General features: G+C 40.7%; 1 protein-coding gene across 1 annotated transcript; it reads left to right on the forward strand.

Annotated features, from left to right (window-relative positions):
* The first annotated feature begins 34,063 nt into the window (after nucleotides 1-34,063).
* Nucleotides 34,064-60,692, forward strand: LOC132519255 (placenta-specific gene 8 protein-like). Its single transcript, XM_060147184.1, has 5 exons — nucleotides 34,064-34,121; nucleotides 50,879-51,007; nucleotides 52,558-52,682; nucleotides 58,064-58,178; nucleotides 60,521-60,692. Exons 2-4 carry the CDS (start codon nucleotides 50,908-50,910, stop codon nucleotides 58,166-58,168), a joined length of 330 nt encoding a protein of 109 aa, XP_060003167.1. The 5' UTR covers nucleotides 34,064-34,121; nucleotides 50,879-50,907; the 3' UTR covers nucleotides 58,169-58,178; nucleotides 60,521-60,692.
* Nucleotides 60,693-70,576: the final 9,884 nt, after the last annotated feature.

Below are 70,576 nucleotides of genomic sequence, written 5' to 3' on the forward strand. Positions count from 1 at the left end.
TCATACATAAACATATGTTCCCATATGTCTTCCCTGTTGCGTCTCCCTCCCTCCCACCCTCCCCATCCCACCCCTCCAGGCTGTCACAAAGCACCGAGCCAATATCCCTGTGCCATGCGGCTGCTTCCCACTAGCTATCTACCTTACTGCGTTTGTTAGTGTGTATATGCCCATGACTCTCTCTCGCCCTGTCACAGCTCACCCTTCCCCCTCCCCATAACCTCAAGTCCGTTCTCTAAGAGGTCTGCGTCTTTATTCCTGCTTTACCCCTAGGTTTTTCATGACATTTTTTTTCTTAAATTCCATATATATGTGTTAGCATACGGTATTTGTCTCTCTCTTTCTGACTTACTTCACTCTGTATGACAGACTCTAGGTCTATCCACCTCATTACAAATAGCTCAATTTCGTCTCTTTTTATGGCTGAGTAATATTCCATTGTATATATGTGCCACATCTTCTTTATCCATTCATCCGATGATGGACACTTAGGTTGTTTCCATCTCCGGGCTATTGTAAATAGAGCTGCAATGAACATTTTGGTACATGTCTCTTTTTGAATTATGGTTTTCTCAGGGTATATGCCCAGTAGTGGGATTGCTGGGTCATATGGTAGTTCTATTTGTAGCTTTTTAAGGAACCTCCATACTATTCTCCACAGTGGCTGTATCAATTTACATTCCCACCAACAGTGTAAGAGGGTTCCCTTTTCTCCACACCCTCTCCAGCATTTATTGTTTCTAGATTTTTTGATGATGGCCATTCTGACTGGTGTGAGATGATATCTCATTGTAGTTTTGATTTGCATTTCTCTAATGATTAGTGATGTTGAGCATTCTTTCATGTGTTTGTTGGCAGTCTGTATATCTTCTTTGGAGAAATGTCTATTTAGGTCTTCTGCCCATTTTTGGATTGGGTTGTTTGTTTTCTTGTTATTGAGCTGCATGAGCTGCTTGTAAATTTTGGAGATTAATCCTTTGTCAGTTGCTTCATTTGCAAATATTTTCTCCCATTCTGAGGGTTGTCTTTTGGTCTTGTTTATGGTTTCCTTTGCTGTGCAAAAGCTTTGAAGTTTCATTAGGTCCCATTTGTTTATTTTTGTTTTTATTCCCATTACTCTAGGAGGTGGGTCAGAAAGGATCTTGCTTTGATTTAGGTCATAGAGTGTTCTGCCTATGTTTTCCTCTAAGAGTTTGATAGTTTCTGGCCTTACATTTAGGTCTTTAATCCATTTTGAGCTTATTTTTGTGTATGGTGTTAGGGAGTGATCTAATCTCATACTTTTACATGTACCTGTCCAGTTTTCCCAGCACCACTTATTGAAGAGGCTGTCCTTTCTCCATTGTACATTACTGCCACCTTTATCAAAGATAAGGTGTCCATATGTGCATGGGTTTATCTCTGGGCTTTCTATCCTGTTCCATTGATCTATCTTTCTGTTTTTGTGCCAGTACCATACCGTCTTGATGACTGTAGCTTTGTAGTATAGTCTGAAGTCAGGGAGCCTGATTCCTCCAGTTCCTTCTTTCGTTCTCAAGATTGCTTTGGCTATTCGGGGTCTTTTGTGTTTCCATACAAATTGTGAAATTTTTTGTTCTAGTTCTGTGAAAAATGCCAGTGGTAGTTTGATAGGGATTGCATTGAATCTATAGATTGCTTTGGGTAGTAGAGTCATTTTCACAATGTTGATTCTTCCAATCCAAGAACATGGTATATCTCTCCATCTATTTATATCATCTTTAATTTCTTTCATCAGTGTCTTATAATTTTCTGCATACAGGTCTTTTGTCTCCTTAGGTAGGTTTATTCCTAGATATTTTATTCTTTTTGTTGCAGTGGTAAATGGGAGTGTTTTCTTGATTTCACTTTCAGATTTTTCATCATTAGTATATAGGAATGCCGGAGATTTCTGTGCATTAATTTTGTATCCTGCCACTTTACCAACTTCATTGATTAGCTCTAGTAGTTTTCTGGTAGCATCTTTAGGGTTCTCTATGTATAGGATCATGTCATCTGCAAACAGTGACAGCTTTACTTCTTCTTTTCCAATTTGGATTCCTTTTATTTCCTTTTCTTCTCTGATTGCTGTGGCTAAAACTTCCAAAACAATGTTGAATAATAGTGGTGAGAGTGGGCAACCTTGTCTTGTTCCTGATCTTAGTGGAAATGCTTTCAGTTTTTCACCATTGAGGATGATGTTTGCTGTGGGCTTGTCATATATGGCCTTTATTATGTTGAGGAAAGTTCCCTCTATGCCTACTTTCTGCAGGGTTTTTATCATAAATGGGTGTTGAATTTTGTCAAAAGCTTTCTCTGCATCTATTGAGATGATCATGGTTTTTCTCCTTCAGTTTGTTAATATGGTTTATCACATTGATAGATTTGCGTATATTGAAGAATCCTTGCATTCCTGGAATAAACCCCACTTGATCATGGTGTATGATCCTTTTAATGTGCTGTTGGATTCTGTTTGCTAGTATTTTGTTGAGGATTTTTGCATCTATGTTCATCAGTGATATTGGCCTGTAGTTTTCTTTCTTTGTGACATCCTTGTCTGGTTTTGGTATCAAGGTGATGGTGGCCTCGTAGAAGGAGTTAGGGAGTGTTCCTCCCTCTGCTATATTTTGGAAGAGTTTGAGAAGGATAGGTGATAGCTCTTCTCTAAATGTTTGATAGAATTCGCCTGTGAAGCCATCTGGTCCTGGGCTTTTGTTTGTTGGAAGATTTTTAATCACAGTTTCAATTTCAGTGCTTGTGATTGGTCTGTTCATATTTTCTATTTCTTCCTGATTCAGTCTTGGCAGGTTGTGCATTTCTAAGAATTTGTCCATTTCTTCCAGATTGTCCATTTTATTGGCATAGAGTTGCTTGTAGTAATCTCTCATGATCTCTTTTCTCTCTGCAGTGTCAGTTGTTACCTCTCCTTTTTCATTTCTAATTCTATTGATTTGAGTCTTCTCCCTTTTTTTCTTGATGAGTCTGGCTAGTGGTTTATCTATTTTGTTTATCTTCTCAAAGAACCAGCTTTTAGTTTTATTGATCTTTGCTATTGTTTCCTTCATTTCTTTTTCATTTATTTCTGATCTGATTTTTATGATTTCTTTCCTTCTGCTAGCTTTGGGGTTTTTTTGTTCTTCTTTCTCTAATTGCTTGAGGTGCAAGGTTAGGTTGTTTATTCGAGATGTTTCCTGCTTCTTAAGGTGGGCTTGTATTGCTATAAACGTCCCCCTTAGAACTGCTTTTGCTGCATCCCACAGGTTTTGGGTCGTTGTATCTCCATTGTCATTTGTTTCTAGGTATTTTTTGATTTCCTCTTTGATTTCTTCAGTGATCTCTTCATTATTAAGTAGTGTATTGTTTAGCCTCCATGTGATTGTATTTTTTACAGATCTTTTCCTGTAATTGATATCTAGTCTCATGGCGTTGTGGTCAGAAAAGATACTTGATACAATTTCAATTTTCTTAAATTTACCAAGGCTTGATTTGTGACCTAAGATATGATCTATCCTGGAGAATGTTCCATGAGCACTTGAGAAAAATGTGTATTCTGTTGTTTTTGGATGGAGTGTCCTATAAATATCAATTAACTCCATCTTGTTTAATGTATCATTTAAAGCTTGTGTTTCCTTATTTATTTTCATTTTGGATGATCTGTCCATGGGTGAAAGTGGGGTGTTTAAGTCCCCTACTATGAATGTGTTACTGTCGATTTCCCCTTTTATGGCTGTTAGTATTTGCCTAATGTATTGAGGTGCTCCTATGTTGGGTGCATAAATATTTACAATTGTTATATCTTCTTCTTGGATCAATCCCTTGATCATTATGTAGTGTCCTTCTTTGTCTCTTTTAATAGTCCTTATTTTAAAGTCTATTTTGTCTGATATGAGAATTGCTACTCCAGCTTTCTTTTGGCTTCCATTTGCATGGAATATCTTTTTCCATCCCCTTACTTTCAGTCTGTATGTGTCTCTAGGTCTGAAGTGGGTCTCTTGTAGACAGCATATATAAGGATCTTGTTTTTGTATCCATTCAGCTAATCTGTGTCTTTTGGTGGGAGCATTTAGTCCATTTACATTTAAGGTAATTATCGATATGTATGTTCCTATTCCCATTTTCTTAATTGTTTTGGGTTCGTTATTATAGGTCTTTTCCTTCTCTTGTGTTTCTTGCCTAGAGAAGATCCTTTAGCATTTGTTGTAAAGCTGGTTTGGTGGTGCTGAACTCTCTCAGCTTTTGCTTGTCTGTAAAGGTTTTAATTTCTCCATCAAATCTGAATGAGATCCTTGCTGGGTAGAGTAGTCTTGGCTGCATGTTTTTCTCCTTCATCACTTTCAGTATGTCCTGCCACTCCCTTCTGGCTTGTAGGGTTTCTGCTGAGAGATCAGCTGTTAACCTTATGGGGATTCCCTTATGTGTTATTTGTTGTTTTTCCCTTGCTGCTTTTAATATGCTTTCTTTGTATTTAATTTTTGACAGTTTGATTAATATGTGTCTTGGCATATTTCTCCTTGTATTTATCTTGTATGGGACTCTCTGTGCTTCCTGGACTTGATTAACTATTTCCTTTCCCATATTAGGGAAGTTTTCAACTATAATCTCTTCAAATATTTTCTCAGTCCCTTTCTTTTTCTCTTCTTCTTCTGGAACCCCTATAATTCGAATGTTGGTGCGTTTAATGTTGTCCCAGAGGTCTCTGAGACTGTCCTCAGTTCTTTTCATTCTTTTTTCTTTATTCTGCTCTGCAGTAGTTATTTCCACTATTTTATCTTCCAGGTCACTTATCCGTTCTTCTGCCTCAGTTATTCTGCTATTGATCCCATCTAGAGTACTTTTAATTTCATTTATTGTGTTGTTCATCGTTGCTTGTTTCATCTTTAGTTCTTCTAGGTCCTTGTTAACTGATTCTTGCATTTTGTCCAATCTATTGTCCATTTTTTCTCCAAGATTTCGGATCAACCTTACTATCATTATTCTGAATTCTCTTTCAGGTAGACTGCCTATTTCCTCTTCATTTGTTAGGTCTGGTGCATTTTTATCTTGCTCCTTTATCTGCTGTGTGTTTTTCTGTCTTCTCATTTTGCTTATCTTACTGTGTTTGGGGTCTCCTTTTTGCAGGCTGCAGGTTTGTAGTTCCTCCTGTTTTTGATGTCTGTCTCCAGTGGCTAAGGTTGGTTCAGTGGGTTGTGTAGGCTTCCTGGTGGAGGGGGCTAGTGCCTGCGTTGTGGTGGATGAGGCTGGATCTTGTCTCTCTAATGGGCAGGTTCACGTCTGGTGGTGTGTTTGGGGGCGTCTGTGGCCTTATTATGATTTTAGGCAGCCTCTCTGCTAATGGGTGGGGTTGTGTTCCTGTTTTGCTAGTTGTTTGGCATAGGTTTTCCAGCACTGTGGCTTGCTGGTCGTTGAGTGAAGCTGGGTGCTGGTGTTAAGATGAGGGTCTCTGGGAGATTTTCGCCATTTGATATTATGTGGAGCTGGGAGGTCTCTTGTTGATCAGTGTCCTGAAGTTGGCTGTCCTACCTCAGAGGCAGAGCCCTGCCTCCTGGCTGGAGCACCAAAAGCTTTTCATCCACAGGCTCAGGATAAAAGGGAGAAAAAGTAGAGGGAATTAGTAGAAGTATGAGGAAAGAAAGAAGGAAAGGAGGGTAGGAAGGAAGGAAGAAATAAAGAAAGAAGCAAAGAAGGCAAGAAGGCAAGAAGGAAAGAAAGGAGGGAGGGAGGGAGGGAGGAAGGAAGGAAGGAGGGAAAGAAGGAAAAAAGACAGAAAGAAAGAAGATACAGTAAAAATAAAATAAAGTATAATAAAGTTATTGAATTAAAAACTTCTTATTTAGAAAAAAAAAAAAAGGGACGGAAAGAACCTTAGGACAAATGTTGGAAGCAAAGCTATACAGACAAAATCTTACACAGAAGCATACACATACACCCTCACTAAAAGAGGTAAATGGGGAAAAATCCTAAATCTTGCTGTCAGAGACCACCTCCTCAATTTGGGATGATTCGTTGTCTAAAGGAGGGAAGGAAGGACGGAAAGAAAGAAAGAAAGAACGAAGGTAAAGTATAATAAGGTTATTAAAATTAATTATTAAGAAAAAAATTAAAAAAAAAACATGGACGGATAGAACCCTAGGACAAATGGTGGAAGCAAGACTATACAGACAAGATCTCATACAGAAGCATACACATACACATTCACAAAAAGAGGAAAGGGGAAAAAATCATAGATCTTGCTCCTAAAGTCCACTTCCTTAATTTGGGATGATTGGTTGTCTATTCAGGTATTCCACAGATGCAGGGTACATCAGGTTGATTGTGGAGCTTTAATCCGCTGCTTCTGAGGCTGCTGGAAGAGATTTCCCTTTCTCTTCTTTGTTCTCACAGCTCCGAGGGCTAAGCTTTGGATTTGGCCCTGCCACTGCGTGTAGATCGCTGGAGGGCGTCTGTTTTTTGCTCAGACAGGATGGGGTTAAAAGAGCCGCTGATTGGGGGCTCTGGCGCACTCAGGCCGGCGGGGACGGAGGGGCACAGAGTGCGGGGCGGGCCTGCGGTGGCAAAGGCCGGCGTGACTTTGCACCAACCTGAGGCGCGCTGTGCGCTCTCCCGGGGAAGTTGTCCCTGGATCCCGGGAACCCGGCAGTGGCGGGCTGCACAGGCTCCGCGGAAGAGGGGTGTGGAGAGTGACCTGTGCTCGCACACAGGCCCCTCGGTGGCGGCAGCAGCAGCCTTAACGTCTCCCGCCCGCCTCTGGGGTCCGCGCTTTTAGCCGCGGCTTGCGCCCGTCTCTGAATTCCGCGCTTTCAGCCGCGGCTCGCGCCCGTCTCTGGATTCCGCGCTTTCAGCCGCGGCTCGCGCCCGTCTCTGGGGTTCGCGCTTTTAGCCGCGGCTCGCGCCCGTCTCTGGAGTTCCTTTAAGCAGCGTTCTTAAACCCCTCTCCTCACGCCCCAGGAAACAAAGAGGGAAGGAAAAGTCTCCTGCCTCTTCTGCAGGTGCAGGCTTTTCCCCGGACTCCCTCCCGGCTAGCTGTGGTGCACTAACCCCTTCAGGCTATGTTCAAGCCGCCAACCCCAGTCCTCTCCCTGCGCTCCGGCCTCAGCTCGCAGCCCCGCCCGACCCGGCGGGTGAGCAGACAAGCCTCTCCGGCTGGTGAGTGCCGGTCGGCACCGATCCTCTGTGCGGGAATCTCCCCGCTTTGCCCTCCGCACCCGTTGCTGTGCACTCCTCCGCAGCTTCGAAGCTCCCCCCTCCGCAGCTTCGAAGCTCCCCCCTCCGCCTCCCGCAGTCTCCGCCCGCGAAGGGGCTTCCTAGAGTGTGGAAACTTTTCCTCCTTCACCGCTCCCTCCCACTGGTGCAGGTGCCGTCCCTATTCTTTTGTCTCTGTTTTTTCTTTTGCCCTACCCAGGTACGTGGGGAGTTTCTTGCCTTTTGGGAGGTCTGAGGTCTTCTGCCAGCCTTCAGTAGGTGTTCTGTAGGAGTTGTTCCACGTGTAGATGTATTTCTGGTGTATCTGTGGGGAGGAAGGTGATCTCCGCGTCTTACTCTTCCGCCATCTTCCGCCTTCCCCCTGAGAGCTTTTTGACAAACGCCCATGCTCAGGCCACTCCCCAGACCAACTGAATGAGAACCTGGGTGGAGAGGAAGTCAATAAGGATGTTTAAAAGAAATTCCCCAGATAACGGTAATGTGGGCCTAGGATTAAGAACTTCTGCTCTGGAACTTTATGGAGCCAAGATTCAAGCACTCACCCTAAAAGTAAACACTGAGTAATTGGTTACAAAAATTAAAAACATTTGCACACCTTTTATTTCATTTTGTCTCCAGAACAACCCGGTGAGCTGGGCAACATTGCCCCACTGCCCAGAAGAGGAAAGAAGAGTCAAAGTGCTGCAAGTTACCAACGATCAATTTGAGCTTTTGGGTTCTATAGTTCTTTGTTCTTCCTTATGTTTGACGGTCTCCCCGAGATTAAAACTGCATTTTGTATTCACCACCCAAATCCTAGCACAGCACCTTATACACAGGTGGTGTTCAACCACAATTTATCAGCATAGGGAAAATGAGTAGTCCAGCAGAGCAGCAGGAAGTGTCTCTTAGTCATCCAGAGCTCCACAGGTGTGCTCATGTAAGAGGTTCCCCAGATTATGAGTAAGAGTTAACCTTCTGGTGTCTCTTACTGCTTGTTTACACTTATCAAATCACCACAGTTGCATGTTCAAAATGCGTATTCCTGGGCCCCAGATTTACTGAACCAGGATTTCTGGGGATGACATTCAGGGATATCTATTTTTTTCAAATATATATTTCTGTGTGCGTGTGTGTTGAAATACACATAACACAAAATCCACCATCATAACCATTTTTAAGTGTGCGGTTCAGTGACACTAAGTATATTCACATTGTTGTGCAGCCATCACCACCATCCATCTCTAGAGATTTTTCATCTTCCTAAACTGAAATTCTGTACCCGTTAAAAATTAACCCCCCATCCCCCTCTCCCCCAGCACCTAGCAACCTTCATTTTACTTTCTGTCTTTGTGGAGTTGACTACATTAGATACCTCATAAAAGTAGAATCTCACAGTATTTGTCTTTTTGTGGCTGACTTATTTCACTTAGCATAATATCTTCAAGGTTCATCCACATTGTACCATATAGCAGGATTTCCTTCTTTTTTAAGACTGAGTAATATTTCATTTTACGTACATGACATATTTTCTTTATGCATTCACTCATCAGAGGAGATCAAGGCTGCTTCTACTTCTTGGCTATTGTAAATAGTCTACAATGAACATGGATGTGTAAATATCTCTTTGAGATCCTGTTTTCATTTTTTTTGATATATACCCAGAAGTGGAATTGCCGAGTCATATAATAATTCTATTTTTAATTTTTTGAGGAATCTGCATACTGTTTTTCATAGTGGCTGCACCATTTTAGATTCCCATCAACAATGTGCAAGCGTTTCAATTTCTCCATGTCTTTGCCAGCACTTGTTACTTTCTTTTTCTTTTCTTTTCTTCTTTTTAATTTTTAATTTATTTTTTGGTCTTCATTGCTGCACGCGGGCTCTCTCTAGTTGTGGCAAGCGGAGGCTACTCTTCGTTGCAGTGCGTGGGCTTCTCATTGTGGTGACTTCTCTTGTTGCGGAGCATGGGCTCTAGGCACGTGGGTTCAGCAGTTGCAGCATGCAGGCTCAGTAGTTGCAGTATGAGGGCCCTCGAGCACCAGGGCTTCAGTAGTTGTGGCTCACGGGCTCAGTTGTTGTGGTGCGCAGGCTCAGTAATTGTGGCTCATGGGCACTAGAGTGCAGGCTCAGTAGTTGTGGCACATGGGCTTAGTTGCTCCATGGTATGTGGGATCTTCCCAGACCAGGGATTGAACCCATGTCCCCTGCACTGGCAGGCAGATTCTTAACCACTGTGCCACCAGGGAAGTCCCTTTTCTTTTTTTTTGTTTTTTTTTTTTTAGTAGTGACCATTCACTACCAAATGTGAGGTGATATCTCATTGTGGTTTATATTTACATTTCCAGGATGATTAGTGATCTTGAGTATCTCTTCATATGCTTGTTGGCTATCTGTAAATCTTCTTTGGAGAAATGTCTGTTCAAGTCCTTTGCCCATTTTCAAATTGAGTATTTTGTTTTTTTGTTGTTGAGTTGTAGGAGTTCTTTATATATTCTGAATAGTAATCCCTTATTAGATATTTATGATTTGCAAATATTTTCTCCCAATTCTGTATGTTGCCTTTTTACTCTGTTGATTGTTTCCTTTGCTGAACTGAAATTTTAAAGTTTGATGTATTCGCATTGTCTATTTTTACATTTGTTGCCTGTGCTTTTGGCATCATATCAAGAAATCATTCCCAAATACAATATCATAATGTATGACATGTTTTCTTCTAGAATATTTATAGTTTCAGGTCTTACATTTAGGTCTTTAATCCATTTTGAGTTAATTTTTGTGTATAGTGTAAGGTAAGGGCCCAACTTCATTCTTTTCCATGTGGATAGCCAGTTTTCTCAGCACAATTTGTTGAAGAGACTCTCCTGTCCCCACTGTGGTGTTGAAGATAATTTGATCATATATATGAGGGTTTATTTCTAGGCTCTCTCTTCCTTTCCATTGGTCTATATGTCTGCCTTTATGCCAGTACTATATGATTTTGATTACTGTAGCTTTGTAATATGCTTTGAAATCAGAAAGTATAAGGCCTACAACTTTGTTTTTCTTTCTCAAGATTGTTTTGACTATTCAGGGTGCTTTGAGATTCCATATGAATTTTAGAACAGATTTTTCTATTTCTGCAAAAAATGCCATTGGAATTTTGATGAGGACTGCATTAAATCTGTGGGCTGCTTTGGGTAGTATTAAATTTTAACAATGTTAAGCCTTCCAGTCTTAGAACATGGGATATCTTTTTATTTACTTATGTCTTTTTAAGTATCAGCAGTGTTTTGTAGTTTACAGTGTATAAGTCTTTTGACTCCTTGGTTAAGTTTATTTCCAAGTATTTTATTATTTTTGATGTTATTTAAGTGGGATTCTATTTTTAATTTCATTTTCAGATTGTTCATTCTTAGTGTATAGAAATGAAACTGATATTTTTGTATTAATTTTGTATCCTGCAAATTTGCTGAATTTGTTTATTAGACTTAACAGTTTTTTGGTGAAGTCTTTAGAGTTTTCTGCATATAAGATAATGTCATCTGTGAATAAAAATATTTTATTTCTTCCTTTCCAATTTGAATGTCTTTTATTTCTTTATCTTGCTTAATTGTCTGACTAGGACATTCAGTACTATGTTAAATAGAAGTGGTTAGAGTAGGCATTTTTGCCTTGTTCCTGATTTTAGTGGGAAAACTTTCAGTTTTTCACCATTGGGTATGATGTTAGCTCTGGGCTTTCCACACATGGCCTTTATTATGTTCAGGTAATTTCCTTCTAATCCTGATTTCTTGAGTGAATGAAAGGGTATTGAGTTTAGTCAAATGCTTTTTCTGTATCAATTGAGGTGATCTTAAGAGTTTTTCTTTCATTCTGTTAATATAGTGTATTTCATTGACTGATTTTTGTATGTTGAACTACCCTTGCATTCCAGAGATAAATCCCACTTGGACAAGGTGTATAATCCTTTTAATGTGTTTGCTAGTATTTTGTTGAGGATTTCTACCTCAGTATTCATCAGGGATATTGGTCTGTAATTTTTTTTCTTTTACTGTCTTTGTCTGATTTTGGTATCAGGGTAATGCTGAACTCATAAAATGAATTTGGAAGTGTTCCTTTCTCTTTCTTTTTGGGAAGAATTTGAAAAGAATTGGTGTTAATTCTTCTTTAAATGTTTGGTAGAATTCTCCAGTGAAGCCATTTAGTCCTGGGCTTTTCTTTGTTGGGAGGTTTTTGATTACTAATTCAATCTTCTTACTAATTATAGGTCTGTTTTTTATTTCTTCATGATTCAGTCTTGCCAGGTTGTATGTTTCTAGAAATTTATCTATTTCTTTTAGTTTATCCAATTTGTTAGCATATAATTGTTGAAAATAGTTTCTTATGATCCATTGTATTTCTGTGACACCAGTTGTAATGTCTCCTCTTTCATTTCTGATTTTTGTTTGTTGAGACTTCTCTTTTTTCTCCTAGTCTAATAATGGTTTGACAATTTTACGGATCTTAAAAAAAAAAAACTCAATTTTGTTGATTTTTTTCTACTGTATTTTTCTTTTCTCTATTTCATTTATTTTTGCTCTAATCTTTATTAATCGTTCCTTCTGATAACTTTGGGTTTTGTTTGTTCTTCTTTTTCTGGTTCCTTGAGGCGTGAATTTAGGTTGTTGATTTGAGATCTTTCTTCATTTTTAAAATATAGGCATTTCCCTCTTAGTTGTGTTTTGCTACATCCCATAAGTTTTGGTATGTTGTGCTTTTGTTTTCATTTGTCTAAAGATATTTCCTAATTTCCCTTGTGATTTACTCTTACCATTGGTTCAAGGGCTAACCTCCCAGTTTTATGAGAAGAAAGTTTCTGTCTAAATGAGGCTATAGATCAGGACAAAGCAGGGCAACCTAACTGCAAGGGAGACTGGGAAATCTAGTTTCACTGTGTGGCCTGGAAAAGGAAATGGGCCACAGCCAAACTGCCTGGGTTTGAATTATGGTTCTATCACTTACTATTTGTGTGACCACAGACAATTTGCTCAATTTTTTACAGCCACAGTTTCCTCTGCATAAATGAGAGTAATACCTATCTCATGGGGATGATATAGGGAATAAATGAGTTAATATATGTAGAGTACTCAGAGCAGTGCTCAGCATCTAGTAAATGCCATGTAAAGGTTAACTATTAACAGCATTAATATCCTGTAATCAAAATGCTCTACACTTTCCCCTCTGACCCAGAGTAAAAGCTGAACTCTTTACAGAAGAATGACTGCAAAACCCTTAAACAATCTGTTCCCAATTACCTGCTGCTCCCCTCACTATTCAGACCACCCTGACCGCTTGCTCTTCTTCGAAAGAGCCAGGCAAGCCCACACCTCAGGGCCTTTAATTTCCAGTGTCTCTGCCCAGAAGACTCTTCTCCAGGTGTTTGCATGGCTCACTCCAAAACTCCTTCAGACGTCTGCTCAAATGTACCTGCCCTGAAAAACTGCAAGCAGCCGCACTCCAATACTTCATATTCCCCTTTCCTACTTTATTATTTTTGTATCTTCCACTGCCATCTAATATGTCATGTATTTAACTTAGTTTTCATACGTATCTTTCTTCCCTGCCGGGCCTTAAGCTCTACGAGGGCAGGATTTTTTTCCTGTTTTTTCCACTTCTGTATCCCCAACACCTACAACAGTGAGTGGCATCAAGTGGGTATTCAGTAACTGTTTATGCAACATATCAATAAGTTAGCAAATGAATGAATGGTGATTCTCCACTGACACTCTAACATCTCTGGTCTTATTAAATGTTTCTCACAATTGTGATGACTATGATTTCTGTACCGTCAGATATAGCACTAAAGGGGTTCAGAACAAGACTTCCCAAAATGTGCCACTTTGGCATGTGGATTATTTTGAGCTGAAGACAATCAAGACCCAGCAGACTCAAGAAGAACTTTTACCTCTCCCTTAACTGCTTAAAAGAATTTAGTTAGGGAACCTGCCCAGAAAGAGAGCTCTTACCAGAGATAACTTTAATCTGAATGACCCAACTGCATGGCAGAACAAACATCTAATGACCAAACATCTGCCTTTCTCATCATTCTATAAATCACCACCTCCCCTTTGAAGCCCCAGGTCCCATCCCATTCCTTAGCTCAGGATGACATATAAGCCACAATTACCTGTGGCTCATATGTGGTCTCATTGTTTTTGTGGGGCTCCTGCACAAACATAATTAGATTTGTTTTCCTCCTGTTAATCTATCTCATGTCAATCTAATTAACGGGCCGGCCAAAGAACCTAGAAGTGTAGAGGAAAATACCTCCTCCCTTACACAACTCATTAATTATGTGCAACATGAAAGCTCTCTGTTTGAGGTAGATATAGAGCAACATATGAGACAAGGAAGTCCGTTGTCTCCTAGGAGCTGTGGTTTGACCAGGAACTGAATTACCTGAAATTGGGACAGTTCCAGAACGTCCAGAAAGCAAGATTCTTGTAGTCTTAGACCATAATCTGTAGAAGAGTGGCAAGAATAAAGTTTTTGTTGCATCTTTATAACCCAGGGGCCAGTGCAGTGACCCACTCAGCATGTTGAGTCTAGCATATTCTGAGCCTGGCAACATCCAATGACAGTGGTTCATACAGTATGTTAAAACGAACCTTAATTAGTTACAACCAGAATGCAAGTAACTGAAGAAACATGTTCTCCACCCCCCCACCCCCACCCCGCACCGCCCCTTTTTTTTAATGGTAGTGAATTCCTTCCAGTATTACAGTCTTTTGCAATTGTGTCTGGAAATCACTTTCTTGTCAACTGTTTCTATGATTGTGTCAATTTGCTGGAAGAGAGCAGTGCAGAAGTCAGTTTTTCAAGATTTGCATCAAGTCAAACAGCACTTTTTTCCCCATTTAGGTGGGATGTTCTTCCCTTGCTTAAAGTAGCACTAACAGAATAGGTGCTAGTTCCTCACCCAGGGGCTAAATTTAATTTTTGCTCCAAAATGAGTGTATTTAAACAAACATTTCACAGAGTGTATTGCACAGGATGTAAGAACACCGAAACTGGTTTCACTGGTCTGGGTGGGGTTGCACTTTTTACCCACAGTTCAGTTGCACCCACCTGTGCAGTAATTGAATCCTCCTACAAAACAAAACAAACTTGAATGTGTCTGGCTGCAGCCAACAGCAATTAAGGGCAGGGTCCTGAAGCTTTGTTTTCCCGAAGGAAAATACTTGGCTGTGACTCCCCTCCACACCATGATGCACCCACCCCCTACCCCTCCCCAGCCTGGGTGAGGTTCCTGTGTTTTACTCTCCCAAAGCACCCCTTTGCAATGCTTAGCATTTGTGATTGTCTGTAATTATCTGTCTTCTCACGGTACAACATTAGCTGGGGAAGGGACCGGCTCACTTGGATCACATTCACTACAGTATCCTGGATGCCTGGCACAGTAAGTGCTCAATAACTATGTATTAAAGACCAACTGACTGACAACCTTCTAGCTGTGATTAACATATGGGGAAGTCAAAAAAGCACCGCATTTAATCAGAGCACCTGAGTCCCATCTTGACTCTACCTTTTCTAGCTTTGTGACTCTAGGAAAGTCACCCAGGCTTTCTGAGCTTCCATTTCTTCATCTGCAAAATGAGAATTATAATAATTATATCCTCCTCTGGGGCATTTCCAAGGAGCAAATGTGATTATGGACCTGTAAGTGCTTAGTAGACATTCAAAGCATGTCAGCCAAATTCAGCTAAGTGGTGAACATTTCAGTGTTGATGCTATAGAAGATGGTAGAAAATGGGTAACTTAAAAATTGTAGATATGGCCATCTATGTCTTTGCCATCCGAAGTCAGTATATTTGAGATTAAAAGGATATTCATCACATATGGAAACTTGTGGAAGTGACCGCAAACAAACACACATTTATTATCTGCCTTCTCTTGTTCCAACTACTTGACTGCAAGCTCCTTGAAGCCAGGGAGCTCACTGAGTGCCAAGTCCTAGGTCAGGGTCAGGCCTAACTGTATTCAGTACACGTTTACTGAATGAACCTGATCTAAATGATCTCTACACTTCCTCCAGCTGTTGAATCCGCCTGTTCCTTCAGGCACAAGGTGTGTGACTAATGCCCGGGAATTAAATTTCTTTACCCATATCCAAACTCTGTCCAGCTTTTAGTGTTTATGAATCCAGCCCTGAATTTTGTTTCCTCTTCGCATAGAATTATACCTAATCACAAATCCTCTGGATTAGCCAAATGACACACTAATTTCTATGGGTACGTACAGTTTCTGACTTCCCAGGGATGTCATAAGGACACCCATCCAGGCAGAAGTTCTAGGAAACTGGCCCAATAAGAAAAGTTACCATCAGAGTGGTTGCCTTGGGCTTGGGAGGAGGAGGAAATGGGAGTTGTTGTTTAGTGGGTATAGAGTTTCAGTTTTGCAAGATGAAAACTTCTGGAGATTGGTGGCACAGAAAGTGAATATATTTAATAATACTGAACTGTGCATATAAAAATAAGTGAGTCAGTAAGTTTTATGCTATGTGTATTTTTACCACAATATTTAAAACTGTAATCACTGGAAGTCTCCACCATACACTCAAGAAAGAGGGTAAGACCCTCAAGGGACAAAGATATTGCATTTTATTTATAACAGATTTTATATAAAGCTTAGGTGTTCTTATCACCTCTGGAATTTTTACAGATATTGATACATAGAAGCACTGATCTATAGGGTCAAATGGGAATAAAATATTGAATATCATCCAAATATTTCATATTCCCAGACTGAAAACTGAGTTTAGAAAGTGTGTCCACACTATAAAATAGTGTATAAAAGTTATTAAATGCACAAAAAACATGGACCCAAATTAACTCTGACATTTTAGAGTTTTTTCCCCAGCTTTATTGAGATATAATTGACATATAACATTGTGTGAGGAACTTCCCTGGTGGTCCAGTGGGTAAGACTCCACACTCCCAATGCAGGAGGCCCAGGTTCCATCCCTGGTCAGGGAACTAGATCCCGCATGCTGCAACTAAGACCCAGTGCAGCCAAAATAAATAAATAAATATTAAAAAACAAAACAACATTTTGGGAGTTTAAGGTGTACAACCTGTTGATTTGATACACTGACATATTGGAAAAGATTACCACCTGTAGCTAACACTTCCATCGTCACACGATTACTGTTTCTTTTTTGTGGTGAAAACATTTAAGGTCTAGTCTCTTAGCAACTTTCAAGTATATAATACGGTATTATTAGCAGCATTTCGGTTTTGAACAAAGTTTTGTAACTAGAAACTTCTCTAGCAACAACTGCAGACCTGGTCTTTGGCTGTTAATGTTCTACAGCTCCATTCAAGTTACTCTGCTGAATTTGCATGCCTTTTGTCTTCTTGTTTCACAAGGCAAGGTTACTAAATGCCTAAGAGAAATAGGAAGGGTTTCAATATTTACATTTCCCTTCTTTAGAAATTTTCTTCAGAAAATTATCTTTAGAGATAAATTTCATCCAACAGCTTTGCCGCTTGTCATATTTAAAATATTTTTTCAATGACAGCAACATTCTAATCACAGCAAAGTACAGTTAATCCAGGGCTATCTTGCATTCCTCACTCAGTTTTGTTTCTTAAAGCATTCAGCACCTTTGCCCTGCCTCTTTACAAAAATGTTCTCTACTGCTTTGTCTACAGCTGTGGTTTTCTGTTTTTTCCTCCTCCTTCTACGACTCTATCTTTCCTGCTGCCTTTGCTCACATGGTTTTCTCCTCTGTTCACTCAGTGAATATTTCTGGAGGGACTGCAATGTGCCAGGCACTGTGCTCCCAACAGGGAGCAAAATGGATGCGGAGTCTGCTTTCTTGGGGTGCCCCTGAGAGCAGAGAGACAGATGTGGATCAAATCATCACAGTAAAAAATGCAGACTTGCGAATCCTGCCGCCTGTGGAACAAAAACAACATTCACAGGAAGATAGACAAGATGAAAAGGCAGAGGGCTATGTACCAGATGAAGGAACAAGATAAAACCCTAGAAAAACAACTAAATGAAGTGGAGATAGGCAACCTTCCAGAAAAAGAATTCAGAATAATGATAGTGAAGATGATCCAGGACCTCGGAAAAAGAATGGAGGCAAAGATCGAGAAGATGCAAGAAATGTTTAACAAAGACCTAGAAGAATTAAAGAACAAACAAACAGAGATGAACAGTACAATAACTGAAATGAAAACTACACTAGAAGGAATCAATAGCAGATTAACTGAGGCAGAAGAACGGATAAGTGACCTGGAAGACAGAATGGTGGAATTCACTGCTATGGAACATATTAAAGAAAAATGAATGAAAAGAAATGAAGACAGCCTAAGAGACCTCTGGGAAAACATTAAACGCAACAACATTCGCTTTATAGGAGTCCCAGAAGGAGAAGAGAGAGAGAAAGGACCCGAGAAAATATTTGAAGAGATTATAGTCGAAAACTTCCCTTACATGGGAAAGAAAATAGCCACCCAAGTCCAAGAAGCACAGGGAGTCCCATACAGGATAAACCCAAGGAGAAACATGCCGAGACACATAGTAATCAAATTGGCAAAAATTAGAGACAAAGAAAAATTATTGAAAGAAGCAAGGGAAAAATGACAAATAAACTACAGGGGAACTCCCATAAGGTTAACAGCTGATTTCTCAGCAGAAACTCTACAAGCCAGAAGGGAGTGGCATGATATACTTAAAGTGATGAAAGGGAAGAACCTACAACCAAGATTACTCTACCTGGCAAGGATCTCATTCAGATTCAATGGAGAAATCAAAAGCTTTACAAACAAGCAAAAGCTAAGAGAATTCAGCACCACCAAACCAGCTCTACAACAAATGCTAAAGGAACTTCTCTAAGTGGGAAACACAAGAGAAGAAAAGAACCTACAAAAACAACTCCAAGACAATTAAGAAAATGGTCATAGGAACATACATATAGATAATTACCTTAAACGTGAATGGATTAAATGCTCCAACCAAAAGACACAGGCTTGCTGAATACATACAAAAACAAGATCATATATATGCTATCTACAAGAGACCCACTTCAGACATAGGGACACATACAGACAGAAAGTGAGGGGATGGAAAAAGATATTCCATGCAAATGCAAATCAAAAGAAAGCTGGAGTAGCTATACTGATATCAGGTAAAATAGACTTTAAAAAAAAGAATGTTACAAGAGACAAGGAAGGACACTACATAATGATCAAGGGATCAATCCAAGAAGAAGATATAACAATTATAAATATATATGCACCCATAATGGAGCACCTCAATACATAAGAGAACTGCTAACAGCTATAAAAGGGGAAATCGACAGTAACACAATAATAGTGGGGGATTTTAACGCCTCACTTACACCAATGGACAGATCATCCAAAATGAAAATAAATGAGGAAACAGAAGCTTTAAATGACACAATAGACCAGATAGATTTAACTGATATTTATAGCACATTCCATCCAAAAACAGCAGATTACACTTTCTTCTCCAGCGCACACAGAACATTCTCCAGGATAGATCACATCTTGGGTCACAAATCAAGCATCAGTAAATTTAAGAAAATTGACATCATATCAAGCATTTTTTGTGACCACAACACTATGAGATTAGAAATGAATTACAGGGAAAAAAACGTAAAAAACGCAAACACATGGAGGCTAAACAACACGTTACTAAATAACCAAAAGATCACTGAAGAAATCAAAGAGGAAATCAGAAAATACCTAGAGACAAATGACAATGAAAACATGATGATCCAAAACCTATGGGATGCAGCAAAAGCAGTTCTAAGACGGAAGTTTAATCTATACAAGCCTACCTCAAGAAACAAGAGAAGTCTCTAGTAAACAATCTACCTTACACCTAGAGGAACTAGAGAAAGAAGAACAAAAAAACCCCAAAGTTAGCAGAAGGAAAGAAATCATAAAGATCAGAGCAGAAATAAATGAAACAGAAACAAAGAAAAAAATAGCAAAGATCAATAAAACAAAAAGCTGGTTCTTTGAGAAGATAAACAAAATTGATAAACCATTAGCCAGACTCATCAAAAAAAAGAGAGAGAGGACTCAAATCATTAAAATTAGAAATGAAAAAGGAGAAGTTACAACAGACACTGCAGAAATACAAAGCATCCTAAGAGACTACTACAAGCAACTCTATGCCAATAAAATGGACAACCTGGAAGAAATGGACACATTCTTAGAAAGGTATAACCTTCCAAGACTGAGCCAGGAAGAAATAGAAAATATGAACAGACCAATCACAATTCATGAAATTGAAACTGATTAAAAATCTTCCAACAAACAAAAGTCCAGGACCAGATGGCTTCACAGGTGAATTCTATCAAACATTTAGAGAAGAGTTAACACCCATCCTTCTCAAACTCTTCCAAAAATTTGCAGAGGAAAGAACACTCCCAAACTCATTCTATGAGGCCACCATCACCCTGATACCAAAACCAGACAAAGATACTACAAAAAAAGAAAAGTACAGACAAATATCACTGATGAATATAGATGCAAAAATCCTCAATAAAATACTAGCAAACAAAATCCAACAACACTTTAAAAGTATCATACACCATAATCAAGTGGGATTTATCCCAGGGATGCAAGTATTCTTCAATATATGCAAATCAATCAATGTGATACACCATATTAACAAACTGAAGAATAAAAACCATATGATCATCTCCATAGATGCAGAAATAACTTTTGACATATTTCGACACTGATTTATGATAAAAATTCTCCAGAAAGTGGGCATAGAGGGAACCTACCTTAACATAATAAAGGCCATATATGACAAACCCACAGCAAACATCATTCTCAATGGTGAAATACTGAAAGCATTTCCTCTAAGATCAGGAACGAGACATGATGTCCACTCTCACCACTATTATTAAACATAGTTTTGGAAGTCCTAGCCATGGCAATCAGAGAAGAAAAAGAAATGAATAAAAATTGGAAAAGAAGAAGTAAAACTGTCACTGTTTGCGGATGACATGATACTATACATTGAGAATCCTAAAGATGCCATCAGAAAACTACTAGAGCGAATCAATGAATTTGGTAAAGTTGCAGGATACAAAATTAATGCACAGAAATCTCTTACATTCCTATACACTAATGATGAAAAATCTGAAAGAGAAATTAAGGGAACACTCCCATTTACCATTGCAACAAAAAGAATAAAATACCTAGGAATAAACCTACCTAAGGAGACAAAAGACCTGTATGCAGAAAACTGTAAGACACTGATGACAGAAATCAAAGATGATAGCAACAGATGGAGAGATATACCATGTTCTTGGATTGGAAGAATCAATATGGTGAAAATGACTATACTACCCAAAGCAATCTACAGATTCAATGCAATCCCTATCAAATTACCAATGGCATTTTTTATGGAACTAGAACAAAAAATCTTAAAATTTCTATGGAGACACAAAAGACCCCAATTAGCCAACGCAGTCTTGAGGGGGTAGAAAACGGAGCTGGAGGAATCAGACTCCCTGACTTCAGACTATACTACAAAGCTACAGTAATGAAGACAATATGGTACTGGCACAAAAACAGAAACATAGATCAATGGAACAAGATAGAAAGCCCAGAGGTAAACCCACACGCCTATTGTCAACTAATCTATGACAAAGGAAGCAATGATATACAATGGAGAAAAAACAGTCTCTTCAATAAGTGGTGCTGGGAAAACTGGACAGCTACATGTAAAAGAATGAAATTAGAACACTCCCTAACACCATACACAAAAATAAACTCAAAATGGATTAGAGACCTAAATGTAAGACCAGACACTATAAAACTCTTAGAGGAAAACATAGGAGAACACTCTTTGACATAAATCACAGCAAGATGTTTTTTGATCCACCTCCTAGAGTAATGGAAATAAAAACAAAAATAAACAAATGGGACCTAATGAAACTTAAAACCTTTTGCACAGCAAAGGAAACCATAAACAAGACAAAAAGACAACCTTCAGAATGGGAGAAAATATTTGCAAACAAATCAACAGACAAAAGATTAATCTCCAAAATATGTAAACAGCTCATGCAGCTCAATAGTAAAAAAAAGAAACAACCCAATCCAAAAATGGGCAGAAGACCTAAATAGACACTTCTCCAAAGAAGACATACAGATGGCAAGGAAGCACATGAAAAGCTGCTGAACATCACTAATTATTAGAGAAATGCAGATCAAAACTACAGTGAGGTACCACCTCACACCAGTTAGAATGGGCATCATCAGAAAGTCTACAAAGAAGAAAAGCTGCAGAGGGTGTGGAGAAAAGGGAACCCACTGGCACTGTTGGTGGGGATCTAAATGGATACAGCCACTATGGAGAACAGTATGGAGGTTCCTTAAAAAACTAAAACCAGAATTACCATATGATCCAGCCATCCCACTACTGGGCATTTACCCAGAGAAAACCATAATTCAAAAAGACACATGCACCCCAATGTTCACTGCAGCACTATTTAAAATAGCCAGGTCATGGAAGCAACCTAAATGCCCATCTACAGACGAATGGGTAAAGAAGATGTGGTACATATATACAATGGAATATTACTCAGCCATAAAAAGGAATGAAATTGGGTCATTTGTAGAGAGGTGGATGGATCTAGAGACTGTCATACAGAGTGAAGTAAGTCAGAAAGAGAAAAACACATATCGTATTTTAATGCATATATGTGGAACCTAGAAAGATGGTACAAATGAACTGGTTTGCTGGGCAGAAATAGAGACACAGATGTAGAGAACAAACATATGGACACCAGGGGGGAAAGCAGCGGAGGGGTGGCGGTGGTGGGATGAATTGGGTGATTGGGATTGACATGTAAACACTGATGTGTATAAAATTGATGACTAATAAGAACCTGCTGTATAAAAAAATAAATTAAATTAAAATAAAAAATTAAAAAGAGAAAAAGAAATGCGGACTTGCAGTGACAGCCCATGACAGGGGCAGTGGGCCATGGGGAGATAAGGCAAGGCCACTGGGGCTCAGATCTGAAGGATGGGTAGGCATCTGTGGACCAGGTGAAGCAGTGAGGCCATAACCCCAATGTTCAGTCTCAGGCAGCTCCATCGTCACCAACATCCTTCATTTGCATGGTGCTCGGCAGTTTTCAGCCACTACCACACACCACACATACATCATGCTGATGCTCTGTGGAGGGGAGGGCAGGCATTAGTAGCTCTTCATGTAGTTGAGGACACAAGATTCAGAGCCATTAAACAGTGTACCCAGAATTTCGTGGTCAGTAATTAGCACCACTGGACTGACCCCAGGTCTCCAACCCTAAGTCCTGGGAATACCATTTTCTTTTCCTTGGTGACTCACTCACATGACTGCAACAAAAAGTTCTCAGACCCACTTCCCTGGTTCTTCCTTCTCTTCAGATGCATGTTTCACATTAGCAGCTGGATATGTCTATGTGAGCATCCAAATAGTGACTATTAGTCTTCTACAAAAACCAGTTTTGCTTTTAAAGTTTCTTACATTTGTTCTAATAATTTTTTTATTATTTTTTTAATTTATTTATTTTTTTTGCGGTACGCGGGCCTCTCACTGTTGTGGCCTCTCCCGTTGCGGAGCACAGGCTCCGGATGCACAGGCTCAGCGGCCATGGCTCACGGGCCCAGCCGCTCCACAGCATGTGGGATCCTCCTGGACCAGGGCACAAACCCGTACCCCCTGCATCGGCAGGCGGACTCTCAACCACTGCGCCACCAGGGCAGCCCTGTTCTAATAATATTGTTGTGCCAGAATCTTGGATTCATTCTCTTCTTCTTTGCCTTGGCTTTTGGTAAGTCATCCAATCCACTGAGGGTCCCTTCACAAAGACTTGTACATCTATTTCTCCAATGTCGTCTCCATTTCTATTCCCTTTATTTTTGTCACTGTTTCTTCAGACCTATCAGGCGGCAAATGTCTGTTGTGACTACTGTGTGTAAGACACTGTGTTGCCCTCAAGGAGTTTACAATCCAAAGAGAAGATAAGACACACCTACAAACATCCAGAGATTAGAATATCACAAACATCCAAAGTGCTATATCATTATATAAATACTTTAAAAGTACTTCACGGGACTTCCCTGGCGGTCCAGCTGTTGACTCCGTGATTCTACTGCAAGAGGTGCAGTTTCGACCCCTGGTTGGGGAGCTAAGATCCCACATGCCTCAAGGTGTGGCCAAAAAGTTAAAAAAAAAAAAAAGTACTTCACATGTGTCAAGAACTTTTCTAGCCACAGGGATAAAAAGAAGAAGACATGCTTTCTGTGCTTGAGAGGACTTACAACTGAGGAGGGAGGGAAGGACCAACGTGTAAGCTCCATGAGGGCAGGGATTTTTGTCTGCTTTGGTTCACTGCCATATCCCTAGCCTTTAGAATGTTGCTGGGCACATAGCAGGGCCTTAGGAAATATTTGTTGAAGGAATGAATGGGTGAGCACATCTGTAACAGCCCTCTGGCTTCACTTTGCTGTTTTTCAAAGGTCCCCACCTAGAATACAAGCGTGAACTGAGGCCAGACTGGCTACTAGTTTACAAGAGCAATACATACACTCAAAATTTTCCCACCCCTCCCACAGTGACCAACTGTTCTTAACCCCAACATGTGATCCTTGACTCTTTTTTCTTTGGGGATGAGTTATTGCCCAGGGAGCTCTTTAAATCCTCATGATAATAGGTTCTCTGTGGGTTCATCCCATCAATCCACCTGAGTAAATGTTCACTGAACCCAACTGGCTACAGTCCCAAAATACCACTCCTCACCCACACCCCCATCACCTTCAGATCACCTGAACTCTTTACCTCAAGATAAACCTTATTAATATTTTGATGCATCTCATTATATATTCATACATCTAGTATAATTTTACATGAAAGGGATCATTTCGTACATTATTTTTATTGTGGATACTTCTTTCTCGTCTCTCCTTTTGTCCCTTCATAGCAGCATCTTGCCCTCCATCTCCACCCCAAGTAAGTCATGTTAACAACCTCGTGTGTCTCTCCATACCTTTCTCTTACACAATTCTCTACAGATTTACATATGCATACATGGATATGGCTTTTTGTCACGACTTTACAAAACTGAAACCATATCTACTTTCTGCATCTGGCTTTTCCCACTCAAGAGTACAAGGCAAAAATCCCAGCAAGTCATCTGTTAAACTTCTACTTCATTCTTCTGAAAGGCGACATTATATTCCGTAGTGCAGATTTGTCACAGTTTATTAATTCATTCTCCTTTGGTGGACATTAATTTTGTTTCTAGCTCTTAGCCACTATGAGCAATGCTATAAAAACATCTTTGCATGTTTGTTATAGGATAGAGTCCTGGGAGGGGCATTGTTGAGTCAACAGATACATGTATTTTATTTTTAGAGAAGTTTCATTCAGGTAACAAAAAAATATATCATTTATTGTGTGAAAGACACAGTTTTAAGCATTTCATTAATATTAACTCATTTATTAATGCTATGTTGCCTTCCAAAAATGCTCTAACACTTCCCATTTCCACCAACAGGAAACACTTCCTATATTCCACTAGCAAGTAACAGTATGACTCCTTTTCACTTTTGCCAATCTAATGAGTGTCAGGCAATATCTTACTGTTACTTAAGTTTGCATTTCCCTGGAACTAGTGGATTTAAACATCTTTATGGGTCTTTGGAGTTGCTCTTCTGCATTTTGCCAATTCATTCCGGTTGCAAGTTTTCTGTTGGGTTGTTGATTATTTTTCTTATCAATTCATAAGAGCTCTTTGTATATTAAAACAAATCAATTCCTTTTCTATTGTATGCGTTATTAATATTTTCAGATCTATTGTTGGCCTTGTGGACTTTGCTTATGATAGGTTTTGCTTTAAATTTTTTACAAATTTCATGTAATCAAATACAGCTAACTTTATAGCTTCCAGGCTTCTTTGTCCATGTAGTTGCCTAGATTTTTAAGATTATATCTAATCCTTTAATTCATCTGCAGCTTATTTTCTTATATGGCATAAGGTGGAGTCCATTTTTATTTTCTTCCAGAAAGAAGTCAGTTGTTTATTAAATGGCCCATTTGATAAACCTCTTTCTCTGGAATTAAACTACCTATTTCTCCCAAATTAGACTACCACCTTTTCCCTATATGAATGCCTCATTGGAATCTGAGTCTATGTCCACGCTGCACTGATTTGATTATGGTAGCTTTAGGTTCTGATTATCTGGTACTGTTTTCCTTTTTCATAGTTTCCTTAACCTAATATTGGACATTTATTTTCCCCAGTGAACTATATGACCATTTTAACCAATTCCAAGAAAAAAAAAAAAGCAACCTTGTTTTTATCCTAATGGAAACTGCATGAAATCAATTTTAAAAGAATTGACTTTTTCATGATATAAGATTTCTCATCTAAAAACATGGAAGACATTTCCAGCTATTCAGCTCTTTTTTGTGTTTTAACAAGACAGTAAGTTTTTTTCTCTATATTTTCTGTTACTTTCTTATTAGAATTATTCCTAAAGTAATTTATAGTTTTTATCACTATTATATATGGAAAAATATGTTCCCATTTTAATTTTTTTCTGGTTCTTATTAGAGCAGAAAAAAAACTTTAGATTCCTGTATATTTATCTAGCATCCATCCACCTTATCACATTCTCTTAAGATAATATTTGCTATTGGTTTGGGGTAAATAGTCTTTTGCCTATTTAAATAATTTTCTCCTATACCTACCTACTTAAAATTTTTATTCAGATTGAATGGTTGCTGAATTTTCACAAGTGTTATTGGACTATCTCCTGATGTTTTCTCTTTTATAGTTTATCAGTGTAATAGATTATGGTGATGGATTTGGATATTGAACCACTCATGTGGTTGTGAAATAAAACTTGCTTATTTACTGTTTTTTTAATTTTTTTTTTAATTTTTTTTTTTTTTTTTTTTTTTTTGCGGTACATGGGCCTCTCACTGTTGTGGCCTCTACCATTGCGGAGTACAGGCTCCGGACATGCAGGCTCAGCGGCCATGGCTCACGGGCCTAGCCGCTCTGCGGCATGTGGGATCTTCCCGGATCAGGGCACGAACCCGTATCCCCTGCATCAGCAGGCAGACTCTCAACCACTGCGCCACCAAGGAAGCCCTGTTTTTTTATCTTTTGATGTAATGAAGTCTTCTATAATCTAATATTTTATTTATAATTGTCCTCTCTAAATCATCAGTGAGATTAATCTATAATTATAATTGTAATTAATAATTATAAGTAATCTATACTTTTTTCTTTCTTAAGTTTTGGTATTAAAATTATATTGGCTTCAAAACATGAATTTAAAAGATTTTTCTATGGCTTGGAGTAGCTAAACCTCCATTTCTAACCAGCTCCCAGGTGATGCTAATACTACCAGTCCGTGGACACACTTTGAGTAGCAAGGGTCTAAATTACTTAGCACTGGAATTATCAGACTTTAGAGGTAAATTAAAACTCAGCTGTGAGGCCATCTGGTCCTAGAGTCTTCTCACTGTTGACCTCCAAGCACCTTATCGTTGGTCCATTCATGTTTTCCCTCTCTTCTAGGGGTCTGTTTTAATAGTTTGTATTTTGCCAGGAAATCATACATTTCCTGTAGGCTTTTGTGGTCAATGTTGTAGAGTTGCCTAGAGTGAGTCTCTCAAATTTTTAAATTTCTCAGGTACCTGTAGTTATGACTCTTTTCTCTTTCCTAACCTCTTCTATTTTTTTCTCTTTTTTTCCTCTCTTCAACCTTGCACATTGTTTGTCTGTTTTATATAAATATATAGTTTATCAATCTATTCAATAAACTTTTGGAGTTATTTCCAGTAGATTTTGACTAATTTATCCTTCTTACTATTTTATTCTTTCTATTATTTTTATATAACATTAATTTCAACTTTTACCTTTATTGATTTCAATTTCCTGATTTCTTTTTCTAAATTTTTAAGATGAATATTTAGTTCCTTTATTTTTTTGGTTTTACTTTTAAATTGTGAAGGCATTTTAGAGCTCTAAATGCTCCTCTTAGTACTGTTTTCAGGGTCCTATAAATCTCAATAGAAGTGGATTCTTTTTCATTGGTTTCCAGAGAGTTATGAGTTCCCTTTTATTTCCACTTTGATCCAAGACTTAGCAGGGAGTTTTTCCCTTAATTTCTAACTATTTACAGTTTTTAGGTCACCTTTTATCATGTATCTATAACTTTTCATTTTTATGAAAAAAATATTTTCTTTATTTGTAGGATGGAGGAAGTCCTTATATGTACTATATCAAGTTATTTTATTATGTTATTTGGCTCATCTGAATAATGTTTTGACTAGTAACATTGTATTATTTTGTTCGTCTGAATGATTTTTTTTCCAGTTTTTTTTTTTCCACGCAGCATGTGGAACTTCCCCAACCAGGGATCGAACCCGTACCCCCTACAGTGGAAGCACGGAGTCTTAACTACTGGACCACCAGGGAAGTCCTTTCCAGTTTTATGCAGATAAAATTGACAAACAGCACTGTATAAGTTTAAGGTATGCAGCATAATGAATTTTTTTTAACTATTAATTCTGGCTAATTGTGAGAGGTATTTTGAAATCTCTCATTTTAACTGCATATTTATCAAGTTTTCCTTACCTACATGTATTTAGCTTCTAAGTCCTTTGATGTCTACTTTATGACTGCTACATCTTTATTGTTTGTCTTTTATCACTATATAATAATGTTCTTCATACTCTAAATGCTTTTAGCCTCTGCAGTTCCATCGCATCTGATATTAATGTTACCACTCCTGTTTTCATTTGTTTTTCACTTGTTTAATATTTCTCTACCTATCATTTTATTTTCATGTTTTTATTATCACCTTGTTTCAAGTATGAATCAGTGTGTCCAGTGACCCACATCTTCACACTGATATATTTCTAGTACTTCAAACTTTAGCATTCTAACACTGAGTTCATCATTTCCCCCCTAAAATTCTTTCCTCTTCTTTATTTTCTATCTCAGTTGTGATAGAAAGCTCTTGTTCTGCTGTTTGTTCTGAAGAGAGTATCCAGATATCCTTTTGCTGGACCATCCCTCCCTCGCTTCCAGCCCAGGAGCTCTGGATGGCGTTTCCTCATGCCTGCTTCAGGATGGGCATGTTACTACAGCCTAGACAATTAAACATCACCTTCTCCTAGCCTGAGGTACCCAAACAGAACTAATGCACTACAACCGGAATCAAAAAGATGGTGGCTGTCTTTCAGAAGAGGCACTTGGGAGCGCAGACTTGGAAACCAGACCACCTGGGCTCAGATCCTGGCTCTGTCTCTTATTTTAACTTCGAGCTAGTACTTAATCTGCCTCAGTTTTCTTACCTACCTCATTCTTGTGAAAATTACAAGTGTCAATATATGTAAAAAGTTAGAGCAGTTGCCTATTATGTAAGAAAATGTGAGTGTTCTGTTAGAATGGGAATCATCAGAAAATCTATGAACAACAAATGCTGGAGAAAAGGGAACCCTCTTGCCCTTTTGGTGGGAATGTGAATTGATACAGCCACTATGGAGAACAGTATGGAGGTTCCTTAAAAAACTAAAAATAGAACTACCATACGACCCAGCAATCCCACTACTGGGCATATACGCAGAGAAAACCATAATTCCAAAAGACACATGCACCCCAATGTTCATTGCAGCACTATTTACAATAGCCAGGTCACAGAAGCAACCTAAACGCCCATCGACAGACGAATGGATAAAGAAGTTGTGGTACATATATACAATGAAATATTACTCAGCCATAAAAAAGAATGAAATAGGATCTTTTGTAGAGACGTGGATGGATCTAGAGACTGTAACACAGAGTGAAGTAAGTCAGAAAGAGAAAAACAAATATCATATATTAACGCATATATGTGGAATCTAGAAAAATGGTACAGATGAACCGGTTTGCAGGGCAGAAATAGAGACAGAGATACAGAGAACAAACGTATGGACACCAAGGGGGGAAGTGGCAGGGGTGGTGGGGGTGATAGTGTGATGAATTGGGAGATTGTGATTGACATGTATACACTGATGTGTATAAAATGGATGACTAATAAGAAAAAAGTGAGCGTAAAAAGTTTTGCTAAAAATTAAAACAAAAGAAAATGTGGGTGTTAACTATTGTTATTCTTTACCTATTTATTATACAGGATCTGGGAGGACAAGCCTGGAGCTGTTGGCAGCCCCTGTACCACTATAGGGCACATGAAGTCTGAGAAGGAATGAAGTCGGCATGAAGCAGAGCAGAGCCAAGATCACTGGGCCCTGATCACAGGATTGGGCCTGGGTCCCGAAGCTGGTTGTACCCAGGATTTTTCAGACGTGAGGCAATAAATCCCTTTTTTTGCCTAATATTCTGTGACTGGAGTCAGAAATAGTCTTAAATGATACAACCGTCAAGCAGCATGCCAAGCTAGAAACTTGAGACCCATTTCAATTTTTCCCTCTCACTGTCCACATTCCACATAGCAAGTCTGCAGATTCTATCCAACACTTCCTCAACTTCTTCCCATTATGATTCCTTTTTCTCACATCCTTAACTCAAGGGAGGAAAAAAAAAAGCAGTATTTGCTGAGTACCTATCACATACTTATAGACTGCTAGGACATGTTCACTTTAAAAAAAATAAATTTATTTATTATTTATGTATTATTATTTGTGGCTGCACTGGGTCTTTGTTGCTGCGAGTGGGCTTTCTCTAGTTGTGGCGAGCGGGGGCTACTCTTCGGTGCGGTGCACGGGCTTCTCATTGCGGTGGCTTCTCTTGTTGCATGGGCTCTAGGCACGTGGGCTTCAGTAATCGTGGCTCACGGGCTCTAGAGCGCAGGCTTAGTAGTTGTGGTGCACGGGCTTAGTTGCTCTGCGACATGTGGGATCGTCCCGGACCAGGGCCCATACCCATGTCCCCTGCATCGGCAGGTAGATTCTTAACCACTGCGCCACCAGGGAGGCCCCATGTTCACTTTTTAATTCTGACAGTAACTCTATGAGGAATTCGAAGCACAGAGATGGTGACTAACTAGTCCAAGTTCACACAGTGAGCCAGTGGTGGTGATTCCCACTCCAGAGGCCACATTGGCACCACTATGCCATACTGTCTTGATAAACATTTACTCAACGGCTAACCCCAGGAGCAACATCTACAGAACTCCACCCCAGGCAGTGCCCACATGACACAGGCCAGTGGCTACTTAGTCCTTTTTGAAAGCAGCAATGACCCTCTCTAAAGCAGTCTAGTCAATATCAGGAGTCACACACACCCAACCTGATCACTTTTCTCAGGGAATTGGTCATCAACCACTAAATCTACCCATTCTCAGCCCCAAACCTTGTGGAGCCTGTTTGCAAAGAAAAGAGCAACACTAGCTATGTTGTGGCCATGCCACATCTTTCAATCCTAAAAAGACAAACAAGGGACTTCCCTAGCAGTCCAGTGGTTAAGACTTTGTCTTCCAATGCAGGGGGTGCAGGTTTGATCCCTGGTCAGGGAGCTAAGATCCCACATGCCTCGTGGCCAAAGAACCAAAACATAAAACAGAAGCAACATTGTAACAGATTCAATAAAGATGTTGAAAAAAAAAAAAAAGACAAACAAACGGCAAACAAAAAAAGACAAACAAATGGTGATTTTCTCAGCTGGAATTCACACACACACCAGTTCACCAGTCTCCTTAAAAATATAGTTCTTCATGGAGTCTTTCCTGAATAGTCATATAAAACTCTTTCTGCCACCATTCCTGGGTTCCTCACATAGTCAATTAGAATGCTTATTGTTTCTCCTACGGCTGTCTCCTTTCAGTTCCTCAAATCTGCTGAGCTCACACTGGGACTTTTGCCTGAGAGTGGGACACTCTTCCCACCTGTCTCCACAGAGCCAGCACCTGCTCTTCCTTGGATGTCTGCTTCAGGGAGGCCTCTCCTGACCACCCTGCCTAAGGTAGGTCCTGCGTTCCCACCACCGCCTTATTCAGAACCTCAGCCCCTTGACGACTCTCTTCCCAACGCTTAGAACAACATGCTACTATTTTATTCACTTGTATGCTGACGTGGGGTTTGTTTGTGTTTGCATGTGTTTTCCTCATCTTTCTCCTTTATTAGAATGAAACCGAACAGGAATCTTGAGAGCAGGAAACCTGTTTGTTGCCGTTGTATCCCTAGTATCTCACATAGGCCTGATGTATAGCAAGTACTCTGTCTCTGTCTCTGTCTCTGTCTCTGTCTCTGTCTCTCTCTCTCTCTCTCTCTCTCTATATATATATATATATATATATGTTTGTTGAGTGAACGAATAAAACAACCAGAGACTAGAACATAGCACCTGGGGGGTCTGATTTCACTCCAAACACAGATGACCTGGTGGGCCCCTTTTAAAACACTTGATTGGTATAAATGGGCAGAATGGGTAAAGTCCCCAAACCCTGGATCCTTCTCGTTTTGATAGAATTCCACTGATCCCCAAATGATTCTTTTCCTATTCTTATGTAGCTTGCTTAGACCATAATGCTATAAAGACATTTTAGTGTGATACCACCAGTCCCTGAATTTCTCTCATGCCTCTGTCTGGCTTGGCCTCAGCTTTAAAGTAATGTTAATGACAGAGGCCTCCACCTGTCTTTCAAAGGGCTCGGCGTCCAGCTGGGGAATGAGGCAGGTGAGATACCCTACCGTGGAGGAGAGGGGTACCCAGCAGGCTCTGGAAGAACCTAAAAAACAGAGTCTTGTCCTGAGGAAGAGCAGGGGTGACAGGGGAGGGGAAACACGACTCTACTGCGTATCCTCTGTGTATCTGGGTTCTCCCATATTATCTCGTTTAATCCTCACCATGGTCCTGTGATGTGGATGTTTTCACCACCATTTTATAGTTGAGAGTTGTAGTGGAAAAATATGGGCTTTTATGTCAGATTAGACTGGATTCACATTTCCCCCTTCCCAAATTAGCTGCTGTAGGGCCCTGGGGCAAGCTACTTAACTTCTCTGGGCTCAGTTTCTTTATTTCTATTATGAGGCTAGTAACAACTACAGTTGCTATGAATATCTAATGATGAAGATACACGACACATTCGTTGAAGTGATTTTGTGCTCAGCACATACTAGATACTCAATACATCATAACCTTTTTTATTAAGAGATTTGCCCAAGAGTCACATAATAAGTGGCCTGGAACTTGATGACCTCTTGCTTTGTAGGATCCTAAGGATATTTTCTCTAAGGCCATTTGGTTTGTCTCGTTTCCCAGGTCATGAGCTCTTCCAGGACAGGGATGGTATCACCTCTTTACCTCTTTTTTGGTTTAGTGGCCTATATATGCAGTGGTTATAACTCACACTCCAGTCTCCTGCAGTAAGATAGCATGGATTATGCTGATAATTAGGTTTTCTACTCAGTGGTATGTGTGAATATTAATAGACTAGGCAAATGGTCCTCTGAAATAAGTGAGCACCCAGGTCCCCCTGTCCCCCTTATCCTCCACCTCAAAGAACAACTCCCTCTGTACACACATCTAACCAAGGAGAACATAAAACAGTTTCAGTCATGTGACTCATTCGTGTTTTATGCACAAACATCGTGAAAGAAAATAAAACTTATCAGAGTCACACCAGGAAGGATGAAGGACATTTTAACCTCTGATAAACTAACAAATTTTTAGTCAACAACCTGGAAACAGTTGAGGTTTTTATATACAGTATTGTATATCTATGTACCTACCTTTTGATTCATGAAGTGATTCACTCCCCCTCCCATCCCTATGCCCAATCACTAAGAACTGCCCATTCCTGTTATGATTTTCTGTTCAAGCCACACTTTTGCTTTCCATCCCTGCTCAGGCCCTCTGCATCCTTCTCTCTCTACAAAATTGTCCCTGCAGTGGTCTCCCTGACGACAGTCTTGTCTTCTAGAATCTAGGCTCCACACTGGCACCAGACAGGTGGCTCCAAAATGCCACTGACCATGTCCCACTCTGCCCCCTTAACCTTCAATATCTTCCCTTGTCTCCCCTCTGCCATACAGCACTTTAGCTTAGAATACAAGTCTCAACAACCTGACAAGAAGGAACATCGAGGGGCTTCCCTGGTGGCACAGTGGTTAAGAATCCACCTGCTAATGCAGGGGACACGGGTTAGAGCCCTGGTCCGGAAAGATCCCACATGCCGCGGAGCAACTAAGTCCGTGTGCCACAACTACTGAGCCTGCGCTCTAGAGCCCGCGAGCCACAACTACTGAGCCTGTGCTCTAGAGCTTGCGAGCCATAACTACTGAAGCCCACGTGCCTAGAGCCCATGCTCAGCAACAAGAGAAGCCACCGCAATGAAGCCCGCGCACCACTCGCTGCAACTAGAGGAAACCCACGCAAAGCAACGAAGACCCAGTGCAATCAAAAATAAATAAATTGTTTTTTAAAAATTAAGAAATGCTTTAAAAAAAAAAAGAAGGAAGGTTAATTATGTCTTTAGCACTTTTTGAGTCTTAAGACCAGCTGCCCAATGCTTACTTTTAAACGTGTTTCAAGACCCTTAAGTGCCTTAGGAAGTAGATGAATTATAGAAATCCTAAATAAATAAACAAGCCTTGGACCCTCATAAAATGTGTTGTTGCCCAATCATAAATAAATCTTGCTCTCTAAGGGGGCACTGTTGTCAGGCAAATGTCACATAAAATAAACGGAATAAGGTAAAAATGGAGTGTCTGCTTTCTGAAAGGGAGAAACAGTGACCCACACCAGGCAGTAAAGGCAGCCAGGTCATAATTTCTTTCCTCCAATCCCACCTCCTAACTTTCCACACCCGAACCCCGCCCTTGCTGATTACAGCCCCAGCTGCAGCAACAAAACGATGTTCCCAGAGGCTTCTCCTGGCTGGTCTGAGCTGCTGTCCTCTGCAGTTACCTTGCGTGTGGTAAGTATTTTTGCAATAATTTCAGTGCTGCAAACCTCTTGTCTTTCTCTTTCATCCTCTTTCAAAAGAAAAAAAAATTATTCTAAAAGTAACGAATTCCGGAGCCAGTAAAACGTTACCACGTAACTAACACAAGGCAGAATTGAATAATAGGTATTAATCATTTGTTTTGCTGAATTTTAGTTAAAACCCATGTCTGCAACATGTAATTGTCTTTTAAATTAAATTTGACAGTGGTGATTCATAAGAGCCTGTGTATATCGTGACAGTTTCTTAAAAATGAAGGTACATTTTTTAAGAGAAAAAAATGTTCTTAGACATTGAAAGAAGAAATTATCGTATCATCAAGACTGGTGTCTTAATATTCTGTTTAAGCAGAATATTCTAAAATTCCTTCTAGAAACTTGTTTCATTTGTAGCTGGTTTCAAGATTTGCTGTTGGAATTACTTTTGCTAGTGTGGGGCAGGGGGACACGACGTCTGCTTCAGTCATTTTGAAGTTTATTATTATTTTATTGTCCGAAGTTAATTCTAAATGGCTCTGTTTTTATATAACAAAAACAATTTTTTGAGATCATCACAATCTGGCCACTTGTTGCCTGTCCTGATTTGTATTGTTGTTATTATGGGCACTATTACCAAGGCAGATCTCAGTATTTTCACTGTTGAGGGAATGATTAGCTTTTCTCACTTGTATGATTTAAAGAAAGGAGAAAAAGAAGGTTTTTTTCTCCCTCTTACTTCCAGGTCCCTAAGGCAAACACATTTCTTAAAGATGGTGGATAAAAGGCATGTGCAGTTTGGGAGGTGTTATTTCTGACATCTAGATAGATGTACAGTCTAGAGATTGTTTTTGCGGTACGCGGGCCTCTCACTGCTGTGGCCTCTCCTGTTGCGGAGCACAGGCTCCGGACGCGCAGGCTCAGCGGCCATGGCTCACGGGCCCAGCCGCTCAGCGGCATGTGGGATCTTCCCGGACCGGGGCACGAACCCGTGTCCCCTGCATCGGCAGGCGGACTCTCAACCACTGCGCCACCAGGGAAGTCCCAGTCTAGAGATTTTGAAATTGTGTGTATGGGACATAACAGTTTCTGTATTCATACATTTGTTCATTCATTTATTTTTTTTAAACATTCATTATTGAACCTTTACTCTGCTCCAGGCACTGTGTTAGGATAAAAAGATGAGTGGCTAGGACCCGTTGTGCTCAGACTCCAATAGAGGTGTGGGACCTGAAAACAACTGACCTTAAAATATAACCAGGACCAGACAGGCATCTTGAGAGGCCTTAAATACACTGAAAATGTGTGGTGTGCTACCCATCCACACCCCTCCATATGTAAAGAAGTCTGATGTGATTGTGATTATTTCCCTCAAAGTTTTCACTATTTTATTTCATTTTATTGCCCCAACTTTATTGGTGCCTTAAGGATGTGCTTAGTTTACCTCTTGCAAAGCAATCACCCCTAACAACAACCCCAATGCACTTGAATGCATTAGCGAAATGCAGAGGAATCCAGGAGGACTGAGCAAGCACCATTGGTTAGCCATCAGTTTTATTGAGAAATTAGCACTTAATACTACTTTCAAACTCATTTGGGTTTTATGAGGATGGGCGGGGGAGGGGGGATGAAAATGGAGAAAAATGTGTGTGCTTTTAATGGCTGCCCCTGTTAGCACATGGATCATGCTCCGGAAAAATACATCTGGAGGCTTTTGGGAGAAAAACATATTTTATAATTAAGTGTTTGTATAGGCTGCTGCTTTTTTCCTGAATTAAATTTAAGCGTTTCATGGCCACCAGGTAATTGTATTTTTACTGAAGTTTTGAGATCCATTTATACTGACTAGAGCACTCACAAATGGTTTTGTTATCTTCTTAGAAAGTATTGGATGGGACTAGCTCAAGTTACGGATTACAGACACCACCGAAATTCACCATTCTGTAACTTCTGACCTTTGATTTTATGGCAAATGGCCAGCACTCTCTTAACCCTCTTTACTTCCATCACCAGTACAAGTTGTTGGCATTGGGTGGGATGGGGGGCTCTTCCTCCCCATCCCTCGCAAATAGTACAAAATCTAAAATTATTTAACAAAGTTGACTGCTTACCAAAAAAGTTTTCTAAAAAATCAACTAAGTCCCTTCAAGATGTTTGTGCTGAAGTGGATGCAGCTATTAGCTGTCTTTTACCAGGTAAGTGATCTTCAACCCACATGATTCAAAGGACAGATGATTCCAATTCAAAACTGAGTTGCAGCAAGATTTAAAATACAGTCCTGTACATCATAGGTCTTCTAGGTTTTGTTTTTGGTTTTGGTTTTTGGTTTTGTTTTTTTTTTGCAGTATGTGGGCCTCTCACTGTTGTGGCCTCTCCCGTTGCGGAGCACAGGCTCCGGACGCGCAGGCTCAGCGGCCATGGCTCACGGGCCCAGCGGCACTGCGGCATGTGGGATCTTCCCAGACTGGGGCACGAGCCTGTGTCCCCTGCATCGGCAAGCGGACTCTCAACCACTGCGCCACCAGGGAAGTCCTCTTCTAGTTTTTTTAACCAAGATATTAAATCTGAGACAGTTGCAGGATTGCTATACTGCTATGACCAGATACTAGATATGCCAGGCATGGGTAGAGCCAAGCCCTCTGCAAGTCCAGGAGCTGGTGATACCCTCTTCTCTTTTTGGGATTCCCCCCCTGCTGAGCTCCTATTGAAGACAAAGTGTTCTAAGAAAGATGTGAAGAGAGAAACAGAATAAAGGCAAGATATGAATCTGGGGAGATAATTGCCTAAGTGAGGAATATGATTTTAGTTGAGAGTTTTCATAGCTGCATATGAATTGAGACTTCAGAGGTAACTCCAAGATTCATTCACTCAACCAATAATATTTCAACCTTTAATTCTGCAAACAGAAATAAACTATGGGATGAGCTGGAAGAACTCAGATTAAACTCTTTCTTGGAAAGACTTTCTGCTCCTTTATACCAACTCAAGAGTCATGGTAGAGGTGTTAACTAATTAGATAATAATTCTGAGCTAGAGCACAATGATTGGATCCCACTTCTAAAAGAGATAAATGCTTGCTCCCCAGTTATAACAGAAAGGGAAGCAGCCTTCTGTTCACTGTAGGATAAATGATTTTATTGCCACTTTTGGGTATGTTCATTAAAAGGTGTTCCTGCACACAAAAAAATTTTTGTTAGATTAAATGGAAGGATATAATCACAGATGTCAATAGTGGTTAACTTTGTATGCTGGATTTAATAGAAATTTTTTCTTTTGACACTTTTGTGATTTTTAGACATGTCTTCATTGATCATATTAGTTGAGCTAAGTTTTTAAGATTATACACATTTGGGGTGAAAATTAAGTGGGAGGGGAAATTTGAAATTAGAGGGGAAATGTGTGTTTTATTTTTGTGTAAAAGACTTAAGCTCCATGGGCTTCCCTGGTGGCACAGTGGTTAGGAGGTCCACCTGCCAACATAGGGGACACAGGTTCGAGCCCTGGTCTGGGAAGATCCCACATGCCGCGGTGTGACTGAGCCACTACGCCACATCTCCCGAAGCCTGCGCACCTAGAGCCCGAGCTCCGCAACATGAGAAGCCCGCGCACCACAACAGAGTAGACCCTGCTTGCCGCAACTAGAGAAAGTCCACGCACAGCAACAAAGACCCAATGCAGCCAAAAATAATAAATAAATAAATTTATTAAAAAGAAGAAAAAAGGCTTAAGCTCCACCACTTCAATACTCAAATCATCATTTTGGATAGACTTCTATTAATAATTATAAAAATTTAATTCTCAACCCTCCCTGCACCTTGGAATCACCTGGGAAGCATTAAAAATATCAGTTCACAGGCCAGACCGATGGGCCAGAATCAGAATGCAGCCAAGTGGTTGGTATTTTTAACAGGTCAACTCATAATCTAAGGTTCCATATTATAATTTTTCTGTCTTCACAGCATTGACCAGGAAGTTACATTACTTAGAATTAGACTCCGGGGGCATTTTACTGCTTTCTTCTATTGTCAGAATTGGTGGGTTTTGGTAACATCTGATATGAAAGTTTTCCAGCTCTAGGGCGTAGAACTTGGGACTTTGATCAGTCATACAGTCAGATGTGATTCACTGGTGTGTGCACAAGATGTACTGCTTAACAAAACACCATCAGCTTGTTTTAAATGGATATTTAAATACCGGGGTTAGCCTGTGTCAGCCAAGTCTCCTTTCTAAGCTTCCCCACTGGTCACTTGCTAAAGCAGTTTTGAATGGGTTTCTGAGAAAAACACAGACTTTTCTGCAGCCATGCCTTTGGCTTATCTCCGTGTTGAATTAGGATGGCCGTTAGCTCACCTCCATGCCACACTAGGATGGCCTTTTATTCAGGTACATGTCCTGGTTGCATCTTTTAATTTTTATAACAGTGCATTTGCCTTATACACCTTTCCTTCTGTGTACCTGTTGCTATGTATAATAAGCAACCCTAGTTGGGAATCTGAACTCAGTTTCTTGCCAGAGGCTTCTAATTAAGCCTCACTTCTGCCCAAATCTTATCAAGCCCCAGCTGGTGAAAATACTATTCATGGAAGTTTATAAAAGAATATGGGGCTTCCCTGGTGGCGCAGAGATTGTGAATCCGCCTGCCGATGCAGGGGACACGGGTTCGTGCCCCGGTCCGGGAAGATCCCACATGCCGCGGAGCGGCTGGGCCCGTGAGCCATGGCCGCTGGGCCCGCGCGTACGGAGCCTCTGCTCCGCAACGGGAGAGGCCACAACAGTGAGAGGCTCGCGTAACCACAAAAAAAAAAAAAAAAAAAAAAAAAAGAAGAAAAAAAAAAGAATATGCATCCATGTGTTTCACTGAACAATCTAAAAAATCTGATTTTTTAATCTTGAATTATCCCAGATTATCAGAGGGGTAAATACTTAGATGGGATCATTTTAGCTTCTCGGTGATTGCTTTCAGTGATTCTACCCTAGCATTGTGCTGTAACCCTATATTAGGGTATAGGTTTGGGAAAGTCATTCTATTTATTTTAGAGATACTGATAAAGGCTTTAGCCACTGCATGTCACAAATAATCTCCTTTTTGAGGAGCTTGATGAGAAATTTCTCTAGGTCTCAATCTGTTTTCATTTTATGGACATGATCAATCTCCTAAATGTTTATGTTCCCTCTTTGCTTTGCCTGGTAGTGATCTCAGAGGGACAGCAGTCAGCGCTCCTGAAGAGAGATCTTAGTTCCCTGCCCAGGAATTGAACCTGGGTAGCCTGGATGGAAACCAGGAATCCTAACTGCTAGACCACCAGGGGCTAGAGGCTAGAAGCAAGGTGGTCCAAGCTCTTTCCCCTGTTTGAAAGCAAGAATATTTCAAGGAGGCAAAAACTGTAAAAAACAGGTACGAAGTTTATTATTAGAGACACAGCATAACATGTGGCAGAGCACACAGAGAAACAGTTTACTTATTTAAGTCAGAAGCAAGGCAGAAATACATACCCAGAGAGAAAGGGTATGGGCATCCTCTCTAAAGAGGAGGAGGCAGTAAGTCAGAAGCTACAGAAATACACACCCAGAGAGGAGTGCAGGCGTCCTGAATGAGAAAAGCAGTGAAGAGGTGATTTAAATCCCTTCTATAGGACAGTCCTTCCTGGTCTTTGTTTACATTTGGCCAATTATCTTGCTTCTTCCTTCACACCTGACTGGTCCTAGGATGCTCCCCAACATGCGTGTGCAAATTTTTGTTAAGATGGATCCCACTGCAGAGGCCTGTGGGTGCATGTCCACACTTTTTATTGGGTGGTGCCACCTACCTTTTTGACCCCCAAGGAGCCTTCCTGCGCATGTGCAGAAAGGGAAGTTTTCCTGACCTCAGGAGTGGTCATCTTATCTCTTTCCTTCTCAGCAGAGCTCAGCTTCTGCCACTAGCTTTGTCCTTAGAGTGTCTGGGGGAGAGCAAAGCTTCAATTTCACTCCACGTGACAGACACCAGCTGTCCAGCCCAGGGACCCATCTGTCTCCTACCTCAGTAGGAATCTCAGAGTCTAATTTGCAGCCCATGTTGAACACTGTACAGGAAACTTAGAGCAAGCACCAAATTTACTCCAGGTTTTAATTTCCCTGATTTCTTCATTTTTGTATCTTGTTATGTATGTAAGCTTGTAAACTGCTCAAATCTTTTAAAAAAACAAGACAAGAGTATGAATCAGAATTTCTCAGCCTTGATACGATGGGGCCAAATAGTTCCTTGTTGGTGGGAATGGGGGGCATGGGGGAGGAGGAGGGAGGGGAGGCATCCTTGGCCTCTACCTACTAGATGCCAATAGCAGTTGTCCCCCCACCTCAAGCTGTGACAACCAAAATGTCACCAGACATTACCAAATGTCCCCTGTGGGCAAAATCACCCCCAATTGAAACCCACTGGTTTAAATGAATAAATAATCTGATATTGAACATGTAGGGGAGGAAAAGTTTTCCTCGACCCTCTTAGGATCCCTGGCTGGGTCTGAAAATTAAACTAAGACAGTTTGACAGGAGAAATGCCTACAAATTTTATTAAATTTTTACATATATACATGGGGACTTTCGTAAGAGAATTAAAGACCCAAAGAAGTGACTGAAGGGGAAACTTTCATACTTTTAGACAAAGAAAACAGTAAACTTGTGAAGAATTGACAAGACAAAGGGGTTTGCTCTAAGGGTACTAAATGGTGAAAAAGTAACAAGGTTTGTTTACTCTTTTTTCTTTTTAATTCATTCTTTATTTATTTATTTTTGGCTGCGTCGGGTCTTAGTTTCAGCAAGCGGGAACTTCATTGAGGCACACGGGATCTTTCGTTGTGGTATGTGGGCTTCTCTCTAGTTGTGGCATGCAGGTTCCAAGGTGTGTGGGCTCAGTAGTTGTGGCGCGCAGGCTTAGTTGCCCCATGGCATGTGGGATCCTAGTTCCCTGACCAGGGATGGAACCTGCGTCCCCTGCATTGTAAGGCAGATTCTTTACCACTGGACCACCAGGAAAGTCCCAAGGTTTGTTTATTCTTGGCCCTAAATTCCATCTCTGGTGTTAAGGGTGTCTGCCTTCCTTCTGGTACAGGGAGGGTACCTTTCACATGAGAGACTTATCTCCTGCTTTCAGGGAAGACAGGTGAAGGGAGAGACCTTTCTGCTTTTGCCATTTTCTCAAATTCCTTCAGCTTAAGATATTCAATATGCCAAGATGCCACATTTTAGGGTAGCTGGTCCTAAACCCCATCAAGCACTTAGTAGTTTCTAGGCTTTGTGGAGGCCACTGTCTTTGGGAAAAACGATCATTGAAGCCCAGTGACCACCCTCAGAAAAACCAAAAAAAAAAAAAAAAAAGGGAAAGAAAACTTAAGTTCTCAGAATGCACATAATTACAGATATCTCATATCCGAAGTTACTATAACTTTCTGTAGCTTTCTTAATAACTGTGGGAAGGAGGAAGTGAAGATACTATCATTGTCATTTACAGAAAAGGCACGGAGATAGCCAAGTATTGGTGCTATGGTTAGAGCCCAGTATCCTGACCCAAGTCCAGTGGGCTCTTCACCACACCACCAAAGTGTTAAGCAAGTTCAAAGGAGGGAGAGAGGCAAAGCCAACTTGGAGGATTTGGAATGGCTTCATGGAAGAGGTGGCATTTGAAATGAGATGTTGACAGGTCAATGGGGAAAGTGGAGGCAAGAATTCACAGCAGGAACAGTATAGATGGAAAGTTTGCAGAGCAGTGAGGAATCTGACTGGATATGGGAAGGACATGGTCAGGGAAGGACTGGGAAAACAGGGTCGGTCAAGTTGTGAAGAGCTTCTGAGGGCAGGCTTACAGGGTTCGGGTGTGCAAGGCAGTCTTTCCCTAGAACCGTGTGTGCCCGACACCGCTTAACAAATTATAAGATCAAAGTAGAGAAGAAGCTTAATGAATTAGGTCCCCAGAGAGATTAGTGATGGTAGAATGACAATGGGAGCACATGTATCATGTTTTTCTTATCCCCTACCCTCTCCCCAAATTACACACTTTGGTGAGCCAAGTCCCCTTCACTTTCTTGATGAAAGGAGGGTGACTGGACTCTCCTGGTGTCCGAAAAGTTCCCAGTCTTGCACTATCAAAAATACAAGAGGGGACTTCCCTGGTGGCGCAGTGGTTGGGAATCCGCCTGCCGATGCAGGGGACGCGGGTTTGTGCCCCGGTCCGGAAAGATCCCACATGCCGTGGAGCGGCTGGGCCCGTGAGCCATGGCCGCTGATCCTGCGCGTCCGGAGCCTGTGCTCCACAACAGGAGAGGCCACAACAGTGAGAGGCCCACGTACCGCAAAAAAAAAAAAAAAAAAAATACAAGAGAGCTCCTAATTTAAGCATTATCAGGCATGAGCACCATTTTAACCATTAGGGAAAATGGTTTTGAGTGGCATCTTTTAAATAAAAGTAATTTAGTTTCCATTAGAAGATGCCCTACCTTCAATTATGCATAATCTTTTAAAATTTCCTTATAACTGAGAGTTTTCATTGTTTCGATGAAAATTTCAGAAATGATATAATCGATGGTACATTAGGCAGAATGCTATTGGCATGCAGACAATACCGAATTCTGTATGAGATCCAGATAATTGGCTGCAGGTGCAGACTCAGACCCAGGGACTAAAAGGCAGGCCTGCTGTAGAGTGTCTGGGTGCTGGAGAAGATCAAGAAAGGAGATTCCTTGATAGGTGCAGGATCTGAATGTTTCTGGGGGACAAGGCTGCAGGGGGATGGAAGCCAGATACAGATGAGTGACTAATCTTCTTTCTTTACTCCCAGTCTATAGAAAAGAAGGGACCATTTCCTCAGCTGTGGCCTACATGGGGGCTTTCCTAGGTGGGGCAGGAAGCCCTCCTCCCACCCCCCAGTTAGTGACCAGAGGCTTTTTGTTTATAGAAATGATTTAGTTTAAATTAGGAAATGCCATACCTTCAACTCTACGAAATCATCTTTTAATTTCCTGATTACTGAAAGTTTGTATTGTTTTGGCTAAAATTTCAGAAATGACATTGTAGGGGAAGAAAAATAATTTTCCCTCTACCCTTCTATGTCCTCGGCCCCTGTAACAAAAGATAAAGAAGAGAAGATTCAAGATTAAAAATCAGAAGTTTATTAACACGTATATCTCATATACATGGGAGGTACCCAGGGAAAACTGTAACTCTCACAGGTGTCTTAGAATTCAGGCTTAGGGACTTCCCTGGTGGTCCAGTGTGTAGGACTCCAAGTTCCCAATGCAGGGGGCCCAGGTTAGAGCCCTGGTTGGGGAACTAGATCCCATATGCCACAACTAAGACCAGGTGCAGCCAAAATAAATAAATAAATAAATAAATAAGAATTCAGGCTTAAATACCATCTTCAGATAAAGGCAAAAGAGAGAAGGTGGGGATAAGCCATTTATGGGGAGGTGGCTGGGTAAACAAGGGTAAGGTTTGTTATGCAGACAGTAACTCCACTGAAGAGTTCCTTGTGATTTAGAGTCATCCTTCTTTTCTTGGTAGGAGAGGGAGACACCCTTACAAATGGACATTTCCTTTATAAGTATAAATTTCCCTTAAAGGGTGACTTCTACTCTGTTTTCCAGTCTTCTCCTGTGTCTGCTGTTTCTCAAAATAATCAGCTCAAAATAACTGTTATCCTAACGAGGCATATTTGTGGATGGCATTTTCTGGTTTACAACATAACTGGTCTAGTGTGACACAGAGGCTGCAGAATTCTGCTTGACACACACAGGAGCTGGAGGAAAGGAGTGGGTCATTCCCTGCTCCGGATGCAGACTCAGACCTGGGACTAGAAGACAGGCCTGCTGTGGCATGTAGATGCTGCAGAAGCTCAAAATGATCAAAAGCACACCTTTCTCAGTTGACTTTATTTTACTTTCTTGTTCCAGAAGTGGGTTGCATATAACCCATGGAATTATCTGGTAGGCAGCTGAAAGCCAGAAGGAGGTGGACAGAGAAAGGAGGGGATGGTAATCGAGGGAATGAAGAGCCCTGGGAAGCCCAAGTGAGTGATAGGCAGTGGTCTCGCCCGATGCCATCAGGATAGCTCAGACTGGCTGAGAGAAATAGAGCCCACGCAGGACCTGGGCTAGTCAATGAAACTCCTTCCACAAGACAGAAGCCTTGGTAGAATGGAAGAGCTCTGACTTTGGCTTTAGCTCGTCTGGCTTTGAACCAGCCTGAGTTGCTTAAGTTTTCCTGGTATCAGATTTCAAAATAGAAGGCGAGATGGTTATAAGGCTAGAATCCAACAGCTTTAAGATTGCCAAACATGGAAACTGGCAATAGCAACTGCTCAAGAAATTTCAGTTTTCCTTCCTCTATTCATGAATAAACAATTGTGTTTTCCCAAAGGAAATGCTCTTAAAAGAATTTAGATAGAAATCAAATAAATCACTGCCGCCATTAGTATGCTTTGGGACCCTATGGGGGAGGGGGTGGAGAGAAGAGCAACCTTGGAAAGCCTGCTGTTTTCGCCTCCTCCCCCTCTTCCCATTCCTGGAAATGCAGGGAGCAGTAACTGCCCCACATTGGTATTACCTCATACCAAAATCATTCCCCCAATGTTCCAGATAAAATACAGGATGCCCAGTTAAATTTGAATTTCAAATAAAGAACGAATAATTTTTTAGTATATCTCAAATAATGCTTGGGACATAATTATTCAAATTTAACTGAATATCCTGTATTTTTTCCCTAAATGCAGCAACTCTATTTAATCATTTAACCATAATTTCTGTTTTTCTCAATTTTAAACCTAGGTGCCTGCTTCCCAGATTCTTTAGCAATCTTTAAGTAAAAAATAGTGGCATTAGCAGGTATTGGCTAGGATGTGGAGCAACTGGAACTCTCATACATTACTGATGGGAGTGTAAATTGGTACCACCACTTTGGAATACTGTTTGGCACTATCTATGAACCCTAGGACCCAGCAATTCCACTCCTAGATATCGACACAACAGAGATACATACATAGTTCACCTAAAGTTATGTACAAGAATGTTATAGCAGCACCGTACTATTGATAATAGTCCAGACTGGAAATAATACAATGGTAGCACAGATAAATAAATTGTGGTATATCTATACAATGGAATATTATACAGCAATGAGAATGAATGAATTCTTGCAGCACACAACACGGTTGAATCTCACAATCATAATTTTGAGCAAAAGACGCCAGGAATAGAAGAATAAATAATGTATATAATTCAATAAATATGTCTCAAACACAGGCAAAATGATCCTCTGGTGTTAGAAGAAAGGGTAGAGGTTGCCTCTGGGTGGAGGGTTAGACTGCCTTTGAGAGTAAGGAGGGCTTCTGGGGTTCTGTAAGTTTCTAGTTCTTGAATCAGGTTGTGGTTACCAGAATTGTTTACTTGGTGAAAATTCATCAATCATGTTTACAATTTCTATACTGTATATATAGTGCATTTCAATTAAAAGTTTATTTAAAGAAGAAAAGAAGAATAAAACTGGGGAGATTAAACTGTCAACATAGGAACAATAAGTAGAGGAAGAGAGAAGAGGCAAGTTTGGGGGCAGTGGGGTACCCGGCAGGACTTGCCACACAGAAGAGGCATTTCAGGGGCTTCCCTGGTGGCGCAGTAGTTGAGAACCTGCGTGCTAATGCAGGGGACACGGGTTCGAGCCCTGGTCTGGGAGGATCCCACATGCCGCAGAGCAACTAGGCCCGTGAGCCACAACTACTGAGCCTGCACGTCTGGAGCCTGCGCTCCGCAAGAGGAGAGGCCCGCGCACCGCGATGAAGAGTGGCCCCTGCTCGCCACAACTAGAGAAAGCCCTCGCACAGAAACGAAGACCCGACACAGCAAAAATTAATTAATTAATTGATAAAAAAAAAAAAGAAGAGGCATTTCAGACAGGAAGTGAACAAATCTATGGGGGCACAGGATTCCTGTTCTGATCTCTGAGTTCCAGCACTTGCACTTTGAACATTTTTTTTAACTCAAAAGCGATGTGTAAGGTTTCATTCGTCACCAGGACAGCTCGTCGGGCCTGCTGCAGACACGACATCTGTATCTGCTAGGAAACTACACTAGACAGCCTTCAGAATCCCTCCCGATGCTCTTGTTTCATGATGTCGTTAATGTTCTCTAAACCACAGTTTCTCACCTCAGCCCAGTTCACATTTGGTGATGGAAAATTCTTCCCTAAAAAAAAAAACCCTGTGCTTTTCAGGATGTTTAGAAATATCCTTGGCCTCTACCCACTAGGTAGTCCTCATCTATAGTTGTAACAACCCAAAATGTCTCCAGACATTGCCAAATGTCCCCTGGGAGTTGCAGTAATCTCTGGTTGAGAACCAGTTCTCTACACATGTATTGTGAACCCTTGGACAAGCTTTTATTGACTGGTTTCAAGATATTAAAAATACATAACACACATACAGACATACGTACGGACATAAAAAGAAAGAGGTTAGTCACAAACTGTCTAGCTTCCGGTAGTCCCAAAAATTTGTATGAGAAGGGACGTTCTGGGAGAATGCTTACCTTTTATTCCTGAACAAGGCTTGCTCATTTCTGCTGGCCAAGATTTATAGTCCCTGATTGGTAGAGTTCAATGGAAAGAAGAATAAAGGCTTTGGAGCTCAGAACTGAATTCAAATCCCGGCCCTGCCACTTTGTCACTCTGAACATGTGGCTATTTTCTGTTTCTTTCCCTTTCTTCTGTAGCCTTGTGGGAGAACTACCCACATCTTACAATTCCTATGGGTGTAAAGAAGATATGGGGTGGGAGGAGTATTGTGTTTCCCTCCAGAGCCAAGTACTACTCTCTTATTTAACTAACATTCATGAAGTACTTACCCTCTGCCAAGAATCACTCGAAGGACTTTTCAAATATTAACTCATTTAATCCTCATGACAACTTTGTAAGTTGGATACTGTTAACATCCCATTTCACAGATGAGGAAACTGAGGCACAGAGAGGTGAAGTAACTCACCCAAGGCCATGTAACTAGTCACTGGGAGAGCTGGAGCCTAAGGCCAGAGTCCATGACCTAACCACTCGATCGTGCTGCTCGGTCCACTTTCTCATCTTCTGGTTCCTACAACATCTCCTGTGAGGTGCTTGCCATATCTTTTCCCTGGAGAGACTAAGAAGAGGATGTGGGACGAACACTAAGTCTTTGAGACAAGCCTCATTTTCTCATCTACAAAGAGGTTGGCCTGGCGATCATGATCTTTCCTTGGCCTTGGCACTTGACCACTTTGCCTCAGTTTTCTTGTCTGCATTAAAAAGGGTCTTATCACCCTTAATTCCCTGAGTGCGCTGGCCTGCTGTGAATATTAAATAGGGACCAAGGTTAAGTAGAGATCAAACATGAAAAGCATAGCACTCTATACGAGTGTAAGCCATTGTGATACTGGCAACACATCACGTGCAGATTTTTTCCATCAGCTTTCACTGGCACCTGTCTCCCATGTATACGGTGATTTGCAGATTTCAAAATGTCTTCACATACGTGATCTTATTTGAGCCTCCCCAATGCTAGCAGTGACTACAATTCAAGCCTTCTGATTCCTAACGCATTGTCGTTAGCCTTGGGGTGCTGGGCTCTCAGGCGCTTTTCCGTACCATTAAATCAGGCATAGACCCTGCTACTTGGCAACATTTAGTTTAAAACAGACACAGTGGTGCATATGTCAGGTCATTGACACACAGGAAACACGGTGTTTAATAGACATAATTTGATCACATTAATACGACAACTCAAAGAAGAAAGTCACATTATACTCATTTTAAAGATGTTAAAACTGAAGCTCAGAGAAGTTAATTTGTCCAAGGACACACAGAGGGTGGAAAATGTCTGCTGCAGGTGTGGGAAGGAGACCTTGAGGTACAGCCGTGCATTTCTATCCCTACACTCCGACCCCGCTTTTGGGAGCAAGAATGTTCTTGCTGTTCTTCATGCGTTCCATCCTCTTTCTTTCCCCTGTGCATTTCCTCACATTATTTCCCCTGCCTCGAATGTCTACTATCTATGCCTAGACAAGAATCCCATGCCCTCCAATCAGCCTTCTCCAACTTCACCAGAACGAATGATAATTCTACTTCTGTTACTTTGGAAAAAAACAAAAAACACAAAACGTGTTCCCAGATCACATGTTTGGACTTCTCCACCTCAGGGCCCTGAGTCAGATGCTTATTTTACACCTCCCACAGGGTCAAAGAGATTCACAGAACAGACTTGTTTTGTGAAATTAAATACCACCACTTCCTTTTTGAATTGTACTTGTCCATCCGGTGCTATGTAAGTGTCTCTGCAGTTTTAGGTCTTTAATTTCACTACTAGAGATTCCCACCTCATGAGTTCTCTTCTTAGTTTCTCCTCCTTATTCAAAGTTCTGATACCCCCCTCTGGTTTTGTAACTATACCCAATACCAAAATGAAGCCAGGCTTGCTGGATAAAAAGACTTTGAATGAATCATCCTTTTCTCTTCTTGTCCCCTTTTGATTTGGTTCTCAGAGGAATAATTGTCTGGGAAAGGAGTCAAACAAATATGATTTAGAGTTAAAGCAGTCAGATTAGGCAATAATACAGCTGGTCCCCTTCACCACTCTTACTTTTTATTAACCCTTCTCCCTTAAGAAGCACTTGGGCACTTATTAAACATACAGATTCCTCAATCCCTTTCCAGACCTATTAGATTAAATCCAAATTTCTAGGGATGTATCATTCTTAAAAACGCCCTCAAGTGATTCTTACACTAAAGTTTAAAACAATAAAAGGAAAATTTGTCAGTTATAAGCAAGTTTTCTATTGTATTTAAATAAGTTATATCACAAATGTTAGCTAACAATATGACAGTGGTTTTCTAAGACGGAATATCTATAAACAAACCAGTGGACACTAACTGCTATGTAGAATAGTTTAATTCATAAAGACTCCGTTATAATGAGAAATACAAAACACATCTATACAGAACCTGAAAAGTTTGTGTCTTACCCCAGCACAAATTTACATTCACTCTATTAGACAAGGGAATACTATCCATTCTGATGACTGTTAACCACCACCTCTCTGCTAATTCATTCTTTCAACAATGTTCTACTGCATATCTGCTGTGTGCCAGGCACTGTTGTAAGACTCCCTGGTCAGTCCTTTATTACTTTAGCTTGTCAGTTAATAGTCTGCACCACCACATAGCAATATATTTTCCTGCATTATCAGCAAAGCCATCATTGCCCTCCTAGTCAGTCAGAAAGGAGAAAGACCTTCTAATTCTAGTTAAATATTTATCTACACCTTGCAGTTTCAAACATGATTCTTCGTGTGATTTGACCATAATTATATAGCCTTCTCAATCTGGTGGTTTTCTCTTTGTGTCATAAAGCGAGTTCTTGATAATAAATATTTGAGGCACCTTTCTAAGGCAGTTCGAAGTGTTTTGGTATTTGTTATTCCATGAACTTTGACTTGGTGGGGAGTTGGCTGTTGGTGGGAATCAACTGATAATAGTCAGGGATCTCAGAGTAGACAAATGAGTCAGCAAGAAATGCAGAGCAAGGTGAAGAGCTTAGAAGACTGATTAGGAAGGACTGAGGAAGAGTGATATGACATATACACAGTGGTCTCCAGAACTGGCTGTATCAGAATCACCTCTTGAAATTTTTACACACCCAGGGTCCACCCCAGGCTGCTGAATCAGAATCAAGTATCTGCATTTTTAACCAAGCACTAGGGATTGGGAAGCCTTGTGGTAGAACCTTTGACTGGGGCCTTTCCTGAGAACATAGTGGAGGAATATTGAAGGAGCAAAAGCCGAGAGATAATAGGGGTGGGGGGATGCCCTGTAACTAGTCAAGGGAAGTGTTGAAAGTGACCAGGGACCAAGACTACAGAGCACAGCATTATGGTTAGATTCGAAATAAGAAAGGAGAAATGTCTAACATTAGTCAGTAGTGAAATCATTTTAGTGAATCATTTTAGTGAAGTCACTAGTGAAATTATTTTAGTGAAGACATTTTCTCTCTTGAGAGTTCTGACGGGGTAGCAGCTCACAAGACTGAGCTTGATCGCTGGATGAAATATGAGAAGTATAGGCACCACTTTGTTTGGGGGACACTTAGTTCCTACTGGTTTTGCAACCACTGGGTTTTTCTGTGGGACTTGAAGCCTCTTTTTTCAGAGATACCTTCACAAAGGGAAATTAATCTTTTTCCAAGTAAACTTTAGCTATCAGGACACCACTAAGAAGCAGTTAATGCTGACATTAGCTAGAAGCATCTGTTTTAATAATAATTTTATGCAGATGTAAAGAACTTTATCTCACAGAGTTCTCTTACAGAGCAACTAAGATAATGTCTGTGGAATAGCTTTGTAAAAATTGATTATAATTACTATTAAATAGAAACACTTCAAATGCAAAATAGACATTGTTCAGGATGGTTGTCTTGAAAATTGCTGATGAAAAGAGAGATTGGTGAAAGGAGAAAAAGGAAAAAAACAAAACAAAACACACAACCAGACAACCTGAGAATGGAATCCTCATCCCCTCTCCTTTATGTTGTTTTTCTTTCCCTTATGTTTTTAATTCTCAAATATTGGCAATAGTCTGGAAATGTTATGCTAAGTTAGCTGAATGTGACTAACCCTAAGCAGGAGGGGTGCAATGAAATGTCTTCTGAATTGGTATCTACGTTATATCCAATACAGTTAGGTGTTGAATACTGTTTTGGTTTTGTTTTCACAGGCAGTACCTTTTTGAACTTAGTCTTAAAAATGAATCCAGTTGTTTTGCAGCCAAGATATGGCGCAGGAGGTGCGACGGTTAGTGACTGGCAAACCGGCGTGTTTGCCTGCTGTGATGACGTGGGGATTTGTAAGTGCCCATGGTCGTTGCTTTCTCCTGGGCTACAGTCGTGCAGTTGCTGACATAACAAAAATTGTTTGCTTATCCTCTCAAGGGATCCATGTTTTATTCTAGAACTCAGAGGTCACAAGGTGGAACCACTGGGCAGATTTTGCCACAGGATGTGTTTTGTTTGTCCTGTATATAATGACCCCTCTTGCTGTATTAATTTTAAAATAGTAGGAACCATATAAAAATCAGAGCCCACATAAAAATCTAACTTTCCAATCTAGATTTCCAGCTTCTCTTAAAAATTTGGAAAATCTGAAAAGAGGATTCCTCATCCTCAACTGGCAGAAGTCAGTTGCTACCGAGTATTAGCTAAACCCATTCAAAGGGACCATCACTCTACAGTTTGCCATATTTATGTCCACCATCCGCTATTGGCTATTTTGTGGGTTTTTTCCAACTATTTTACTCATTCATTTTTACTTGCCTGTCCTTGAGTTTGTGATTCTTGTCCAGATCAATCACCTCTTTTTATATTTTTCACCTCTTTAGTATCCCTGTGTTCTTGATGTGTTTCTCCAGTCTTCTCTTTACCTCTTCCTTTCCCTACAGTGGTGAGTCTGTGTTTCTGGTTTTCAGTATTCATGTGACTCTTGTGGCTGTTCCATTTCAGGAAGCTTTCAGTTTAATTCCTTCACACTACCCAACACACTTTTGTGTAAGACAATTTCCTTGTTGCAGAGTCTATTGCCGAAAGAGTTGCAGACATTCTCTGTGTGGCTGGTCTTTCCACTGTCTTGAAAAACAGCCTCTTTTCTTTGTATATGATGGAAGTTCCAAGTTCAGTGGAGATAGCCTTTTGCTTAAAGCCATCAATCAAAAAACAAGAGCTTTCTTATCTCATGTAGGATACAGTCATATCAAAACTCTACTCTAGAACTTTTCAAAATAGACTTGTACTCAGCATGTTTGCGAACAGTTTCCTGTTTGTTGCTATTTCCTTAGGCCCTTTTTTGTCTTATACAGACTCTTTAAAGTGAAATTTCAGTATGCTTTTTAAGCTTTTGATGCCTATACCCCTTAACTTTTACTTGCTTCAATCCTCATAACAATAATAGGCCTCTACTCTTTGCCAGAACAACCATCTAGAATCTGTTTCCTACTGCTCTACTCATTTTTCCAATTATTTCTTCACTCCATGTTTTCTGACCCTAAACACCCTCCCACAGTTTTCAGAGGGTTTCTCAGACCCCCTGACGCCACAAACTTCCTATTCAAGGATGATCCAAATGTAAACAAGGGTAGGGAAGAAATAATTTGGACGTGCTCAGATCGGCAAGGCAGGAGATTTTGCAATTAAATCTGACCTGGCATATGACAAGTCAATTTTCCCCACCTCCAGGAGTGTAGGGTCCAGAAGCAAGACATAAAGAGCCAGGGGACCCCAGTGTTTTCTCTGAATGTCCATTAAGGCCATTTCCTGAGTGAGCATCTTTTTGAAAGCGGTGTGATTAAGTCAAACTCACGATGACCCTGACTGATTCCTCTGTGTGATTTCACCCTGCCCTCAGGCCTCTGTGGGACTTTCTTGCCCCTGTGCCTTTCATGTCAGATTGCCTCTGACATGGACGAATGCTGCCTGTGTGGAGCAAGTGTCGCCATGAGGACCATGTATCGGACCCGATACGGCATCCCGGTGAGTCACCCACGTCCACTGTGAAATAGTTATCCAGACAGGACAGGCCGAGGGCCTTCCTTCAGTCTGACTGGATCTCCATGATTGCCCCCCTCACCATCATGATTTGACCCTAGTCTTTTCTCCACTACCATCCTAAATTTTTTAAGTGATTTACAAAGACCATGTGGCTATCTATCCTTTGGAATATATTCATAATAAAATCTTTTATTGATCCAATAGATATGTCTCTGAAAAAGTTGCTGGCGGCGAGCAGGTGAGGGATGGAGGGCAGCACAGAGTCCTTAATCTCTCCTGGCTTTACTCAGAGTCAGACAGAGGACCCTGCAGGGTGGGTGACAGTTGCTTAGAAAGCATTGGGTAAAAAAAGGATGTATGATAGCTCCCCTCAGAGCTGGCACATTGGTGAGACAGTTACCTCACTGGTAACTCATATGCCAGTGTTCATTCATTCAAAAGGGATTATTGAGCATCTAGAACGTTGTTAGGTCATAAGCTGAAGTTCACTCATTCAACAGGGATTTATTGAGTACATAGAACACGCAAAGTACTATTACAGGTATTAAAGACACATCAGTGAATAAAGGAAATCAAAATCGCTGTCTTCATGGAGCTTACATTCATTTTTTGTTTTGAGATTTTTATTTAACATAATTTCAGACTTAAAGTTGCAAAGATGGTACAAAGACTTCCTGAATATGCTTCACCCAGATTCCCCAAATATTAAAAATTTGCCACATTTTCTTTATTTTTTTCTCTTTCCTCCGTCTATCTATATATCTATTCTATTTTTTTCTGAATCATTTGAGAGCAAGTTATAAACGTGATACCCTGTTATCTCTATTTCAGTGTGTATTTCTGAAAAACAAGGACATCCTCTTACATTACCACAGTGCAATTATCAAAACCAGGAATTTAACATTGATACAGTACTATTAGGTAATCTATGGATATTATTTAAGCTTTACCAATTATCCCAATAATTTTCTTTAGATGAAAAGAAAGTCAATCTGGAAGCAAACATTGTATTCAGTTGTCATGCCTCTTTAGTCTTCTACAATATGGAAGAGTTTCTCAGTCTTTGTCTTTTTTTTTTTTAATGAATACAGATCAGTTATTTTGTAGACTATTCCTCCGTTTGGCTTGTCAAATTTGTTTCCTTATGATTAGACTTAGGTTACACACTTTTGGCAGAAACTCCACAGAAGTGATGCTATGTTTGCTTTGCATCACATCAGGAAGCACGTGACATCAATTTATCTCATTAGGCGTGATGTTAACTTTGATTCCTTGGTTAAGATAGCATCTGTCAAGATTCTCCATCACAACGTTGCTATTTTCCCCTTTATAATGGATAAGGACTTTGTAGAGAGATGTAAATATCCTGTTCCTCATCAAACCCTCACCCATCAAAGATTCTTGCCGCATCAATTACTACTATGATGGTTATCAATGGTAGAGCTCAGACACTAATGGAACAAGATAGCTGCAATATAACTAAGTAAGAGTATAATCTATAGGATGGCGATAAGTGCAACAGAGAAAAATAAAGCAAGGAAGAGAGGGCTTCCCTGGTGGTGCAGTGGTTGAGAGTCTGCCTGCCGATACAGGGGACACGGGTTCGTGCCCCGGTCCGGGAAGATCCCACATGCCGCGGAGCGGCTGGGCCCGTGAGCCATGGCCGCTGGGCCTGCGCGTCCAGAGCCTGTGCTCTGCAACGGGAGAGGCCACAACAGTGAGAGGCCCGTGTAGCGCACAAAAAAAAAAAAAAAAAAAAAGCAAGGAAGAGGAATAGAGTGTTGAAAGGTTCTAATTTTGAATAGAGTTATCAGGAAAGACCTCAGTAAGAAAGTAAACACCTAAAAGGATGAGAGTATGACTCATCTGGGGGAAGGTCCAGGCAGAGGAAATAGCTAGAGCCAAGGTCCTGAAGTAGAGCTTACCTGGAATGTTCCAGACACAGCAAGCAGCCAGAGAGGCAGAAATAGTTTGGGGGGGTGGGGGGAGGGAGGCGGGAGCGTGGAGAGATAATACAAGATGACATCAGAGCATTAGCAAGAGTTAGACCTTCTAGGGCCTTGGAGACCATTATAAGAACTTTAGCTTTTATTCTAAGTGAGCCGGAAAGCCATTAAAATGCTTTTAAACAAAGAAGTGACAGGACGGATTTGTGTTCCTGAAAACTTAGCCTCTGCCCCGCTCATTGTGACCGAGAACAAGTTATTCGTCTTACTAAGCTTTGGCTCCCTCACTGAAAAAATGGTAAGAATAATACCTCCCCCAAGATGGCATAGTAAGAGTCACATAAGATCATGCATGGAAAGGACTTAGCACAGGGCCTGGCAGGTAACTGTTGTTATCTTTGTTCTTAGCTCAGCTGTCTTCTCCGCGCAGGCTGCATTCCTCCTGTGGGCTTGCCCAGCTGCCTGTCTCTCAGCACTCCCTGCAGCTCTCATTTATGCCACTCTCATTTATGCCAGCATAACTTAACACAGTGGTTCTTAACTTTGTGGCTGTCCCATAAAGTTCCCAAAACTGTACACTAAGTGTTGGGTGTATGTAGCTGTGTACATGGGTGTGAGGGTGAGATTCTCAAAGTGGCCCGACCATAATGGCGTAGAGGAAGGGGTACTTAGCTGGATTCTGGAGATAAAGGTTCTGGGAACAGCTCAGCAAGTAGCTAACTTTTGGACTCTCTGAGAAGTCATTTGTCAGCATCAGTTTTCTCATCTGTCGTGAGAAAGTTGTGCAAGATGATTTCTAAGGTCACTTCTAGGGTCTGGGATTCTATGCTATAATAAATTTCCTTGGCATACATTAAATAAGTGTATTTATAGACAACGTATCTCTCTTCTTCTTCCTTAGAACAGACTTCAAAAATGGCTAGTAAATCCTAGGACTGATTTATATAATTCAGGTTCTTTGCTTTGTTTCCCGTTTGCATCTATGCAAACTTTTATAGGGCTGCTCCAATACAGCCTCTCTGAACTGCCCCTCCCTTCATGGACACAGTCAAGACAGCATCCCTTTGGCTAGGGCCACAACCTCTGTAGCAGAGGAGAAAGAAAAAAAACAACCACTGATTGAACGCCTAGGTGCTGGGACACTACCTTAACATATATGTGCTCATTTACTACTTACAAACTCTTTATGGTGCAGGGATTGTTATCTCCACTTTATAGATATGAAAACCAAGAATGAGAAAGGCTTAAGGTCACAGAACATGTAAATGCTGAAATTCGGGCTCAAGCTTATTCTGACTTGGAGTCAGGTCTGGTCTTTCCCACTTGACCACCTTGTCTTCCCAAATTGAAGTGTATTCAGCCATGTACCACAATTCATTTGTTTATTTCCTCAACGATTCTGTAAACAAGACTTCTTTTTTTAACAGCTTCCAAAAAAAGTGAAGCACCAGTCCCCTTTCCCAAACAGAGTGATGAATGCAAAATCTTTGCTTCAGGCACCCACTTCCCAAGAAGCTGCTCTGGTCAAGGCGTTTATGTCCCTTATTAACTTCAGCATGGTATAAACCTGTAGTTCATTTCCTCTCATTTGAAAAAGGAATTTTTTTCTTTTCTATATTCTCTGTATTTGTATTATGAAACAGACTTAGAAATAGGGTGTGTTTTCTAAAGGTTTCCCTAGGTCTCTTAGCAAATAATAGTGGGACTTTTTTCCCCCTAAAAACTTCCTGAGGTAAAAGACAGACACAGACATGCTGGAACAGAAAAGTGGTTACATCCTTGTTGAATATTTTCTTCCTTGTAGCATATAATATGTATTCAGTAAGTGTTGGTTTAATGAAGGTTTAAAAGATAAAAAGAATAAAAATAAACAATGAACTAAAGAATGAAAAAAACAAGTACTTTGAGGAAGGGTTAGAGGATTTGGATGCTTTATCAGGGAAAAAGAGAAGGCCAAGAGACTGAATTTTCTTCAAGCTGAATATCCATTCCTCCATCTGATGAAGGTCACATCATTAGAAGATTTCTAACATTGTTATCTAGTTGTCTACTCTTTGTCCCACATGCTTCCTCTGTTAGATGAACATCAAAATCACTGTAGCAAAGAAAAAAAATTTTATGAAAAATAAATCACTTATAATCTCACCATTTAGGAGCTCCCAATCCTTATAAACTAAATCTACTATAGATCTCTCTCTCTCTCTCTTTCTCTCTGTCCCTGCTCACACTGTAAATTGGGAGTTGTATTAAATTCAACATTTTAAAGAATAAATGCTATCCAAAAATGGAGTTCAAAATTATTTCAATCAGTCAAGACACACAGTCATAGAATCTGGTTGTCAGACTAGAACCCTCAGATCACTCGGTGCCGACTACACAGGGCAGGAGTCCCTTCAAGGGCATCTCTACCCAAGGGCATTAAGACCCAACTAGACCTACCATGGAGAGGGCCCTCAAAACTTTGCAAAAGGCTTCCCTGGTGGCACAGTGGTTAAGAATCCGCCTGCCAATGCAGGGGATACGGGTTTGAGCCCTGGTACGGGAAGATCCCACATGCCGCAGACCAACTAAGCCCGTGCGCCACAACTACTGAGCCTGCTCTCTAGAGCCCATGAGCCACAACTACTGAGTCTGTGCACCTAGAGCCCATGCTCTGTAACGAGAGAAGCCACCGCAATGAGAAGCCCACACACCACAATGAAGAGTAGCCCCTGCTCATTGCAACTAGAGAAAGCCTGTGCACAGCAATGAAGACCCAATGCAGCCAGAAATAAATATAATAAATAAATAAATTTATAAAAAAAAAAACTTTGCAAAGCAGCCCATTCTACGAATGAATAGTGGCTTTTCCAGACACTATTCATTCTCTTCTTTCTTCTTTTTCCCGTACTTTATATATCCCTCCCTCACTATGGACTTCCTCCCTTGCAGAATAGCATGAGGGACGTCAATAGAAATGGCTAGAGGGATACAAGGTAAAGCTTCGTCTGGCACTATACTCATAACCAATTGGAAAAATTGGTGCATTACACAACTGGCTTTAAAGGGAACTATTCCACATTAATAAAAATAATACATAAACCAAAAGTTTTCTTAAAAAGAAAAAAAAGAGACAACAGATGATAGACAACTGGGGCTATAATTGTAACCTGCAGATCATTTGAAATGGTATGTTATTATGAAAAGGGCACTGGCTCGAGAAGAGAAAGACCAATCACTGCCACTAATTTCTGTGATCTTAGCAAGTCAGTTAACTTCACTTGGTCATCAGAAAAGTAGGGATAACGTCACAGAATTCTCATGATAAACAAGTGACATAAAATGTATGTTTTAAAGAGGTATGAAAAGTTAAACAAATGCAAGGAATTGTATGACTGTATTTATAAGCTACATGTTGATCCATTTGTTTTTTAACAGGGGTCTATTTGTAATGATTTCCTATGTCTGGCATGTTTCCCTTTTTGCACCCTTTGTCAACTCAAGCGAGATATTGAAAAAAGAAGAGCAATGAATGCTTTGTAAAAGATGCACGGTAAGTTGGTGGGAATTCTTTGATTTGTGAGTATCAAAACAAATTCTCAAGGACATCTTTGATTCCTTTGGTACTCTGTCTCACCGATACATGAGATATCCATTACCAAATTGGGGGGTAAATGACTTTCAATGGCCAGCCTACACCAATTAGTTGGGAGTCAGCTTCCCAGAGCCTGGGTAGAGAGGGCTAACCCCGATTGGATGGGAAAGAATTCTGTGATTTGTTAGGATGTCTGCCACATGTAGAGTGGCCGTGTGATGTACCAAATAAACATACCACATCTCATCCATAACTATCTTAACTACATCATGATTTAAGGTAGTAGAGACACGTGTACGACAGAACATTCATTTCCCTAAGCCTAGATCACAGGTTCACTGCTGTCAACAGTAACCCATTGAGATGTTACACTAAGTGTGACTGTGTAATATATCTAGTTATATGTTCTTGTCAACTCCACAATATTGAAATAATAATTCATTCTCCAAAGTGGTAGAAAGCTATCTCAGTCTCTATAAATTAAGTGTGGACAGTTTACCCAGTTATCCAAAAGGCCCAAAGTTCCCGTTTAGGAAGAAGAGTACTGACTTTTTGGTGGCAGTATGGTCAAAGTTGGGCAGCTACTCATTTACCTAGTTTCCTAAGCTCTCCTGGTCACATTTTTCCACCTTTTTGTGTGTGTGTGTGCGGTACGCGGGCCTCTCACTGCTGTGGCCTCTCCCGTTGCCAAGCACAGGCTCCGGACGCGCAGGCTCAGCGGCCATGGCTCACAGGCCCAGCCTCTCCACGGCATGTGGGATCCTCCCAGACCGGGGCAAGAACCCCTGTCCCCTGCATTGGCAGGTGGACTCTCAACCACTGCGCCACCAGGGAAGCCCCTGGTCACATTTTTAATCCTCTCAGTTCTTCCTATTTTTCTCAGGCCAGAGAGCAATGGCTTACTCAGTCCTGCCTTTCCATCACTTACTGCCAATCCCATTGAATTTGTTATCAAAGTTTTATTTTCACCTGGAAATAGCTATTGTCTACAAAGTCTTATCTCCCAAAGTCTTCAAAAGTGTTTGGTCAGGATGGTGCCTTCATGAGTATGACTGGTTGGCACTGGCACAGTCTGTCTCCCTCTTACTTATTTTGCCCACATGCAGCACCAAATGATGTCCTCTTCATGAACAACTTAGCTCATTTCATGGTGCATTTTAGTACCATTTTATTTTGTTATTATTATTTTTTATAAATTTGTTTATTTTATTCACTTATTTTTGGCCGTGTTGGGTCTTCGCTGCTGCACGCGGGCTTTTCTCTAGTTGCGGTGAGCGGGGGCTACTCTTCGTTGCGGTGCGCGGGCTTCTCATTGCGGTGGCTTCTCTTGTTGTGGAGCACAGGCTCTAGGCATGCGGGCTTCAGTAGTTGCGGCACGCGGGCTTCAGTAGTTGTGGCACGTGGACTCAGTAGTTGTGGCTCACGGGCTCTAGAGCACAGGCTCAGTAGTTGTGGTGCACAGGCTTAGTTGCTCCCCAGCATGTGGGATCGTCCCGGACCAGGGATCGAACCCATGTCCCCTGAATTGGCAGGCTGATTCTCAACCACTGCTCCACCAGGGAAGCCCCTAGTACCATTTTAGTATCCTATTTGTCTTCTGATTGCTTTCTTCAATGACTGATGTGCTTTACTCATTTACAAGCAGAGTCAAGATGGTGAGTTTTCTAATTCTTTTTCCTCCTTGTACCCTACATCCTGAGAATTGGCTGTTGTTTCTCTTCCCTAGCATTGATGTTTCTTTAAAGCCCTTTGTTACCAATGTGGCTCAGAATTTTGCCAAAGTAGCCCTAGTCCCCTACTTAGAATGTGGCAGTTTACTGGTCTAGTCATCCAGTTAATGAAAAAAATTGTTTCGGGGTCTCTGCCTTTAGGAGTCTCTTACCTTAGCATGTTTGGTGAGTCATTGCCATTTGGTAAGAGGGGTTAGCTCTGGCAATCTACAGAGCATTCTGTTGGTTTTCCCAACCACCTAGCAATGGTGCCTGATGCATAGTAGGCACTTAATAACTAATGTGGATGAGTAAATAAATGCAACTTTCAAGCAAGGAAGCATAATGAGGCTCTAACCTAGAAGACTCATCTGAATCTTAAGTAGTGCTTATGACTCCTCCAAGTAGGCTGTACTGAACCAGGGGCCATTATTTGGTATAGATTTTAAATATGCAGCAATTTGGCAGTAGGGTAGCAGTGGAATGAAAGTTTTGATACTTGGAACAAGATAATGTAAAGATGGAATTGATAAGTCCTAATTCATTCATCGATTTAGTCTTTCTTTCCTTTTCTTTTTCTGATTTCTACAGGTCAAATTCACTAGTAGTGAAAGAAAATGCTGGAATGAAATACTGCATCTATTCAGTGCTATCTCACCTCAAGCCTTAAGAAACTAATTCAGCTAATCATATGGTTTCAAATGGCTTCAAAACATTTTTAATTTTTGGTTTATTTTGAAAGAAATATATTTCCACTGCTGTTCTCTGAGATGAATGCCATTAAAAAATTCATTTCCTCAACGATTCTTGTGTCTTTAAATACTGCTTCATGGAAAATTACAATATGCTTCTTTTAAAAATGAGCCCAAGCTTGTCAAAATGTCAAAGTTGAATGATGGGTTCGTAGAGATTCTTCATTCTACTTTTCTACCTTTACGTAAGTTTGAAAATGTCCAGAATAAGAAGTTTTTTAAATGTTGTCAAGTAAAAGGCTTCTGTTATTTTGGATTTTCCCTGCACTGGGAGACCAGGTGTTACCCTGCACGGCCCTTCACCCCAGGAAAGTGTGGTTTCCTCCCTCAGGGAGCCTGAATGTCTTTTGGCACGTCTTCACAGCCCCATAAAGTAAATCTACTCCAGGAGTTAATTGCCTAGCAATGAAGAATTTACTGTAGATTTTATACACAAAGGGAGGATTTCTGTCATAAGCCATGTAGCAAACCACCTAATTAACATTCCCACCACCCATCTCTGTCCTCCCCAAAGTCATCCCCTGCAGCAAGCCAGCCACAGGGACACCACATACCTTTATTTTTCCTTTTTTTCTAGGTTAACTTGGAATTTTATTACATTTTTTTAATTGAGATATAATTGACGTATAATATTGCACTCATTTTAGGTGTACAACATAATGATTTTATATATGTATATATTGCAAAATGACGACCACAATAATTCTAGTTCACATCCATCACCACACAGTTACAAAATTTTTTCTTCTCGTGATAAGAACTTTTAAGATTTACTCTCTCGGCAACTTTCAAATATGCAAGACAGAAAACTTAAATAGCGTTACAAGGTCACCAGTGTATACAGAATGGCAGTGCTGAGTCTAGAAAGCAGGTCCTGTTTCATTGTTCATGGCAGTAAACAGAAGTTATTTATTTATTTATTGTCTTATAAAAATTAACCCTAGGGTTTAGGATTCCAAAGATTGCTATTATAAGTTTATAGAATATCCTGTCTTTTGCCTTCCTAGCAGTCTTCATTTTTTTTGGTTTAACACCTGCATCGATGGTAATTGATAAGCATCATGAAAGCAGGGACAGATCATATTTGTTCTAATTTCCTTTTTACTCCCCCAGCACATGGAAAATATTGTGGTCAAGAGGTCAGTAGATTAGTTTCAAAGGTGTAAAAGGTGGCAAGAATAGTAATCAGGTAAGACATTTGTGCAAAATGAAACTATTTGGAGGTATTTTTTCTAGTCATTTTCCTTATGAAAATATGTGATGATGTTGTGCATACTATTTTCTAAATTGCTTGTTTTGTTTTATGGCTTAGCCACAAATTATGAATGACTTCCCATATTAATAAATATCAAAAATATGCACTACAGTGCTATTAACTATAGTCACCATGCTGTACATTATATCCCCATGACTTATTCACTAGAAGCTTGTACCTTATGACCACCTTCATTTTTGCCCACATCCCACTGCTGGCAACCACCAATGTGTTCTCTGTATCTATGAGTTTGGATGTTTTTGGTTTTGTTTTGTTTTGTTTTGTTTTTTTAGATTCCACATATAAGTGAGATCACATGGTATTTGTCTTTCTGTCTGACTTGTTTCACTAAAGCATAATGCCTTCAAGTTCCATCCATGTTGTTGCAAATGGCAGGACTTCCTTCTTTTTATGACTGAACAATATTCCAACAATATTCCAATATATATCACATTTTCTTTACCCATTCATCTGTCAGTGGACACTTAGGTTGTTTCCATGTCTTGGCAATTGTAAATAATGCTACAATGAACAGGGGGGTGCAGCCCACATACCTTTCTTACGCAGAGCAATTTAGTTCCATCTCAGCCTTCTAGTCCTAGGAACCATAGCCCCAAAGATGCAGGATGGGCGTGGAATTCTGCTACTAAGCAAAATAATGTGTTTTCCATGTAGCTTACTTTAAAGTTACTTAAAAGTTATGATAAATAAAAAGGTTTTTAAAAAATCTTTGATAAGGATGAGAACAGTTCTCATTAGCCTCATTCTCCCACTCTTGATATTATGCTTTATCCTGTACCTTCCAAATTCCTAAGGCTCCCTCATACCAGGCCACTTCCCTTAATTAAATCAAAACCTCCTTAAATGCTACTGCATGCTAGAAGTAAATCGCTAGAGCCAAGAAGCAACCTCAGAGGAGGCTGAGGTTGGGGCTGCGGGAGGAGACATGTAGGAGATTTACAAATTGACAAAGCAAAAGACAGCACAAAAGAATTCATCTCACTTTTCCAGGGTGTGTAATAATTATCCATACATTCTTCCTGCCATGGATGCTATATCAGAGTTAGCTGCCGCTGCTTAGTGGCTTAAACAACAACAGCCATTTTTCCTACTCAAGAGTCTATAATTTGGGCAGGATACTCTGTCTCTGCTCATGCAGTGTGAACTGGGAGAGCTCACCCCGGGCTGGAAGATAGTTGGAGGTGCCTCTTGGCCATGGGTTCAGCCAGGGCTTGAGCCTAAGGGCCTGGGCTCCTCTCTACATTCGCCACACCACAGGCTGCTTGGACTGCCTCACAGTATGGTTGCTGGGAGTCCAGGGCAAGCATCTCAAGAGAACGATATGGAAGTGAGTAACATTTTTATGATCTAGCTTCAGAAGTCATATATCTTCATTTCTTCCGAACTCTCTTGGTTGGGGCAGTGGCAAAGGTCCACCCAGTTTCAAGAGAGAGGGGACACAGACACTGACTCAGTGGAGTGTAGCAAGGTACTTGAAGAATATAAGACAAGGGCTATTGTTGCAGCCATCTTTGGAAAATAGAATCTGCCACAGATGCTGTGAGGCACTCTGTGTTTTGTCTTGTGGGGGGTCAGAGCTGTAGTCCATCTGTTCTCAATAAAGCTCCTCTTGGAGGATTGCAGCAGATTGATGAGTTGCTGCAATTATCTGCTTCTCACCCCTCTAGACCTGACTGATGAAGATATACTTTTTTTTTTTTTTTTTTTTTTTTGGCTGCGCTGGGTCTTAGCTGCAGCGTGCGGGATCTAGTTCCCCAACCAGGGGTTGAACCCGGGCCCCCTGCATTGGGAGCATGGATTCTTAACCACTGGACCACCAGGGAAGTACCTGAAGATATACTTTTAAAACATCTGATGATTCGTTCAAACTAAGGAACTACTTTTTTCCCCCTAAAACTGAAAACAAAATTATTTCTCCCAGAACAAAAGAAGAATCTTCCCCACGAATTTGCAATTTACACTGAGAGCAAAGATACAAATTTCTGACAGCTAAAAGCCACTTTTTAAGGTTTCCAGCTTTCAAAAGCATGTAGGTCTAAACTTTGAGAGGTACAATCAAGAAAAGCTGAACACCAATGAATTTAACTGAAGGACATGAAGAAAGGGAAGAAATTCAGGATAATTTGTTTTCCAGCTTGAGCAGCCAGGTGGAGGAGAGAGCCACTAAGCAAAATGGGGAAGACTGGAGTGGAATGGGAAAAGAGGTTTCGAGAACATTGAAAGCTCTTTTGGGATTTGTTAAGTTTGAGGGGTATAAGGCATCCAAGGGAACGAGTCAAGACAGCGATGTCAAGAGTTTCAGTCAAAGGAGAGACCCAGGGTAGAAATACAAATTTTAGATTCGATGGCACTAAACTGGTGCTTGAATCCATGGCAATGCATGAGATGAGCAACGAAGATCAGAGAGAGAAGAGGGTTGAGGGCCAGGGCTGAAGAACTCTCAGATTTGGACATTAGTTAGAAAAAGGGATGGTTAGCAAAACTCAGAAGGAGCAGTTCGTGTGAAGGGAGAGTGAAACCAAGGAATATAGAAGAGGAGAGTGTTTCAAAAGTGAGAGACCAAATAATATGCAGACACTTGAATTGGGCTCAATGGAATAGGAGATTTTTTGGAGAGGGTCTCTCATTTGCAGGGCTGTGGGGAAGGACAGCAAATGATTTCTCCTGTGGATGGCTATGAAAGGGTAACTATCTTGGGGAAATTAAACTGTTGGATCGTGCCTTTCCACATTTGGAGGGTGATAAAGGTCAGAATAACAAATGGGGCAAGGGGAGGGAGTCGGGGGGGACAAGGAGAGGGCTAGACACAAGGAAACTTCCCTTGTGTCCCTCTGAGCTCCCAAATGAACTCAGCTTTATTGCTGTGGCTCACTAACAGTCAAGTCCCAAGGGCTCACTCTATTGAATAATCACTTGCAGGAAACTGACTGCTTAGTTATCTGAATTTCTTTAGAAATAAATTATCATTCTGGCATTCTACAGGAAACGGCTGTCATCTCATCCTTGGGTCATTGTGTTTAAGACACGCTGACTTGCATTGCTTTCTCAGTTTCAGCCAAGAATGTCAGTTCATGGCAGGATGGGAGGTGGGAGATGGAAGGAAGCAGGCTCTGTCCACTCTTCCCGGCAGTGTGATCAGGAATCTCACAAACAGGCTGGCATATAAGACTGGAAACCCTTTTCCCAGATCCTTTTCCAGACAGGATTGTCTTCTTCATTTCTTTACCCTCTTCAGAGCTTAGCAGATAACTTTGCACATAGGAAGCACTCCACAAATAGTTCATTCAATAAGTATTTACTGAGTGCCTACTATGTGCCTCTCTGTGCCTCAGTTTATGAACTTATTAAATGGGGATAATATTAGAACCTACCTCACAGGGCTGATGTAAAAATACAATGAATAATATATATAAAGTGTTTAGAAGAGTACCTAACACACAGTAAGCGCCCAAGAAAAGTAAATTACCTTTGTTATAATTCTTGTCATTTGCGAAGCATTATGTGAAGCTCTGGGGACAAAGCAGTTAAAAAAAAACAGACTCTTTCAAGGAGCTTAAACTCAAAAGCTGTTGTAGAATGAATAAATAACATTTACCAACAATTTCTGTAAAGGAATGTTTCCCTTTGTACTTTCTCTAGATCTCTCTACTCACTCCCAGATCTCTACTAATTAAAAACAAAACAAAATCAAAGAAGCAGAAATTTCTTATGAGACTCTCGCATGAGTGATTTCCTTGGAGTGGAAGCGTTTGCTTGGGGAGCTCGGGCAAGGGCCAGCCACACTATGAAACTGGAGGAAGCGCCCGGCTCTAAGAGCACCCACAGTGATGGCCTCGGCTCAGCCAATGTCCCCTGAGTGTGCTCTGTGCACAGCCCGGCCCTGGACACGAGGATGGACAGCGGGGCGTGGCATCCGCTCTCAAGAGCTCCGAGGGGAGCCCAGCCTGGTCATCCCTGCCTTGGCTAAGCTGCCTGTACTGCCAGAATTCACACGTTTTCTAATATAGGATGAAGTTGCGTTGCCTGTAGTCAACTTGCATGAAGACTGCAGAAATACTGATTCCCAAACCCCACCCTGCATGAAAATACTCGGGGGAGGGGAAGTGGCCTGGGCAGGGAGGGGAGGGGAGGAGGGATTGGGTGGGAATCTGAACTTCTAACACAATTACTGGTGACTCCAAGACACACTAAAGTTTGAATATTGTGCTTACTGGGTTTAGCGGAAGCTGGACTCTACTCTGTTTACCTGTAGGCTCATATTACCTGTAGGCTTTAACAGCTCGGGTTTACTCCAATTTCTGAGCCTCAAGCCTTGTATGAATTACATGAGTGTTAGTTATCTTTATACCAACTACTCTGCTTTTGGCTTTTCAAAGCATCTTACTAGATGATAGTTTTTAAATGTCACTTCATCAACATCCAAATAAACGTACTGTGCTTTAATTTTTGTGCAAATGATAAAGATGAATATGTTCACCATCATTCCAATTTCTCATATCTTTCTACAAAAAGAAAAAAAAATCCTCATAAATAGCTTTGTGCATTGTATTAGTTACCTGTTCATACATAACAAACTTCCCTACACTTCGTGGCTTAAAACAACAATGATCATGTATTGTACTTTGTGTTTTCTATGAGTCGGGAATTCAGGCAGAATCAATGGGAACAGCTTGTCTTTGGTCCATCATACCTAATCCTCAGTTCAAAGCCTCAAGGCCAGGATTTGGGACCATGTGAAGTCCATTCATTCACATGTCTGGTGGTTGATGCTGCCTTATTGGCTGAGGGCCTTGCTGGGACTGTTGGCCAGAGCACCCACATGTGGCCTCTCCATATAGCTTGGTCTTCATCAAAATATGGTGGTGGGTTCCAAGGACAAGCATGGAGGGTGGGGAGATCCTTTGTATGACTGAGCTAAGAAGTCACACGGCATCACTTCCATTGCTGCTCCATTGGTCAGCAGTCACAGGTTTCCACTCAGATTCAACGAGAGGGAACACACACCCCTACATGTGAGAATATCAGTCACACGGTCACACTGGAAGAAGAGAGTGCGGGGTGGGATAAGCATGAAGAGGGCCATCTTTGAAAAACGCAATCTGCTATATTGCACGTAATTGGTAATAGGAACTTGTGATAAGATACTCCCAGCACATGTTGATAAACTTATCCTTGAACACTGACACATAATTAATGAGGTTAGTGATTTAGAAATATATGGCTGAAGACGCAAGAGGGAAGAGATATGGGAACATATGTATATGTATGTATAACTGATTCACTTTGTTATAAAGCAGAAACTAACACACCATTGTAAAGCAATTATACTCCAATAAAGATGTAAAAAAATAAAATAAAATAAAAAATAAATAAATAAAATAAAATGAAATACCTAATTCTGAATCGAAAAAAAAAATAGATAACTAACAAGGACCTACTGTATAGCCCAGGAAAATCTACTCAGTACTCTGTAATGGCCTGTATGGGAAAAGAATCTAAAAAAAGAGTGGATATGTGTATATGTAAAACAGTTTCACTTTGCTGTATACCTGAAACTAACACAACATTTTAAATCAACTATACCCTAATAAAAATTTTTAAAAAGTAAAAAAAAAAAAAAAGAAAAAAGAAATATATGGCTGAGACTAACTTAGATCCCACCTAGGTTAAGACCTTCCAGGGTGATAACAGAGCATATTTGCACTTACCACATGGAACTGAAATTGCCCTGCTGTCTGTCTCCCCTGAGAGAGTGACCTATAGTCAGGGATTCTGTCTTGTTCACTTCTGGATTCTCAGTGCTCTGTGATGCCCAGCTATGTGGCTTGTGCTGACCATCCCACCAGTGCTGGGCGACCCAAGAAGCTGACCAAGCACATGCCCAGGGACCCAGCAAAACAGGGACACAGAGCGAGAGACAAGAGAAAGAACAAGATGCTTCTAATCATTTATCTAAAATTAAAAATTTTTGTCAATTAAAATTAAAAATTTTTAATTAAAAATGCATTTGAAATTCAGCACATATAAATGATATGTCATTTCAAAAAGTAAACATTTATTTTGAACTAGAAATGATAGGACAGGGAAACCATGATCTTTTCAGGGCTCAAGAGCCTGCAAGAGGGACTCCCCTGGTGGCGCAGTAGTTGAGAGTCCACCTGCCAATGCAGGGGACACGGGTTCCAGCCGTGGTCTGGGAAGATCCCACATGCCGTGGAGCAACTAAGCCCGTGCGCCACAACTACTGAGCCTGCGCTCTAGAGCCCACAAGCCACAACTACTGAGCCCACGTGCCACAACTACTGAAGCCCGTGCACCTAGAGCCTGCACTCTGCAACAAGAAGCTACCGCAATGAGAAGCCACCGCAATGAGAAGCCCACACACCACAACGAGGAGTAGTCCCTGCTCGCTGCTCTAGAGAAAGCCTGAGCGCAGCAATGAAGAACCAACACAGCCAAAAATAAATAAATAAATTTTTTAAAAAAAGAAATAAGCTTGCAAAATTCCACCTGCAACTCTTTTTCTGCTGTGGACTCTTCACCGTGGTGCGGTTACCTCCACACCTGTCCATCCCCACAGGTGAGATCCTGTGGAGGGGATGCCGTTCTCGATACTGCTCCATCCCTTTATTCTCTTCTACCATCACAGACCCAGCGTTATGTGTCTATTATGCTTTTCTAAAACATCGGTAGCTACTACAAGGAATTACAATGGACAAGAAGAAAAAAAGAAATGATTAAAATGTGTATATAAAACCTATAAAACAAAGCATATAAAATACTTTGAAAGAAGACATATAGGTTGTGCATATTTAGGTTTACTTTGTATGTTAGATTTTGTTGGAAACAAAAGTCTTCAAGATAAATTGCTAAAATGAAAACCAAAACCAAGGCCAAGAGGAGTGTACAGTTATTGTATACAATAAAAAAACAATATCTAGATGGACATCCTTGTAGTACATCTACTATCCCTGTAGGATACAAAAGAAACTGGTGAGTGAACATCTTCATACAAGGGGACAGTGTAACTGGGGGACCAGAGAGGAAAGGAGACTTACTTTTCACGATGCACTCTTCTATAGTTTTGAATTTTGTACCATTTACCTATATTATCCTTTCCAAGTAAATGACACGATATTTAGAAAGAAAAATAATGAAAGCAGTCAGTAAATAATAGTAGAAGAGAAACAGAATTCACTTAATCAGTAGAACCAAACAAACAAGGCTTTGTCAGTGAGAAAACAGTGCCTGGGTCAACAAGACGCAGAGGAAATACTGGACAGTTTCACTTTCTTGAGATGAGAGGCAAGATGGAAGGCCTGGGGTTGGGGGCAGGGAATTTAGGAGGAATCTGTGCAGAGGTCATACAATGAAACTACATGAGGGAGGTGGTCTAGTGAGGGGATGTATTAACAGAAAGGAATACACAGTATGGAGAACTGACTGGCATGATCAAGGTCTGGGAAAGCTTCTCAAGGAAACTGACAATTGAGATCTAGAAGATGATCAGGAATCAACTAGCCAAGAGGGACAGGAAAGGCAGTGCAGGTAGTGAGTGAAAAGAGCAGGTGCAAAGGCACTGTGGGGGGAGAGCACAGACTCAATTCACCCCAAGTGCCCACACACATGGCTACCCACTGCCACCAGTTTTTCCTGATTTAGCAGTCAAGATGTTCAACCCTCCCTCTCTCCAAGAGAAACCCTCCTCCATAGAGCTAAACCGTGGTGGGGAGGTTTAGTGCCCGTCTGTGTATCAGGGGGAAGATATTTGATATAAATTGCATAGAGCCTGGGATTTCCTCTGTTTGTTCAATGGTATATCTAGTATTATTACCTCCATTAGAAACTAAAGCACAGATAAGGGAATCCCCTTGTCTGTCCAAGATTACACAGTTAGTGAGTACAGGGTATTTTTGGGTGCTAATTCAGGTATGCAGGTATGGTTTCATCCAGGCTCTGGCTCCAATTCCCTTGGCTCTACTCAATCCTCCCCCATTGGTATTCTCTCTGCACCTCAGAAAAATTGATGGAGAAGCTTTGTGCTAAACAGCCAACAAACGAGCATTTAAATAATATCCCTGGAGACTTATAGTTAAAACCAAGAGACTGGGGACTTCCCCAGTGAAGCAGGGGATAAGACTCCACGTTCCCAATGCAGGGAGACCAGTTTCAATCCCTGGTCAGGGAACTACATCCCACATGCTGCAACTAAGAGTTCACATGCCACAACTAAGGAGCCCACGTGCCGCAACTAAGGAGCCCACCTGCCACAACTAAGACCTGGGGCAACCAAATAAATAAATATTAAAAAAAAGGAAAAAGAAACATTAGTTAATTAATTTTAAAAAAATAAAACCAAGAGACTGGGAAGAGGGTCATCAGCAGAAAGGAGAGAGTTCAGTGAATTTCTAGATGTAAACTAGGTGGAGAAATGGTAGTTGAAGAAAAACTAGAGGAAGTTATATTCTAGAATACTTATAGAGGAGGCCAAAAAGTAGTGGGGGAAAAAAAAGTAGTGGGAGATGCTCTTTGCTATAAAGTCCTGGAGACTGTTTCAGAAATACTGAAAACAATGGAAGGTGCAATAAGACATGCACTGGCATCAGAAGCAAGAGCTGA

The sequence above is a fragment of the Lagenorhynchus albirostris genome, chromosome 4 (genome assembly GCF_949774975.1).
Source record: "Lagenorhynchus albirostris chromosome 4, mLagAlb1.1, whole genome shotgun sequence".
Taxonomy (NCBI): domain Eukaryota; kingdom Metazoa; phylum Chordata; class Mammalia; order Artiodactyla; family Delphinidae; genus Lagenorhynchus; species Lagenorhynchus albirostris.

Coding starts and splice junctions, on each gene's coding strand:
- LOC132519255 (XM_060147184.1), top strand. CDS start 50,908: ATGAATCCAGTTGTTTTGCAGCCAAGATATGGCGCAGGAGGTGCGACG. Junction 51,008..52,557: donor CTGTGATGACGTGGGGATTT/GTAAGTGCCCAT, acceptor CCCTGCCCTCAG/GCCTCTGTGGGACTTTCTTG. Junction 52,683..58,063: donor GGACCCGATACGGCATCCCG/GTGAGTCACCCA, acceptor GTTTTTTAACAG/GGGTCTATTTGTAATGATTT.